The sequence below is a fragment of the Arachis hypogaea genome, chromosome 2 (assembly GCF_003086295.3).
Source record: "Arachis hypogaea cultivar Tifrunner chromosome 2, arahy.Tifrunner.gnm2.J5K5, whole genome shotgun sequence".
Classification (NCBI taxonomy): domain Eukaryota; kingdom Viridiplantae; phylum Streptophyta; class Magnoliopsida; order Fabales; family Fabaceae; genus Arachis; species Arachis hypogaea.
Window position 1 is genome coordinate 90,525,146 of NC_092037.1, and position 72,089 is coordinate 90,597,234.

General features: G+C 37.1%; 6 protein-coding genes across 6 annotated transcripts; 3 read left to right on the forward strand and 3 right to left on the reverse strand.

The window, feature by feature from the left end:
• Positions 1–8,667: 8,667 nt before the first annotated feature.
• LOC140177232 (uncharacterized) lies at positions 8,668–9,366 on the forward strand. Its single transcript, XM_072210400.1, has one exon. It carries the CDS (start codon positions 8,668–8,670, stop codon positions 9,364–9,366), a length of 699 nt encoding a protein of 232 aa, XP_072066501.1.
• Positions 9,367–10,448: 1,082 nt separating this feature from the next.
• Positions 10,449–10,856, forward strand: LOC140177238 (secreted RxLR effector protein 78-like). Its single transcript, XM_072210413.1, has one exon. It carries the CDS (start codon positions 10,449–10,451, stop codon positions 10,854–10,856), a length of 408 nt encoding a protein of 135 aa, XP_072066514.1.
• A 2,144-nt stretch (positions 10,857–13,000) lies between these two features.
• Positions 13,001–13,442, forward strand: LOC140177246 (uncharacterized). The gene is made up of 2 exons (XM_072210421.1): positions 13,001–13,314; positions 13,397–13,442. The coding sequence occupies exons 1-2, from the start codon at positions 13,001–13,003 to the stop codon at positions 13,440–13,442; spliced, it is 360 nt and encodes a 119-aa protein (XP_072066522.1).
• Positions 13,443–14,381: 939 nt separating this feature from the next.
• On the reverse strand, positions 14,382–21,008 carry LOC112750419 (beta-glucosidase 11). Its single transcript, XM_025799132.3, has 13 exons — positions 20,640–21,008; positions 20,480–20,549; positions 19,400–19,455; positions 19,190–19,265; positions 18,182–18,253; positions 17,628–17,715; positions 17,209–17,464; positions 16,556–16,671; positions 16,031–16,251; positions 15,701–15,732; positions 15,528–15,615; positions 14,942–15,032; positions 14,382–14,816 (listed from the first exon to the last, which is right to left on the reverse strand). The coding sequence occupies exons 1-13, from the start codon at positions 20,778–20,780 to the stop codon at positions 14,582–14,584; spliced, it is 1,542 nt and encodes a 513-aa protein (XP_025654917.1). The 5' UTR covers positions 20,781–21,008; the 3' UTR covers positions 14,382–14,581.
• Positions 21,009–31,203: 10,195 nt separating this feature from the next.
• On the reverse strand, positions 31,204–33,840 carry LOC112750428 (bifunctional monothiol glutaredoxin-S16, chloroplastic). The gene is made up of 2 exons (XM_025799145.2): positions 33,241–33,840; positions 31,204–31,918 (listed from the first exon to the last, which is right to left on the reverse strand). The coding sequence occupies exons 1-2, from the start codon at positions 33,628–33,630 to the stop codon at positions 31,415–31,417; spliced, it is 894 nt and encodes a 297-aa protein (XP_025654930.1). The 5' UTR covers positions 33,631–33,840; the 3' UTR covers positions 31,204–31,414.
• A 14,523-nt stretch (positions 33,841–48,363) lies between these two features.
• Positions 48,364–50,397, reverse strand: LOC112727822 (protein FAR1-RELATED SEQUENCE 5-like). The gene has a single exon (XM_025777737.1). It carries the CDS (start codon positions 50,395–50,397, stop codon positions 48,364–48,366), a length of 2,034 nt encoding a protein of 677 aa, XP_025633522.1.
• Positions 50,398–72,089: the final 21,692 nt, after the last annotated feature.

Genomic DNA, 72,089 nt, shown 5'->3' on the forward strand with positions numbered 1-72,089 from the left:
CTCCACTATTTTTCTTCTTGTTTGGGCTCTGTTAATTTTGACATCACACTGCTCTCGGTTTAAGATTATACTACTCATTCTTTATCTTCAAAATCTCAATTTATTCTTTAGTTTCAAGATCACATCTCATTCTTTGTTAAAATCTTTTGTTGAGAATATTTTTTAGTTAATAAGTGTCAAAATAAATAGTATTTTTGACAATTAATAAGTATCACAGAAAATATGTTCTCAAAAATTTTCTAACAAATTATTTTTGACAGCCAATATTTATCAAAATAAGATTTAAATTTTTTTCACAATCACTTATATGTTAAAAATACTATTTTTGACAAAACTTTTATTAACATATTTTCATAGTTAAAATAGTGTCAAAATTTGTTTTTTTGACAAATTTTAATTTTCTTTTACACATTATAACCCTAAAAAATAATCTATATTGTTGTAGTGAAAATAAATCTATGACCAACAGCAATTATCTTTCTGTTATCATTTTTTTGATTATTTTTATTAAAATCATTTGTTATAATTATTTTAAACATTATAGAGAAATATCAAAAAATTAAATATCAGGAACATAAATTTGTTGATTATATTTATAATAATCATAAGATTATTATTTTAATTTTGAAGGAATAATTTATCATGTTTATTTTGTTTTTATACTTATTTTTATTTTTTATTAATTTCTATCATTATTGTTTTGCATAATTTCAACAAAAACACCGAACTTATTTTATAATAATTGTTGTTACTAATTTTAGGAAAATGATTGCGTTGTAATGAAGTTTTTTTTTTAGTTGTAAGAATCTAACATCAAAATGATATGTTGTCTGTTGGTGTTAGTTTAATATTTGACTTTGAAAAACTATAAGAGACAAGTGTAACCTTTTTAAAACTGCCAGAAGAAAATTATAGAAAAAGTTATAATAGCAAGAATAGTAATGTAAATTATCACAAGAAGTTTTTCTTTTAAAATAAAAATAATATTGACGTTATTTCAGAAATTATTAAGAATAGTAAAAATAAAATTAATTACAAGAAGATCGGGTTAGTAAAATAATTGTAAGATATTGCTTTGTAAAAATAATTATAACAAAACATTTTATAAAAATGGAAATAATAATTATAAGTATAATGAAAAACACTATTTCTGTGTTGTTTTAATAAAGGTATGTTATATAATTATAAACATGATTATAAAAAATTATTTCAATAAAAGTAATCGTAACAAATTATAAGAGAGAGGAAAAAAATCATTTTTGGTTGAAAAATTGATTTCTTTTTTTACAAATACCATTTTTGGTTACTACGTTTTTTGAATTTTTTTCGTTAATAAATTTGTTGAAAGAGGATGTAGGCTTTGACTCTTGTAACGATGGTAACTCTACTAGTTGAGAAACAGTAAAAAAAAAAATTAACTTTAAAATATAGTAATTAGAGAGATTTTATTGTGCCATAAATTTTTGGGATTAAAAAAAGTAAAAAGTTAACCTATAAATATTTGTCGTTTAAGACACAAGAAAAATTTCTATTTCAAATAAAGACAAATTTTTTCTTTTATAATTTTTTATATATAATTATTTTTATTAAAAATATTTTTAAATAGTTAAGTTTTTTATTTTAAATATTAATTATTGAAAATTACAGAAACATAATGTTTTGACTGTATTTACAACTAGTGTTTTATTTTTTTATTTATAGAAAATAACTGTTTGCCCTTTTTTTAGAAAAACGACCCTTTATAATTATTTTATTAATATTAGCTTTAATAATGTCTTAAAACAACAGTAAAATTATTTAAGCCGTTGCAAATTCTTTTTTTAAGAAGTCATTCGTCCTGACCGGCCGGCTGAGATCACCCTCTAACGCATCATCTGCATCATCTGTCCTATTACGATCATCGGCCCCGCCTTCACTGTTTTCCCTGCTTTCGTGGGCCTCATTGCACTCGAGGTTCTCGTCATCATCATTGTCATCCTCACTCGCACTATAACGTCCGCGACCATCATCGGAAGTACTCCCAAATGAGTCTTCACCCTCACTATCAAAGAAACTGCTGAAATTCATTGGCAACAACTGGGCAACCTTCTACCCTAATCACATGCAAAACAGACAAACGATGTAGTCAGAACATCAACTACAACTATCAAAAAGGGACTATATCTTACTCCACAAATAAGGCAAAACCTCTGCATTGTAACTGTCTATACATAGCTTACCGACTTCAGCCCATTAGAGGTAAGTTAAAAATAAATTTAATTTTCTATCCTCCCCAGCACCATAACTTCAACAAGGTTACCGGAAAATTTCTTCCTGTTCATATCCTGGGTCGAGTATATCTTACACCATAACAGGCTCTAAAGGAAAAGAAGGCTCTATAGCGAGACACTCTCACATCCCTCTGCCACTCTAAAGGGAAAAAAGGCTCATCATTTTCATCAAGAAAAAAGGGGCAGGCCCCCTCAACAGCACGAACCTTAAAGAAGTAATTCTTGAAGTCCTTAAAGAACTCATCATACATAGCAAAAACTTTGTGGCCCTGGGCGGACCTGAAGGAAATCCAGGAAGCTTTCTTTTTTGAAGAACCGCCAGGCTTGGTGGAAACAAACAAATAAAGAAAAAGAGTCTGGGAAGGTGTTACATCTAATTCACAGCAGAGAAGTTGAAAAATTTTAATAAAACCCCAGGAATTTGGGTGAAGCTGGGATGGGGCAATATTACACGACCACAACAGGTCAGTCTCGAAAGCAGTAAAAGAAAAAGTAATGTTCAACTGGCTGAAGAAGTATTCATAGGCATAGAAGAAAGGACGCTCCCTCTCAATGGAAGTCGGAAAACAAACTCTCTCATCAGAATCAGGAGCAACAAGCTCGTAATCCTCCTCACGGGCATTGTTACCACAAATCCTATGGCGCTTCCTCAGCTCTGTGCAAAACTCAGCATCCACAACAGAAACACACAACAAAACAAGGGAGTCCAGCCAATCGGACATCCCTCGGGAACTCTGGAAGACATCTCTACAATGTTAATGCGAGAAGACATGAGGCCAACTAACCCTATAAGTAAGAAAAGAAGATGGGGTTACCATAAACATCTCGGACAAAGGGAGAAAACAACTCGGTCAATACTTCTCAGGCGATGGAACAAAGAAAAGGAAAACCCCAAGACTCAAACCAAAGTCCTGGGGCATCCTTTGGAGGCAGTAACAAAGCAAGGTTTCCAGAAATCAATCTACAAGCTTACATCCCAGCATGTCTCAAAAAGAAATTCAAAAAACAGCAAACACCTTTCTTCAAGGAGAAATACAAAAAATCGTTACATTCTACCAAACACGCCAAGCAGAGACCATTAAAGATGCAACCTTTTTCAAGATCAGACAAAAAGCAAATCTCCAAACAAAGCGAGGAATAGACGCATATTTTTATCAAGTATCAGGCAGGAAAAAACCACAAGCGACAACAAAACCCTAGAAAGCCTCAACAGAAAAGCCAAGAGAATGCATAAAAGAAAGACAGGAAAAACATGTTACAGTGACAAGCAAATACAAGACCTCGAAAAAATTCAAACTTTCAAACATGCAAAATAAAAGCTTCACCAAAAATTGAAAACGAAGCTACAAGAAAGCCAGTACTAACCTGGAAGGAACAGCAAGCTTCAAAGAAATTAAAGAAGGAGACGAAATCTGGGACGCCCTCTCATAAGCAAAAACGCGAACAAGGGCAATGTCACAGAAGAGAAAACACGAAAACTACAAAAACTCCAAGAGAAAACAGAAGCACAAACGAAAGAACAGAAAGCAAAGAGAGCAGAGAAAAGAAGTTATGAAAAGGCTAAAGGAGAGAAACCATTTCTGGGTTTTCAAAATCAAAGTAAAGAGCCAAAGGGAAACGGGGCAATTAATGCTCAAATTAAAGAAGGCATTAAACCCTCGCACGTTCCCAAAAAAGCGGTGATATAAAAGCGCGCGTCTTTTAGAAGAAACGTTCTACATTCAAAGCTACTACAAAAGGAGTCAACAAAATGCTTGAGTTCGGCTTTACCAAAGAAAGACTGAAGTCAAGGACTCGACCTCAAAAAGAAGACCGAGCTCAAGCAGGGGCACTGTTCATATCTTGGGTCGAGTTGTCCGACCCGGGATGTTCTACAGATAAAGCGACCGACCTCTTCAGGTCAGGACAATCCGACCTCTTCTCAAAGAGCTCGGCCAAATCACGAAAAAGCCCAAACGAAGGACCCAAATAGAGGAACACGCCCCAGATCCTAAGGCAGCCCAAGCCTACAAGAGAAGGGCGGTTCCCTTGAAGATAAGATGACCTCACTTGAAGATAAGATAAGATAAGATAACTAACTTATCTTATCCACATGAGGCCACATCTCACCATTATAAATACACTGGAGCACCCAGGTATAACTCATATTCTGATCCTACTCAATACCTGCTTAATACCCTGCTAACTTAAGCATCGGAGTCCCTTGCAAGTACCCCACACCCTCCGGGGACGTAGGATCAGCAGCACTTTCAGTTCCACAAGTCGGACACACCAGCTCCGGCCGTTATACACCTGCCGGACACATCGGCTCCAACCGACACAGAAGATCTCGACCAAGATTGACCTACATTTTCAGGTAACCCTCGGAACACTTCCCAAAAGGATAAAAAAAACCCTTTCAAAATTTTATCGCCAGCATTTAAAAAACACAACAAAATAAAAAAAACGTCTCAAAAGGGAGAAAACATACCAAGATCAACTTAGAATTCATTTACACTTTTCTTTTCATCATATACTCGTTGCTAAACCCGCCACGAAATGAAACATTGAAAATGCCATGTCTATGTCTCTAATGTCCATGAAGATGCCCTTCCCTAGTAGAGTGCTACAAGTCCTTAATTTCACAGCAGCACTCATACTTAGCCGCAAACGGGGAAATGATATTCCATTTGGAATAAATAAACTACCTTACATCAAGGGTACATCTAAATAGCGGTTTAACATAATCAATCACCTTGCACAATATCTAAGCCCTCAACCTTCCTCCTAAAACATCACAATTACCTAACGCGCGGTAATAGGCACTGACCACTCAACAACCATGTTTCTATTATCTTCCCTAGATTGCTACTATTACCCATTGCATTAACAATTTATCACACCCATAATATATTGAACCTACTAACTTATAACTAACACATATGTCTAATGAATCTACCAATTTGTTCATTCACGAGTTCCTAAAATGCTAACAATAATTTAATTTAACTTACTCTTTTACCAACTACCCAACATCAGCGGTATTTCGGATTTCCACCTCTAAGCCAATACCAGAATCTACAAATTCACAATACAAGTTTCAAAAGCAATACTCATACTCAACCTAACCTGAATACGTTTCGAGACCGGCACTCAAAGATGATGATTCATCGGACAAAGCAGATCCTACGTTCGACTTACACGCACAGCGGACGAGGGGCAGCAACACTGACTACAGGCCAACCGCACCTGATCATGACGGCATTCGTGAGCACCACCGATCCCTGGCAACGATGCATGCTCCGGTGAATGGCGTCCTTGGAGTGGTCCTTGACCCGGACGGAGCTGCCGGAATGGACGAGGAAGCCAAGCTCGGGTTGCAGTGGGAGTCATGATACCCGTGGGGGCTCTAATTTGGTGAACGCTGCTAGGGTTCTTTTGGACCACAGGAGAAGTTTGACCCACAGCAACAAATACCTTGCCTACCCCCACTCTTTTTTGGGTCAAACCTCAAGGCCCAACAACGGCACTAATGGGACCCTATGCAACGCCAACCCCGTTCTCAGCTCACCTATCTAACCGGCTCAGCCAGCCCTTCCATGAGCCTCCCTAGCTTTCTGAGAGCTACCTCACAGAAGCAACACGTGTCCACAGCAGATTTAGAATAGAAAAAAATCTGTAAATCTGTAACAAAATGCATCTTTACCGTAGATGGACCCAACACAAAATAGCCATTAGAAGTTAAAATCCTTCATTCATTAACACAAAATAACATATATCTACTTAGTAGAACCCACACACAACAATACATCTTTATTTCATAGAATTCACACACAAGACCATCATTTTAGCACTACATTGAAGGCAAGAGCTTTGGCGGAGTTTATTGCAGCAAGGATGGCATTGTTTCTCAGTGACCCTATAGAAGGAAAAACAATAACAATCACACAGGAGGAGTAACAGGTTTTCAAGCCAGAATGCATCAACATAGTTGGAAAAATCATTGCAGATAAAGAGATTAATTTTAAGACAATCAAGAATGCTCGAATGGAGATATGGGGAAATCTGAAAGGATTATCCATCTCTAAAGTGGAAAGAAACAAGGTGTTAATAAGCATTGAAGACAAAAGAAGAGGACAACAGATCTTAAAAGGGAGGGCATAGAGTGTAAGGGGCTATCTGATCAATCTAAAACTGTGGCCACAAAATGAGTTAATACATGAAGTTGATCACAACTTTCTAGAATTTTGGGTACAGATTCATGGCCTGCCTTTGGAATACATGAATGTTAGAACAACCAAATTTATAGGTGAAAGAATGGGGATAGTTGAGGAAGTGGAGGACCCATTCAAAAACAATATTTTGGTAAGATCTTTTCTCAGAGTGAGAGTGGCCATGAAAGTTACAAAGGCACTACCTACTGGATTTTGGATGAGCAGGGACAATCTTACTGATGCTAGGATTCACTTCAAATACGAAAGACTACAAGATGCATATTGCTTGAACTGTGGAGTCTTAGGGCATGGAAGGAAGGAGCGCAACAAAGAAAGGGTGATGGCTTCATGGAACTCAGATATGCCTAAATACACAGCAGGAATGGGGGTCAATCAAGCAAAAGCAATTCATGTTGCAACGGAGAAGAAGAAGGAACAGTGCAGCGAAGAAAAAATAGAAAAAGGAGGGGAGGCGCATGGAAGAACAGAATACAACATGCATGTGGCAGAGCTACAGGAGTCTGCAACTAGTGGAGTAGGTATTGATCAAACAAAAAATATGGAGAAGAAGGGAAAGAAAAATTCTGGAAGTCAAGGAAGTAGAGAAAAAGTAAGAATAGAAGTAGCAGAGCAGGTGGGAGAAATCCCAAAAAATCAGCTGACTAATGGAGAAAATCAAGGGAAGAAAGATCAGAGACTCATGGGGATATTGGACAAGGTTACACAACAACAAAGAGGTAAAGATGCCAACTAGAGTATAGACAAAAAAGCACCTGGCCCAATAGAGAAGGTAGAACAAGACTTAGGAGGCATAAGAAGATTTCAAGAAGGAGAGCCCAACAAAAGGTGCCAAAGGAATGTAGATTATGAAGAAGAAAAAAGTTACTCATGCACCAACGGCCTAGGTAGGGGTGGCAAGCGGGGAAGCCCGTCCCGCCCCACCTCGTCCCGGCAAAAGCCCGCCCTTTGGCGGGCTGGCCCGCCCCACCCCGCCTAGTGAGGCGGTCCCAGAATCATAGCCTGCCCCGCCTAACGGCGGGCTAAGCCCTCCAAATAACCTCTTTTTTTTTTACTTTTAACTATTAAATAATATATATAAAGGCATAAAAAAATCTCTCCTATTTTTTACTTTTAACTATTATAATTTCTAAAAGTATAAACAAATTATAATTTTTATATTCACAAACATTAAAGTCTTTGTAATTAAAAATATTGTTCCCAAAGCAAAATAAACATAATCAAAACATAATTATAAATATTGTCTCTAAAACAAAATAAATATATTCCAAAATACTCAATTTTTATCTTCATTCTCTTGTAAGTTGGGTTGGGGGAAGTTGGGTTTTGGTAAAAAAAATTGTAAAAATTTTCCTTGCTAAAAAAATTCTAAGCCCGGCGGGGAAGCCCGCCCCGTCCCCGCCAAAGTTCGCGGTTTAAGTGGTGCGGGTTAGGCAGACTTTTACTATTTGGCGGTCTCAATTTTCCAGCCTAGCCTGCCTTTTTTGGCGGGTTACGCGGGCCGGCCCGGCCCGGCGGATTTAGGCTCGTTTGCCACCCCTAGGCCCAGGTAAAGATAATACAAGGCTGCCAACACATACTGAATATGGAAGTAGAGAACAGATGCAGCAGGAAAAAGCTATTGAAAAAGAAAGGGCCAAGACAATAAGGGAGCTATAAGGGAGAAATTTGAAAAGAAAAATGAAGCCAATACAGAACAGAGGATGATTGAGCATAGGGAAGTCATAGTAACGGGAACTAGGGAGGAGGCGCCAAGTGAAAGCCTATGGAATTTTAGAAAACAAAACATGGAGGAAGTGGGAGAAGAAAAAAGCCAGGAAAACACAAGTCCATAGAGATGGTAAGGGAAGCTTTTACTTGGTGGAGCTTGCTAGTGAAGATGATGAAGAGCAAGAGCAGCAACATGATAGGAAAAGTCCAAAAAACTGGAAAATTGAATTGGCAAACAAGATGCAATGCAAACTTAATATTAAAAGAAAAAGGGATGCGATAGAAAGCCTCATAATGCTGGATTCAGATGAGACAGAGACGGAACAACAGACCATGATGATGAGAAGCAAAAGGGGCAGAGTTGAGAACAAAACCAAAGGGAGAAGCACAGAAAGACTGACTATCACAGGTGACCATAGCAACTTTTCTTTTGATATGACTGAGGAGGCGGGCCGACACATGCCCCACCTCGAGCCATGAGTGTTTTAAGTTGGAACTGTCGCGGGGCTGCAGCCCCTGCAACAGTCTCAGAGGCTCAGGACCTCTGTAGGAAACTTAAACCAGATATTTTGTTCTTGATAGAAACAAGGGCCAAGGAATGTAGAATTATGAAACTTAAAAGGAAGTTACGTTTTGAGAAACACTTTTGTGTGGAACTCCGGGGCTTGTCCGGTGGTCTATGCCTTTTGTGGAATAAAAATCTTGATGTTGATGTTTATGCTTGGTCTGATAATTATATAAAAGCTAAAATAAAAGATGATAATAACTATGAATGGAGTTGCTATTTTGTGTATGGGAATCCAAAATTTCAACATAGAAAGGCTCAATGGAAGGAGTTGTCAACACATAGTAGACCAACGAATGATCCACAAATATTCATAGGAGACTTCAATGATATTTTAGATCAAGAAGAGAAAGTAGGATTACACCCAAAGCCTCGAAGTCAAATAGAGGAATTTAGAAAGTTTATGCCTCTAAGTCAAATAGAGGAATTTAGAAAGTTTATCAATTATAACGAGCTAATGGATCTTGACTTAAAAGGTGGTAGATTCACGTGGTTCAGCAACCCGAGAAATGGATTTGTCACTAGAGAGAGGTTAGACAGAGCCTTGGCAAATTGGGCTTGGCGCATGGTATATCAGAATGCTACACTTACTGCTCTCCCCGGCAATTAGCTCAAATCACTGTCCGATACTTCTACAGCTAAAGCCGAAGGGAAGAAGTTCCAAGCAGTTCAAGTATGAGGCTTATTGGGAAGACTATGAAGAATGCAAGGAAATTATCAAAAGAGGATGGAGTAAAAACGAAAATCAAGGAGGCAAATGGGAAGATCTCTCAGACAAAATAAGGAACTGCAAAATTGAATTGAGCAAATGGAGCAAAACAACCTTTAGGAGAGCAGATAGGGAGATAAATAGGCTGAAGGAAGAGCTGATGCAGCTTCAGAAAAGAGACCTAACGGAGGAAGTTCAACAACATATTATAACATTAAAGAAAGAAATTGAAACCTTATGGAGAAGGGAGGAGAAGTACTGGGGCCGACGATCCAGAATCAAATGATTGAGGTGGGGTGATAAAAATACCTCATTCTTTCACGCTTCAATAATACAAAGAAGGGATCGTAATAGAATTGAAAGATTAAAAAATCAAGAGGGACAATGGATCAGTGGCAATAAGGAGATAATGCCTTTAATTGAAGAACATTTCACCAAGCTTTTCACAACAATAGGTGGAAGGAACTTCGAAGACAACATAAAGAAGATCCCGAGGAGAGTTACCCAACAAATGAACGAGGAGCTACTACAGGGTATTACTGATGCAGAAATTAAAGAAGCGGCATTTTTGATGGGGAGCCTAAAAGCGCCAGGTCCAGACGGTTTAAATGGACTTTTTTTTTAAAGCATTGGGATGTAATCCATAAGGAAGTAAGCGCGGTGGTGAAAGAGGTTTTTGCATCTGAAACAATACCAAAGGAAATGGGAAAAATAACAGTTGTGCTTATATCGAAAATCAAACAGCCTGAGAGTTTGAGCCAACTGAGACAAATAAGTTGCTGCAACTTTGTCTACAAAATCATAACGAAGGTAATTGTAATCAGGCTGAGGAAGATATTAGACAAGATCATTTCTCCTATACAAAGTGCTTTTGTTGGTGGAAGATACATTCAAGATAATATCTTGATCGTACAATAAGTGTTCCACAACCTTGGAAAAAAGGGAAAAGGAGGATATCACAAAATCTAGCAGTCAAGTTAGATATGAATAAGGCATACGATAGACTAGAGTGGAATTTTTTGAAAAAAGTGTTACAAGCATTTGGTTTTGATCAAAGATGGGTCAAGATCACTATGGAATGTGTCAAAAGTGCTTCTTATAGGATTAAAGTAAACGAAAACTTCAGTAAGGTCATTAATCCACAGAGGGGCCTCGGGCAGGGCGATCCACTGTCTCCCTATCTTTTCATATTAGCAGTTGAAGTATTTACCATTCTTATGGAGGAGGCATATAATAAGGGAGAGATTACAAGTTTTAAGGCAGCACCTACAGCACCTAGCATTACACATCTTTTGTTCGCAGATGATTGTATAGTCTTGGCTGAAGCAAGGGATGATGAACTTTATCAAATTATACAGATTTTGAATCAATACACGAAAGCATCGGGATAGATGATAAACTTGGAGAAGTCGGGGATCATTTTTGGAAGCCAAGTTCCTATCCAAACGAGGGTAAATATTGAGGAGATATTAGGAATGCTTACATGGGAGGAACCAGGAAAATATCTTGGGCTACCGGCACAGTGGGGAAGATCCAAAAATAAGGCGCTAACATGGATAGAGGAGAAGGTGATGAACAAGTTAGAAGACTGGAAAGAAAATTTGCTAAATCAGGCGGGTAAAGAGATCTTGATTAAGTCTGTGATACAAGCTTGGAGAGTAACTAGGAATCCTGATGCCATTTGGGTAAAAATACTGAAAGATATATACTTTCCAGAAACAGACTTTTGGGAAGCCAAGGAGGGAAAGAAGGATCTTGGGTTTGGAAAAGCATAATACCAGGAAGATATTTTTTAAGAAGGAAAGGAAGATGGAGCATTGGACAAGGTAAATCAATTAAAGTGAGGGAAGATAATTGGATTATGGGGATAAGTATAAATCTAGCAACCATGAACACAATAGTCAACATAGTGAGTGATTTAATGAGGAAGGTGGAGGATGGAATGAAAACAAAATTAGACAAATTTTTCCACAGAACATACGAGATATGACATTAAAACACCAATAAGCTTTATTAATAAAGAAGATCGAATAATGTGGCCTTACAGATACGATGGAACGTATACAGTGAAGACAGGTTATTATGTGGCAAAGATGGAGAAAAGAGAACATGAAACAAGTTTAGCATCTTCAAGTACACATTTAAAGGAACTTTGGAAGGGGATCTGAGGAATATGAGTCCCTAAAAAAATCAAAATGTTTGTATGGAGGGCCGCACATGATATAATTCCAGTAAATAATAATCTATATAAGAAGAGAATCATAAGAAGCCATATATGTCAAATTTGTGGAACTGAAGTAGAAACAATAGAGCATGCACTATTACTTGTCCCTGGACGAGGGCTATGTGGTTTGGTGCTCAAAGTCAATGCATTCCAACACCAGAAAATGTTACCTCATATGGAGTATGGTTATTAGAGAATATGAGGCAAATTAACAGGGAGGGCAAAGAAGCAAAAGAAACTATGATAAACAAATTGGGATACCTAAGCTGGGAAATTTGGAAATCCAGAAATTATGCAATTTTCCGAAATATAAGCACAGAACCAATGGCAACAATTACAAGGGCGAGAATTTTGGAAATAGAATTTATGGAGGCAAATAAAATAGATGAACAAAAGCAGCCAATCACAAACAAGAGAAATAGTATTGAAAATAAAAATTCTTACAGAAGAAGGGTTACCTGGAGACTGCCAATAGGAGACAGGCTCAAAATGAATGTCGATGGAGCTTTCAGGAAGGAATCCGGAGAGGGCGCAATAGCTGTTGTAATCAGAGATAAAGTAGGAAATTTGGTAGCAGGATCAGCTGAAATAGTTAGAGCAACATCTAGTTTAACAGTGGAATCAATGGCATTAAGGAGTGCTCTTATTCTAGCAAAAAATCTCCAATTAGAAAATATCCTATTTGAATCAGATAGTTTACCTCTCATCCAAGCAGTGAAAGCGAAAGAAACCGTCGGTGAGATAGATCCGATTCTAAGGGATATCTATGTCCTGGTGGAAGGTATATCGAATAGCGGTTTTACATGGACACATAGAGAGGGCAATCAACTAGCACATCAAGTGGCAAACCTTGTGATAAATGGCAAATTGAATTGAAATTGGACCTGGGACCAACCAGTGGAAATTAGAGAAATTGCAAGAAGAGAAACACAGAGGAATTTCAAAGAGACCATGACCAACCAGAACGGAAGAAGAGTGACGGGCATAACAGAGTTTCAACGCACCAGCTAATAGGACATGGCAACAAGGTAACCAACTCTGACTTGGGACGGTGACAACTTGCAGTGTACATAGTGGCTTCAACAAGAGAGGAAAGTGACTGTGGCGTTCTTGCTTTGGTTTCATCATCACCAAGCAGCATGGACTAATGGCAGCAGAGTGATGTCGCCGTAATAAAGGGTGCAGATTCTGGTCTCTTGCGCAAGGTGAAGAGAGTGACGACTGATTTGCCAAGAGGAGCAGCTGCAAGTTGCAGGTGTGGTTAGATCCGAGAAGCTGGTAAAATCTAAAATTGAAATTGAAATCGGAGAAATGGGAGAGACAGCTTCTGCGGCTGCGTCCACCATCGACGACCATTTGCTTCTCAAGAACTTCTTTGCCGAAGTCAGCGAAGCCAAGAGGGACAACGAAGTCGCTAGGATTCTCTCTTGTTTTAAGTTGAATCCGTTTGAGTATCTAAAGCTTCCATTTGAATCATCACCTGATGATGTGAAAAAGCAGTACCGCAAGTTGTCTTTGATGGTTTACCCTGATAAATGTAAGCATCCACAAGCAAAAAAGGCTTTTGGAGTCCCAGCAAAAGCCCAACAATTATTACTAGACCAAAAAAAAGGCAAGTTATTCAAGTTGGAAAATAAAAATTCCCTTCTCGGTAGAGGAGCCCGAATATTTTCTCAAATGAAATTGTATCATATATTCATATGTTAGTGAGCTAAGGGTCACTTTGGTATTGGAGATTGACGAGTTACACTGATTTAGTTTTTGACTTTTCAATGGTTACAATTTAGTTCTCCAGATTAAAAAAAGTATACCAATATAGTCTTTTGTATATTTTTCTTCACCAAAATACAACGCCGTTAGTGATGTGACTCAAGTCTTGCCACGCTAAACATATTAAAACAACGTCGTACGTATTTTGTTTAATGTCTTCTTTGGCGTCAAAATGCGTAAGACTTCGTTTTAATATGTCCAACATGGCAAGACTTAAGTTACATCAGTAATAACATTGAATTCCAGTGATGGAAATTAAAATATAGGAAGGACCGCATTGGTGTACCTTTTTTAATCTAAATGACCCCAAATTATAAAAAGTCAAGGACTAAATCAATATAATTCGGCAATTTTAAAAGTCAAAGTAGAGCTTAACTCTATATTAGTGTGCTTCTATTAACATGGACTAATCATGTCCCACTTCATTCTGGTAGTAAAACTAGTTTTGTTCCAAAAAAAAAAGGAAAAGAAAGCTAATTTTATTACATAAATGTATTCAAATGAAAATAATATATATTTTTATATTTAAAAATAATATATTTTTATAATAATAATACAAAATTTTAAGAAAATTTAAAAGCATTTAAATAATTTTAGTGCTTAATTAATACCAAGTGTTAAAACTACAAATTATTAGTTGTAGACGGATGTATGTCAATATATGTTTTTATATGTTCTCCAACTGTTATAATATCACTTGTTACAAAGTTTAAGGTGATAGAAAAAATCACAAAAATTATTATATCTCTTCACACAATATTCTCTTTTTAAATTTGCATAAATTTTTGCACAAATTTTCTTTTGAAAAAAAAAAAAAAAAACACACACATCTTAATACATAAAAGAGATTCATAGTGGAGTTAGAGTTTGAATATAGAAAGGATGGTGTTAAAGGGTAAAGCTGCCTTGGGACACATCTTGATACATAAAAACTGAAATCTTGGTACTAAATTAAACCAAACCAAACCAATCTTGACTGTGGTATATCATGCACATATAAATGTACAAGCTTCAAAACATTCATGATCAATTATTTGCACCATGAATCATGTCACTTTATTATTCTTTGGCATACCATAATACAAACTCATATCACTTAGATTTTACCTAGTTCTTATTACATTAAATAGCATTGTGCAATAAGGCATTCTTCTCAATTTGCATGGCCACCATTGGGTCCATAGTTCTGTTGTTGAGGAAATTAGAGTACCATTGAGAAGAGAGCTTAGGTTGTCTCCTCAAAGTAGGGTCATTCAAATCAATGTAATAAAGCCCAAAAGTTGATTCATATCCACCCAATAATTCAAACACATCCATGAAAGACCATACAAAATAGCCTCTTATATCATGTCCATTCCTTACAACATCACAAAAATAATATGATTAGAAATTATCATTGTTGATGAAAAATTGAATTAGCAAAGGTTATATAATTTTTTATGGAAAAAGAAAAATGCATGCTAAAAATGAAAATGGAAGTACCTTAGCATATCAAGTATACTACCAATGTATTCTTGTAAATACTTTATTCTTGGCCAGTCCTCCAATGATGAATTTCTATGTGTTTGTAGACCTGTAAAGTCCAAAGTTTTATTATAAATTATATCACCGAAGGATATATAGAAAATTATTGCTTTGGTTTTGTTGACAAAAGAATTGGAATCTTTTGAGATATTGATGTCATGAAGACACAATAAACAATGGAAATCAGGGCAAATTACTCTTATTGATCTATTAACGTTTGGTGAAATTCAATTTGACTTGTAAAAAAAAATTAATAATAATAATAATAATAATAATAATAATAATAATAATAATAATAATAATAATAATAATAATAATAATAATAATATACCTATATCCTTATAGTTTATAAATTATATACTAAAGATTCTGATAAACATAACACAATATTTTCTTAAGATCAGAGAAGCCAACGTGATTTGATAAATACAAGAGTGTCACGGTAAATTTCATAAAATGTCAAAATTAAAGAGGTAATGTCAATTGTCCTTAAATATTAAACATATTAGATGGGAGTAGGTAGAGAAGAGAAAGAGAGATGAACCATTTTCGTGAATATAAATTGGAAAATCTCCATAAATATTCTTCAGTGAGTCAAGCAATCCTTCCAAAGTCCATGGAATAATCTGAGCCTGAACCAAACAATTAGCTAGTTAGTGTACAAGTGTAAAACATTGGTATAAGAATTATTGTACTAAGTTCCAACGCTACTATTACCTCATCCTTAGATGTTTCTTCTGAGGTATAAGCTACATCCAAAAATAACATAATTAGATGTTGAGTAAATAAATATTTTGTCACCCGAAAGATTCTAATTTTGACAAAGTAAAACTTAATTGTTGGTTTTGATAACAAATTAAACTTTTAAATGTCAGTTCTATTTGACAACATGATTTAAATGTCCAAAATGACAAAGGTTGAAATCCGTTTTGTCAAAATCAAAATTTTTCGAGTGTCAAAATACTTATTTACTCATATTTTTTTTCTTAATTAAATAAATAGATGATAACTTAAGGATCAAGTAAATAGAATATAGTATAAACTTACCCGTAAGTTCTACAGCCATATCTGCTGTATAATCTCTATCCTTTATATATAGGCTTCTAGGATTGTCCTTAACAAAATATGAATAGTAAAAATTTATTCCTACGAAGTCAATTGAGCCCTTCACCAAATTTGATTCGCTTTTTGTGAATATTGGAAGCCTTGAACCAACATTCTTTTTCATGGTTTCAGGGTAATCTCCAAAAATAAATGGACTCAAAAACCTACAATCATAAAATACGGACAAAACAAATTAAATTAGGAAATCTAAAGAGAAAAGGCTATGTTTTAGCCTTGGAGGCTTATATGACAATTGACACATTAAAAACAAATATAATTATAATCAGAAGAAAGTTTAAGAGCCAGTAATTTTAATTTATACAGTCGACACTTTTAGTCAATAGTTCGACACTTTTAGTCCAGCAATCTAGAACCATATTTTTGTCGACACTTTTAAATTTTACTGACTAAAAACAATAAATTATACTAATTCATGAAGCATTGCTCTTATAATAATATCTTACTTACCACCCAAGAAAGAAGTCTTGAGCCCTCTGAGCAGCAATTATATCTTCACTAGTATTTGTTAAAGGAACAAAACCAAAAGCAAGGAGATTAAACCCAATAAATCCATGTTGCTTGTCCTGCATTAATCATAGGAAGTTTGATAGTTAATTTATGTGATGTGAGACTTTCTTGCACATGTATGGAGCTGATTTATTTAGCTAGCTTAGCTGTAAAGTTAGTTAGTGGTTAGTTGCAGTTGGTTAATGCTTATAGTTAGTTAGTTATTTAACACGTGTGCAATTGTGTATAGCTGATATATAAGTGAAGTGAACATGTATAGCGAGTAAGCTAATTAATCCGTCACATGACTGCTGCATGCACAAGGCGGGATTCAAATCCCGACACTTACTTAAGCAGAATAGTAAATTAACCAATCTAACTTGGTTTATAGAATAGTGGTATTTAAAAGTAGGGTCTTACTTTTAAAATAATGCTGAATTTATTATGTGGTGTCACAAAATCAAATTGAACCGATATAATTCAATCACTAAATAAATTGTTCTTGGATGAGGTTCTGGAATTTGATCTAACCATTGCCTTGTGTAGTAATATTTTAAATTGTCACCAAATTTAGAAGGATGGCCAAGATGAATGAAATAGTAGACACTAGTTACCTGGTACTTGCTCCTATACAATGTTGCAGCTGATGCATGAGCTAACAACATATTATGTGTTACCAAATATGGCTCCGTTGAAGAATTTCCCTTAGAGCAATTAAATATAGAAGAAGGAGAGCAATGTTGAGGTGGTAAGAATCCTATATCATAGCCACCTTGTGAAAAAACATTTCCTTCATTAATTGTCGTCCAATGTTTGACCCTGTCTCCAAACTCTCTAAAGCACACATTTGCAAATGCTGTGAAGTCTCTTCTACAAGAATATGCAAGTGTACAGAACAATGTGTTAGTACTTAGTAATGTACAAATTACACAAAACATAAATAATTTAAGATTTAAATTTTGGTTCTTTCGTAAATTAAGATGATCATGCAATTATGAAAATTAATTGGATATTTGAAGTTAGGGAACCATACACAATTTTTTTATTAACCCATCCTCCATATTCATCCTCAAGAGTTTGTGGTAAGTCCCAATGATATAATGTAACATGTGCTTGAATTCCTACAAGAACAACAGAAAATTAAGACAAGAATAAATAAATAATGGAAGGACTTGCGTTAGTTATTAATTACTAACGTATGTTTAAAAGTCCATGTTAACATAATTAGTTATAAAACTTTTATAGAAAATATATAAAACATTAAAATTTAAATCTTAAATATAAATATTTAACTATCTTGTGTCATAAAAGCATATTTTTATAGTCTAATAATAGAAATTTTTTTATTTTTTATGTATTTAATGTATTGAAAATATAAAAATTATTTTTTTAATGTTGTATAATTTTTAATAAAATATATTTTCTGAGGGTGTTTCTAAAGTATATTCTTATGACATATATTAACAAGATCCTTAATATATTTGGTAAATAAAAAATTTAAAAATTTTAAATAATAATTATAGCGCCTACTTTTAACTAAATCTTTAAAATATTAGTATAAACTAAAGATATAGTTTGCACACTAACCGTGACTTATCAGTTCGTTGATAAGATTGTTGTAATATTGTAATCCCTTTTGATTGATCGGGCCTTTCCCATCTGGTGGTAATTGAAATTTAGAACTCAGAGCAAAAATAGCCAATAAATAAATAATAATATAAGAAAAAAATTAAAAATAGTTCCTGACAATTGTTTTAAAAAACAATGAGGTAGTTGACAAAAATAAATACCAACTTGGCTCTTGAGATTTATTTTTATAGTACTGATTAGTCCCTGTGTCAAAGTTATTTTTTTTTGCACAGAGACTAATCAGTCCCAAAAAAAATATCAAGAATCGGGTTGGATATTTTTTTTCTTGGGAGCCTTGTTGTCCTTTTGAGACAATTGTTAGGGGTCGGGTAGAGTATTCACTCATAATATAATATTCATTATGGTATAAAGTAATTAAGTTCTATTTATAAAATATGTTTTTGCCCAAAATAAATATTTATTTAAAAATTAGACAATATTAATCAAATTTGTATACTAATAATCCTATTAAAATGAATGAGAAACAATAAATAGGAGAAAAGAAAGTAGATATAAAAAAGATAGTAATTTTTATATCATGAATCTAATTTATTTAAAATCAAAATATTTCTAAATCAATTCCATATTTTTGTGCGTGATTAATTTTGCATTTGTTCTAAGCCGGAGGGGAAGTAACATCTTTTTTATGAAGTAGAAAGATTCATTATCCATGACACACCATAAATCAAAACCAAAATATTCGGTAAAAAAAAAGAATTAGCAAAAAATAATTAAAATTTATCTTATTTAGTATTTATTAATTATTATAATAATTAATAAATATTATATAAAATAAGTCCTGACTTTTTTTTTTGTCTCCCTGCTAATATTACCGAAATCAAAATATGTGAATATCTAATACAAAGAGCACTTGACATAAATTATTTTAGGCATTATATTATTGATTTTTGTAATAAAATTATTTATCTTAAAAATTTAAATCAATAAAAAGGATAATTTGATAACCTGGAATAAGTCTTGACCAAGATATCGAGAATCTGTAGGCATCTAATCCCATTTTGGCCATGAGTTGGACATCTTCCTGTTTAATTTTTATTAGATATACAAGTATGATTGGTCATTAATAATTTATCAATCTAAACCATATTATATATCAAAGATATAATTAATGTTGCCATCGCACAACAATAACAACAACAACAACACCGTACTCACCTTATATTTGTGATATTGATCGCATGCAATGTCTCCGTCACCCTTGTACATATTTGCTGTAAATTTAATTTGAAAAGTGGTAATTTATTATTGTAAGGGTACTAAGGATTTTGCAACATGTTGAGTTCTAGCAAAATTATAAAAGCTTATAAGATTTTACATCGATCACATATGAATGTATATTCATCATATGCATGCATGTATTCTTTCTCAGGCTACATAAACTCCCATAATTTTTTCAAAACGATAACAAGAGATTCTTAACTTGTTTGTTGGGATTTTTTTTTTAAGCATTAATATAAATTATTATATTCAAATATTAAAATTATCATGGATATTATATAATATGTATTTTATGTTGGTTTGTTAGTTGCATTTTTTAGTGAAAGCTAAGAGAAACACATATATGTAACATAATAAACGAAAATAATTATAATTCAATAATTAAAAAATATTAAAAAATAATATAGTCTAAAACTATTAAATATATATCACATTCAATATTTTTTTTAATCGGTTTGTCAACTATAATCTCTTATTATTCAATGTTTTTTTATATTTTATTTTAATTTATTTAAAAAATATATAATAATAAAAAATTATACTTAAAATAATTGAAAAAAAATTGATATGATCCTACTCCTATACAAAAGAGTATACTCTTTTTATACCGTATATTTTTTCTTTTAAAGTCTGAACTGGAATCCTGCATAAATCTCACAATTGAGTGACACCAAAAAAAAGTTCTCACATTTGAATTATTGAATCTGTGGTCCCAAGGTGTTAATTTGTAATCAGAAGTCATCTGAAGTGTGTGTGTGTTTGATTGTTGACCACAAAGAAAACTAGAAGTATAGATATGTGCGTCATTGAGTACATCACATCAAGAAAACTAGAAGTATATAACATAGATTGGATCGAATAAATTAATTTTTGATTAAAAAGACTTGATTAATAATTTTTTTAGAGTATTAGATAAATTGGATTTTAAATTTTTTAAAATTTTAAATATTTTAATCTCTCAATTATATTATTCTTTAAAAAAATAAAGATATAAAATAAATAAAGAGATAGTAGTACCATTGCCGGCATGTGCAAAAGTATCCCATATGCTTGGCTTCCTTCCATCTTCATCTGCTGCACCTTCTACCTTTTCTCATACCATTTATCTTATTTATTAATTACCACTCCATTTATCAAAACTATATCATTAATTAGAGACGAGAAATAATTAAAGAACCTGATAAGCAGATGTTGAAGCACCAAACACAAAGTGAGGCGGGTATTCATCTCTTCTCAAACCATCAACTACTAACAAAACTGGTGAACATACCAACATTAATAATAATAATTCAACCACAACAAATCCCTTCTTCCACATCCTTCTCCTTCTTGTTATGCTTTGAGATTGTTAGTTCTTTTGGAATAGAATACCTATAACATTTTGAAGCTAGCATGTATATAGTAATAAATATATAATGCATGGTTAATGTCAAAAGAAGCATATAGTATAATATTATTATTCTTGTGGACACAGTGTTATTGTTGACACTTGCTAGGAACATAAAGAAACACCTATGCTTTTATTGGTCAGCCGGCCCTATGCTGGAATATTTGAATAGCATTTCATTCTCTTTTAATTTTCTTTTTTTGTTTTCTCCACTCTCCAGTTCTTTCTATACGACAATTACACTATTAGAGTGTCGAGAGGTGTCATTCATTTGTTTTATTTCTATTTCAAGGGCTCCAGAAGTGGACGTGTATTAAAGTTTTTGGTAGTTTTTTCCTATTCAAAGAGACAATAATTTTAAAAAAGTAACCATAGTTCTAGAATTGATTTGAATAAAACTTGCTTTTCTAGGATGATGATGTAAGCATGTTTAGTGAACCTATATAATAATATTGCTTTATTTCATTTAAAAATATTATGTGTCTATATATATGAAGTGTATATATAATATTTTATGAAGTTCTATTTTCTGTTGAATAAAATATAAATTTTATTGAACATTTCAAATTATAAAAAGAATTTTAGATATATTAAAAATATCGATATTTCAATTATTTTAACCGTTGATTTAAATTATAAAAAATATATATAATATATATTAATTAAAATTTCGATTAAAACAACTGAATTACTGCTCATATTTTCAGTACACCTAATAACTTCCCATATATATACACACCACATACACAACTATTTTATTCAAAATGGGCTCTTGGAAATTGGAAACATGACAGTTTTTGTCAGTGTGCATGTGATGGAATTGTTGAGCAGTTCAACTGCAATTTTAACTCTCCATTTTTCCTTTTCACGGATCTTATATTAATAACTTCACAAAATATATACGAACAATGTAGCGCTATTTCACTGCACTACTAAGGACTGAGATAAAATTTATCTATCTTGTTGATTCAGGTGAGTTTTATAAAAAATAGATTAAATATAAAAAAATAATAATTAAAATAGAGATTTATGATAAATATATTTATGAAAAAAATATTTTTATTAATGATAAATAAATAATATAAAAATTAATAATAAAAATTAAAGGTAAAAAATAAGTGTTGAGATTTCTACTAATATCACAAGAAGATAAAAAGATTGATTTTTTAATTTTTTTGTTGTTTTCAGAAGAAAAAAGATCGAGAAGAAGGTCAAAGTAAAAAGTGAATGTAAAGATGAAGGCGAAGGTGAAAGTTCTTTTTATAGTGTAAAACCAAGACGAAGAAAAAATTTATTGTCCAATGGTTTTAGTCTGATATTTGATTTACTTTTTTTTATCCCAAATATTTTTTGGTATTCTCGTCACTTTAAGTCTTTTTAACTGTTCAATGGAGGAAGTTGATTCCCACAAATTAAACTAAAGCTCCTGGCATGACATTAGTGAAAGAACATCTAGTTTGGTTTTCTTTCAACTAGATGACGCTTTTTATACTCTAAATCTAATCAATCCACTTCCACCAATATAATTTTCACTGAAGAGAAATTCAACTCCTCAATGTGCTCTTTTGGGTTCTATCCTTTTACCCAATACTTCTAGGAGGAACTTAACTCTTTTTTGATCATGTTTTTAAGTCATTGTAAAAATTATTTACGTATAAAAAGGGTTTATATTTTTAGTACACAATCATATGTCCCATGCAGTCTTTGAGGATACAAAATATTCTCCCAAGTTGTATTGAACTTTTTTGTACTCAACAGAATTATACAATTTTTTTTAAAACAAAATATTAACATAATATTTTTTTGAAAAAAATAGATTATAACTCTAAAGAATCAAATCTCCTCTTTTTTATTTATTTTTTTGTTATAATATATATATATATATATATATATATATATATATATTTGTAAATATTATAATATTTAAATATAAATATATCTGTATAATTTGAATATGACTATGTATTCATAAAAAATTAATAAAAGAATATTATTGTATAAATATTTTAAATATTAAATAAATAAATAAATAAATAAAATTAATAAATAAATATATTCATAATTTATTTGTATATACGTATGTATTTATTTTTAAAAGTAGTATATATAATAATAATAATAATAATAATAATAATAATAATAATAATAATAATAATAATTATTATTATTATATATGTTTTAAATGAAGAAAAATGGATGATTTGATTTAATATAATAATTTAATATATATATATATATATATATATATATATATATATATATTTTAAGGAAATAAGAAGGGGAGAAATTCTTACCCTTCTAATTGGAGACGTTTTAAATTTGAGTATCTAAATTTGGAGAGACACATAAGGAGAGAGAATATTTGGAAGGATAGAGAACCGTGTGTTTCTCATCATTTCTACTAGGGCATTTTTTACACAGCGTAATATCATCACTACTATCACCACCACCATCCAATCCCTCTGTCTTCTTCAACAATTAGGAGTTTTTCTTAGGGTAAAGGGCACTCTCACATTCAACTTTAATTCACTCTGTCTTTTTACTCTGTCTTCTTACTTGGTAAGACTCTTTTTCTTCTTTTCTTACTTTTGTTTTCAGCCTTGCTCTTTTTTGTCATATAATATGTACTCCTATCTTCTTGTATGAGATTTTGACACTTGAATATCTGCTATTGTATATTTGACATTTTTTGTAATATTCTAAACTTTTGTTATTCTGAACTCGTATCATTTTGAATTCTGATGATCATTCTGTACTCTTTGTTACTCTGAATCTTTATTATTATGTTCTTTGCCTTCGTTCTCATGTAACCCTTCTCAGCCCCATGTATATTGGGTTGCTAATTTTGGAATTAGCTATAAGAATTTTTTGATAAAGATCTTTCACCTTACAACTTTAGATGTTATATCCTTATTTGTATATGTTTCCAATGAAATCACAAATAAAAAAAGGAAGGTACCCAAAACTTTCTTGCCCTATTTATGCTCTCTCTTTTTTAGGAGCTTGGAGGATGTGACACTTCACTTTTTTGAAAATATTTTGTACTACAAATTTCTTAAGATGCATCATTCACACCTTTTGAATGTATGATTATTAATGCAGTTTTTTCATGCATTGCAGGATGCTTGCAAAATAATATAACATAAACATTGGCTCTTGACAAAGAAGACTTTTGGAATTAAAATTCTAACTTCTAAAGTTGAAATTAGGCATAGTACTTCTTAACGTACTTGAAATTGATGGGGCCGATAGTTGTTCCATGCTCTGGATCCAACAGGATGCTGTCCGTTGGGGTGTATTTCAGAAACAATGTAAGGACCATCCCATTTGGGAGCCCATTTTGACAAAGACATTTTTCTCATTACTGCGCCTACTGATTTTAGTACCAGATCTCCCTCTAGGAACACCCTGGGCTGAATGTGCTTTGTCATAAGTCAATGCTGGTCTCCGGTGATATTCTTTCATCTTGCTTCCCACAACTTCTCTTTTTCCTTCCAATTCTTGCAACTTAGCTTCACGATCTCTTGCCTTTTAGAATACACGCCAACTCCCTACGAGTAACTGGGGTGTTCTCGTCTTCCTCCATATTTTCCGGATTCGCGAATGGAGGTGGTGAGGGGGTTCTATACCTCGTTTGATATCTAGCCATCACGTCGAAGTGTTCTCCCCCAGTGGAGTCGCCAAGTGATTTGGGTGAGTTTTGTGAAAAATAGATTAAGTGTAAAAAAATGATGGTTAGGATGAGAGATTTAGGGTAAGTATATATACTTGTGAGGAAAACACTTCTATTAATGACGAATAAGCAATAAAAAAACTAATGATGAGAAATAGAGGTGGAGAACAAGCGTTGAGACCTCCACTAATGTCACAATAGGATGAATGAGATTTGTTTAAAGTGGACAAGGGCTGATTAATGGTTGTCGAGTGTTCTGGTGGAACACCCGAATGCCAGTTTTTACTCGTGAATGTGATGAATGAAATGAAGAACAATGAGAAGAATTTTGGGAAGAGAAAAAGATGAGTTTTTTAGTTTCTCTGTTTTCAGAAGAAGAAAGGTCCAGAAGAAGGTCAAGATGAAAAGTGAAGGTGAAGGTGAAGGTCCTTTTTATAGTGTAAAACCAAGACGAAGAGAAAATCTATTGTCCAATGGTTTTAGTCTGATATTTGGTTTACTCTTTTTTATCCTAAATATCTTTTGGTATTTCCGTCACTTTAAGTCTTTTCAACTGTTCAATGAAAAAAGTTGATTCTTACAAGTTAAACTAAAGCTCCTGACATGTGACATTAGTGAAGGGACATTTAATTTGGTTTTCTTTCAACTAGATGATGCTCTTTACACTTTTTTTTTTCGATAATTCTATCCTCACTAAAGTCCAACAGGAGGTGAGGTTTCTAGGCAAACCACCACACAAGTGGCAGCCCTCAAACAAAACAAACATAAATAAAAAGTACCAAAGCAAGAAAGATACAACAAGCAGGCAAGCCAAGCCAAATCCAAACAAAACGAAAGCCAACAAAAAGGGAATAACACCAACACAAGGGGATCTCCAGGGTGTAGGCACTCAATCCATTAACCAAGAGGTGCCAAAGGTCGAGACCAGTAGTTAACACACACTACTACTTCATTGATTGCTGACTCCACTGAGAACAACTCCTCGTTAAAAATCATCTTATTTCTACCTTTCCATAAGCTCCAAATGACAGCAAAAAAACACAGAACCCACCTCTCTTTATAATTATTAGGGACATTCCTTCCAAACCAAGATTCAAAGCACTTAAGAGACTCTCCAGGCCAACCCCACATCACATTGAATTCCTTCAACACAAAGGACCAAACCTTCCACGCTTGCTCACAACCAAAAAATAGGTGGTGAACCGACTCGGGTAACTTCCCACATAGCACACACTCTGGCTGAGGGACAACGCCACAACTGAAAAGTCTTTCTCTAGTGTTAAGTTTTTCATGCATCACAAACCAACACATCAGCTTCACACGAGGCGGAGTAGGCCCCTTCCAGAGCTTCGAAAAACCGCTACTACCCACCACTCCAACACCCTGCCCTTGTTGATTAAGATAAGCCTGCAGAAAGGAATTCACAGAAAAGGATCCTGAACTTTCAAACCGCCAAGCTACTGAATCCTCACCTTCCCTAAAGGTACCCAACTTTGGCAGGAAGTTCAGCAGCTCCTGCACCTCCTCCTGCTCCCACTGCCAGAGTTGACGCCTCCATTGAAACTGCCACACCCAAGACAACCCATTCCAAATACCACAATCACTAATGTGGCAATCTTTATCAAGAGCGACAGAAAACAGCTTAGGAAACCTATCCTTAAGGGCTCCACCATTTATCCACCCACTATGCCAGAAACTAGTCCTATTCCCATTCTCAACTATCAACTGTAAACCTTCTCTAAACACCCCCAAAAGCTCCTTATTTTTTTCACCAATCTGCATAATATCTGTCCACACACCACCACCGCCACAGCCCTCCAAACCAATCAGATTCAAACTGTTAATTTTATTACAAGAACACATTACTTGTTTTCAAAGAGGACACTCCTCTTTTTCAAACCTCCCCCACCACTTGAATAAGAAAGCCACGTTCTTCAACACTAGGTCGCTAACACCTAGACCACCTTGATTTTTGGGTCTCTGAATGATATCCCACTTTATAGTAGGCATACCCCTATTCCCGTCTGCCTTTCCCCAAAAGAAACCGCATTGCAAAGACACAATTTTTTTTGCCATAGTTACCGATATCCTGAAAATGCTTAGATAGTACATTGGAAGATTATTTAGGACAGCTTTAATCAAAACAAGCTTACCTGCCTTAGATAGTAATTTTCCTTTCCAACCACTCAGCCTCTCCTCTATTTTGTTAATCACAGGCCTCCAAGTCTCCACTCTTTTAGGATTAGCTCCGAGGGGGATGCCCAAGTACTTGATTGGAAGTTTTGCTTTAGAGCACCCTAAAACATCGCAAGCCATGTCCACCACTTCTTCGTCACAGTTCAGACCAATAATCGTTGACTTTCTAAAGTTTATCTTCATCCCAGTCATCATTTCAAAACCTTTTAGCAATCTTCTGTAGCCTCTGATAGTTTCTAACTCACATGGACAAAAAAAAATCGTGTCGTATGCAAATTGCAAGTGAGACAACTTAACCCTATTCCTACCAACCTCTAACGGTTTCAACAAACCTTTCTCCCTTAGGCGGCACATCGTGCTATTGAAAATTTCACCAATCAGCACAAAAAGAAACGGCGAAATCGGGTCACCTTGCCGAAGACCCCTTTCCAAAATGAACAGTTTTGTAGGGAAACCATTTACTAGGATAGACATAGAAGCCTTTAAGTAAGCTTGAACCCAACCCCCTCCATTTAACACCAAACCCCATGTTAAGTAAGACTTTCTCCACAAAACTCCATCTTACACGATCGTAGGCTTTCTGAAAATCCAGTTTAACAATCCACGCCGGCACTCTTTTCTTTCTTACCCAATTCACCACCTCGCACGCTATAAGGGCCCTATCCAAAATCTTCCTACCACCCACAAAAGCCGATTGAACCTCTCCCACCAGCCTTGGCATAAAAGGACGCATTCTATTCGCCAAAAGCTTCGAGATGACTTTATAAACACAGCCCACCATACTAATAGGCCTATAGTCTTTTAAGTCATTATTCCCTCCTTCCTTATGAGCCAAAGCTACCCATGTCAAATTTGCTTGTTTGGGCATTATTCCACTATTAAAAAAACCCATAACAGTTTCGCAGAAATCCTTCCCAATTACGTCCCAAAGTCTCCGAATACATTTGAAATTGAAACCATCAGGACCGGCTGCCCTAGAGGGCTCGCACTCCCAAACTACACCTTTAATTTCTTCAACAGAAGGACTCCTTTCCAACCAGGACGCTCTTTACACTTCAAATCCAACCAATTCACTTCCACCAATATAGTTTCCACTGAAAAGAAATTTAACTCCTCAAAGTGCTCTTTTGGGTTCCACCTTTTTACCCAATACTTTTAGGAAGAACTTAGCTCTTTTTTAACCATATTTTTAAATTATTATAAAAATTATTTATGTATAAAAAAATTTATATTTTTAGTACAAATCACTTGTATATAAAAGGAAGAGTTATGCAGTCCAGTCGATGATGCAAAAACAATATTCCCCCCAAAAACAACATAATTACTGGCTTGACACGTGGCCAAACTTGAAAATACTGTATCTTGCCAAAACTTAGCCAGTGCGCCAAAACAAAAAATTTTCCTCACAAATCCACTCTCAAGATTAAATTCTCTCTCTTTCTTTTCATTTTTTGTCACTGGAATTAAAAAACAATAAAAAATATCCAAATCAATTTTTACAATTTTTAAAATTGAATATTTTAAATTTTAAAATATATAAAATATTTTTTAATATTTATTTTAGATAAATAATATAATTTTTTTGTTAATCACCAACAATAATAAAAAATATTAACTTATATACGTAATTATTAAATATTTATGTATTCATAATGAACAAATCAATCTTTAAAATAAAATACAAAATCGACTCTAAACATTTAAAAATCTCAAAGAAAATTTTTAAAAATTCAAACAATCTCTTTGAATAATTTTTTTCAAAAGTCAATATTTTATAATATTTTATTAATTAAAATAATAAAATATTATAAAAAAATATATAATAAATAAAAAATACAAAAATAACAAAATATATACTAAAAGATAATTTTATTTTAACACTAAAATATCATAAAAAATATTATTATTTAATTATTAATTTATGATACTTATATTGATATGATGTAAAAATTATAATAATAACAACTAAATTTAAGAAGTCTTTGCATTATAAAAACCATTATTTATATATTTAAACTTTTAAGATATTGACACTAAATAAATATAGAAAAATCTTTATAAGTGAAAAAAATATATTTTTCTTGTATAATTACTAAATGTACATCGTAGCACAAATAAATTTAACCACACACCTATTTTATACAACATTACAACCAGTAAATTCTAAAATTTTATAAAAAAAAAAAGAACAAAACACTTGGATTTTTCAAAATATTTTTCCTTCAAATGTCCTAAAATATTAGGAGTTTCACATTAAAATTTTGTAAATCATCTACATTAATCTTGTCATCTACCAAAATTTACAAATTTAACTTGGTAAATGACTTTGTTCGCATTACATGCATATTCTAAAGTGTTACCTTTATAAGTATTTTACACAAATATTTTTTAATTGTTTATGTAAATTTTTTTATGTTAAATGAGAGTTTTTCTATTTTTTTAAGCAACACTAACATATTCTATTCTTTATCATTGAAAAATTATCATAGAATAACTTGTAAGAACTCGTGAAAAGCATATTATTGCAAATGTGTGTATTATATAAAATCGTGTATAAATAACTTGTAGATTTTTAAAATTACTTTGTAAAATGTATATTGTATTTGTGGTCGAAAACCAAATATATTTTATCTTATTTAATGATCATATTTGTGTAATTATGATTAACTATATATCTCATTGTGATTTTATACAATGAGTTTTGTTCTAAAAAAGGGTGTTGTAGAAATGCTGGAGAAAATTTTAAACGGTCTCTAACAATTATCTCAAAAATAATGAAGTCCTCAACAAAAAAGAATATATTTTTTCGGTTTCTGATTTTTATTTTTATGAGATTGATTAACTCTTTTATTAATATTTTTTCTCTGTATTAACGGAATAAACCTACATGACATATTAAACTATTAATTTATCTTTTAACAACCAATTACGATTAACAAAATTTTTTTATTAAAAATCTCATTGTCTTTTAATGATAATTGTCAAAGCCGTTTAGTTTTTAGTTTTAAGTTTTATTTTTTTATTATTTTTTTTCAAATATATTAGCTGTGTAAAACAAAAAAAATATTAATAATTTTTAAATTATTTTTATTTATAAAAATTAAATAAAAGATATATTAATATTAACATGTCATATAAGTATGTTTTAAAAAAAAAAACTCACCAATCTTATAAAATTAAATATCAAAAATTAAAAAATATATATTTTTATTCGAAAATCTCGTAATCTATAAAAAAAAATGATTAGAAGTCAAATTAGTATTTAGTATTTACTCAAAATACTAACAAAAGAGAGAATGCTGTTTACCGAGAAGTATTTAGGAATGTATGACAAAATCTTCAACATCAGATATTTCTTAATTATTATCTCATATACAGATATATCCATTTTTGGCTTAACATCAAGTATTTCTTAATTATTATTCTCATATATAGATACATTCATTTTGTCTTATAATTTTTTTTTTTGTTTTTTTCGTTCACATTGCTCTAACTTTATTATCAATCACGGTGTCACGTTTTACTAACATTCTTTCCTGACCCCAAATTTATATCATAGTGTATAAATTTCTTATCAATATTACATATCCGGCAGTAACATCCAGATCTTTAATGTTAAATGCTTCGCATGTTACCACATAAGATATTTTAATATCCCAAAGAATTAATAATTATATTGCTCATTTCAGTAATTCCACTCCAACTATTTATTCATATCCGTATTAAATCAACTTATGTCATTTTTATATGCATTGCACTGTAAAAACTCTTATAATTATTAGTACATATTAGTTATTACTTCACAACTATTATTCCAACACTTAAACTATCATTTCTTATCCCTCTTCATTGTTCATATTTAATACAAATCAAATCTTAATATTACTTCACAACTATTATTCCAACACTTAGACTATCATTTCTTATCCCTCTTCATTGTTCATATTTAATACAAATCAAATCTTAGTCAATCTCAATGATAAAAATAAATGGCAAATATTCCAAACTATAATTTATATCTTCATAATATCACTCATAAAGAACAAAATAACAAAAAACTCCCTGCCTATTCTTTTTTTTCTTAATAAAAATTCTCTGTTTAAAAATTTACATATAATTTTTCAAATCATAACGAATTAACGATACTCCTTTATTTTCTACACCAAACAATATCACAAATACACTTCACATTCACACCACTGTAATGTTCATTTCTCTTGCCCGTGCAAAATATCTTGCTAGTTTTGTATAAAGACTAACAAAGTCGCATTTTTCAGATAGAAGATTTAGCTAATCATTTTTAAAAAATTCATAACCAAAATGCGATAATGTCCATTTAAATCCGTAAAATTAAACGAATAAACCAATTTAATCTCTTATTTTAGCAGCCAGCACTCCAGCAGTCATCATTTTTTTGAGAGCAACGCCTGATAAACATTTTGCAGAGGCTGTAAAGTGTAAATAAAAGACCAAGATACAACAACATATTCAGAAAGCAAACACTTTCTACTTACTACAATGATCAAAATCAAATATACATAACTAATTCTCTCTCTCTCTCTCTCTCTTTTTTCTTCCTTTTATCTAAAGGAGTTATACAACAAAACGTTACATGATCTGTATTGATGTTCCAATCCCCACTCCCAGTTCCCTCATTTCAAAAGAATATCTAAATAATGCAGAGTAGTTTGCACATTTATTTTTTGAACAAAGTAGCAAGTTCACCTTTCTCATACATAGAGGTCAATATATCACACCCTCCAACTAGTTCACCATTCACAAAGATCTGAGGAAATGTTGGCCAATTGCTGTACTGCTTCAGTGTCTCCCTCAATCCATAGTTATAGTTTTCATCCAGCACATCTACACTCTCATAATCTACTCCTACATTCTCGAGAATGCCTATCACCCTCTGTGAGAATCCGCACATTGGTGCGCTTCTAGATCCTTTAATGAAAGCAACTACCTTGTTCTCTTTTACTAGCTTGTCAATGAGCTCCTCGAGTGGGACAGTTAATTGCATGTGGCGACCAGGTGTTAATCGAAGATCAGCCTTCTTCTTTGGTTGCTGCCTGACCCAAGTGGCGTTTCCTGACTCGTTACCAGGTGGAACTTTTCCACTGACTTTTATGTGTTCTTCCATCCAAGACTTCCATGCTTCAGTTAAAGTTGATCTATCAGGGTCATCCACAACCCCAAACTAAAACATACAATTTCAAAAAAGAAAAAAAAAATCACAACCAGGAAAGTGATATGACAGGAGATTTGGAGAACGGTGATCTTAATCAGACTAAAACATTCTGTTAATTGGATCATGTTATTATGGCATACAAAACAAAACAAGACAACAAATCATGAGACTCTGTCACTTCCAATATTGTTGGTTTGCACTTTGCACCTGTTATCATGCCAACTTTGTTGAACTAAATTAAATCAAAAGCAGGATAAAGACAAAGATTTCAAGTCAGATAATTCATATTGATTATCTACTTAATCCGTGTAAATGAAATGAGCGCGTAAATCTCTTTTCCCAAATCTTCTAACTTTCGGGAAAAACAGTACAATAGAATTTTGGGATGGTCTGGTAAGCAATACAGCTCTTGCAACTCTAGGCATCACATATGGGTGTGGAGTTGACTGACTCAAATATAGGGGGTCGAAATCAATGCCCATTGCACCATGTTGCTCTCCCCTTTCTAAAAGGAGCCTTAAATATTCTTTACAGCATAGTTGCACAGAGCATCTTTTGGCTGATGACTGCTGTCAGGGGAGTCAACGAACTTCATCCCAGAATAAGCCTCAATCAGTGTTGTTCAGCCATCAACACTAGCATTCTATTGTGCATAACACAACCTTGTATTCACTTCCAAGTCCCACCTATTTTCTTTTACTTCACTCAAATAAACTCTGATAGGTTGATTTCACAGATCATATGTACATGGATTATGTATTCATTTCTTTAACATTGAAACGTAAATGTCGCATGGTTCCCTTCCTCATCAAAGTCAGATACTCAAAATTAAACCATTTCCTAGTCATGGTAAGATTTCATTCAACAACAACAAAAGACAACACAAACAACAAACAAATGTTCCCTTAATTACCTATAATAACCAATTAACCATGTCCACAAGTCAGAGCCTCAAATCTAAATATTCCTTAATGTTTCAACTACTCCCTTCCTCTATCTATCATATTACCCTCTTACTCTCTTCACTTAAAGCGGATTTTAATTCTACGCACATAACCTGATAAAGCAAACATCTACCACATTTCTCACAATACATGTTACTCCAACTTCATCTCCAACACTTCAATTACTAGCCATATCGAGTCTAAGTCCAATTCTTCAAAATCTAAAGCCACTTTTATTTTATTTTTTTCTAAACAAGCAAACTAAAACAATAGAAGCAAACAGAATAAACAATTTCAAAAATGGAACCAGACACATAACTCAGCATCTTTCTCACACTTCATTTCCGAAACCACAAAATCACCATAGCAAGAAGAAAGCTTCTTTACCTTGACGGAGCCACATAGCTCCGGCACCGATTTCCAATGACTAGAAACGCTCGCCGCAATGTTCCGTGACAAACCGATGAACTGAAGCTCACCGCCCTTGCCGTAAACGGCGTAAACTCCGGCGGAAGATGGCAAATCTCCGGCAATTTCTCCGTTCTCCGGAGACACCGTGACCGGGTCCGTGTCGCTGAGGTTCTTAACGGCGAGGACCACCGGCAGCCATGGACGAGACCTCTTGGATGAGTGGTAGGGCTTGGGAGAAATAGCGCGGAGGTTGAGAGAGGGCTTAGGGTGGGAATTGAAGAAAAGAGTAGGGGTATTTTGGGAAATAGAAGAGAATAAGCGAATGAAAGAGAGGAGTTGGATAGAAGAGACGTTTGTAGAAGCCATTGATGAGGGGAAAGAAATGGTGACTGGTGAGTCGACTGATAAACCTCTGCTCTCTCACCTTCTCTTTTTCTCTTTTTTATTTTATTTATTTTGGGTTGGGCTCTCTAATTTGCCCCTTTTTAACTTCTTTGTCCAAGTTTGTACAAATTCAGGTCCATTAAAGAGGGTAATTCAAAGCCCACTAATAAATGAAGGCTAGACAAAAAAAAATAAGAGCAACCAACTTGGGTTGGTCGAGTGGTTAACTCACTTGTCTACTTAAACAAGTGTCGGAGGTTCGAATCCCACCTTATACATGCAGCAACCCATAAAAAAAATGAAGGCTAGACAAAAAAGTTAAATTAAGGGAAAAAAGGTGAAATTTTTATATTGAACAAACAAATTAGTGTTTAATATTTTTTTTACGAATTGACTGCTGGTCTTTTAGAATAGTAGAAAAAGTAGTATTTAATAAATTAAAAGGAAAAATTAATTCTTAAATTTTCTAAAAAAGTATAGTTAATAATATATTAAATTATGTAAAATTTTGAAAGATAAGATCTTAGTTTATCTATTCATTTTGTTAGTAAATAATTTTTATAATATTATAAATGATCAAAAACCAATGTGTCAAGTTTTTTAATTAAAAACTAATTTGTCTGATAAAAAAAAGTTATTAACAACCAATTTAGAGGTGTTTTTTTTTTTTTCAAGTTGTCAACAATAGTATTACTACTAGCTAGGATGATTTGATGTTGGTGGTGGGCTATATAGAAGGTTTTGTTTTGAATAATAATGACAATGTTTGCTTGTGATTGGTCTTGTAAGCTTTCAAGTTTGGTTTAATTAAGAATTTTATTGCTACTTTGATTGTTGTAATCGCAACCACTTTTCATGATTAAGTTGTACTGTTATGTCCAAATCTAAAGTTGTAAAACTCTAATAAACCTTTGAACTGTGGATGGTTTTCACCGATGAAGTAACTACTAAAATTAAATAGCAACGCATTAGGCTTAATTATTCATTGCTACTAGCTAGGTTGGAAGTATATATATATATATATATGGGAAATTATAACGTACAGAGGTATTTGTGTAAAGATTTGAAAAGATTCGTTTTTATTTAAGGCTGTGGTGACAAGTGGCATGATGATCATAGCAGGGGAACAACTCGGCAGAGGTGTCAGTGACGTTGTCGCGGCTGGACGTAGGTGGAGCCGTGCTAAGCATTCAGAGTCCGTAATGGGCTTTCTTTGTGACCCGTTAACCGTTATTGCAAATGCATTAGAGCACACGCTTTGGACCAAACGTGTATGGGCCATAGAGTGTTAGTGGGTTTATGCAATTAGAGTGTTAAGATGGTTAGAACAGGAAGCAAAAAAAATAGTTTCATGAAAAGATGAACTTGCCGACAAATAAAAGTGTTGGGGCTGAAAAAAAAATAAAGAATATTTAAAAATAAGTGTAAAAATTTTGTGATTAATTTGACTTTTGGAACGAAATACCAGGCAAAAAAAAAATTAACTATGAGAAGTTAGAAAAGTAATGAATTTGAATTAAGTAAGATATTTAAAAATGGACATATAATAAAATCAAGATAGATATACACAAGCGTTCGATACAGTTGAGCAAGTTATAAAGGGAATTCAATTTTTTTATGTATCTTGTCCGCAGTATTTAGACATGTATATTCGAAGCATCTTCTTAGATGTTTCTGTGCATAACCCTCAAAGGAAAAACGTATATAACTCGCAGTTCGATTTAGTACTGTAGGATAGGATGTTGTCATAACTGTCTACATTAGGGTGTTATTATATAAGTGTCAAACCCGTCTTGTAATGCACATTAATTCGTGTATAATGTTCAAGGTTCGAAAAATCGGACCGGTTATCAAACCGTTCTAGCTATTGGTTATCAGTTTACTAGTCCAACCGATTTAACCAATAATTTAATTGAAAGAACCGTTTTATGTTAAAATAATAAATAAATTATAAATAAACATCATAAAATATAGTTATAATCTAATATAGATCTTAAATATATTCCAAATATAAAACGTTATAGACAAAACAAATATTGGTATTATGATCTTTCATTCAGTACTTGTAAAGCAACATAAATCCAAGTAAAACCTGTGATCACAGAATTGAAGCATCAAGGACTAGGAGTTGTCATGCATCATGAAGCATCAAGGACTAGGACTTCATCTTGAAGAGCAAGGCAAGATGGAAGGCTCGGATTGGTGCTTATTGGTGACCAAGGAAGGACCAGAGGTAATTGCATGTTGGTTAAAGCATTTGGTTTCCTCTTCTCTCTCACTGGCCGAACCGGTTTGCATGAAGAAGAAGAAGTTTAGCTTGGTTTGTTTGGTTTCAACCGTGAAGGCTTCCCCCTATAAGTAAGGGAGAACAGCCAGGGCTTGAGGCAGGGAGTGAGAGTGCAAGACATAGAGTTCTCATAGCTACCTAAGCTAACAGATTTTCTTCTCCTTCAATGTATTCTGTTTTGTATTTTTCTATTTAATTTTGTCATGTCTTGAGTCTCATGGAAAAAGGAAAACAGTGAGGTTTGTATGAAAAAGCCATATAGCGAAAAAAGGCAGAAAGTGCAAAATTAAAAGAAAAAGCCATAGATGTCCGTAGAGTTCCTTTCTACATCTGTGTTGTGTTTCATGATTCTGTGAGAATCCCCTTGTAAGTTGGGTTAGCACTTTACAGTTGAAAGCTTGGCAGTAACTAAGTCATGTTCAGGATTGGGTTTAGATTCTGGACTTGTCCCAAATAGGAAGGATAGTTCCTAGGGAGAATTGGTGCTTGTAATCAAGAATGATTATAGTGAAATTCCATTATCTTTGTGATGGAGACTGGATGTAAGATGCACTGCACTTAGCAGTTGAACCAGGATATATCTGGGTGTAATTTTCCTTCTCTTCTACTCCTTTTTTGTTTCTGCCGCACAGCCGATAAAACCGTAAAATATCTCGTGCCAAGTGACGAGACAAAAAGAAAAAGTCTCGTGGCTAGGGACGAGACAAAAATAAAAAGTCTCCAAAAGTTGTTTCAAAGACCAGCAAGTGTTCAGAAGTGAAAAAGGGGCTAAGATTCAACTCCCCCTTCTCTTAGCCACTGAAAACCATCAGAACAAAATCACTTTTGCGTTTGTAGAGAAGAAAATTAGTCAAACACAAAATATTACAAGAGAAATGGAAAAAAAATTGAACAACAATTTCAGAACTTCAAAAGAAGAAGAAGATCGAACATTCAGAAAGTAAAAGGAAGAAGCGGAAGCGAAGAATTGAAAGCAGGGACACTAACCTGGGTTCTGTGTCGAGAAGCCAGCGAAGAAGAAAATGACGTGCCGACATACCTGGGGAAGAGGAAGATGAAAACGGCATGCCAGCGAAGATGAAAACGACACGGGGAAGAGGAAGCAGCGGTGGCGCTGAGGACCTGAGGACAGCGGCGATGATGAAGGGCTAGGGTTTTCCTTTGATATCAGAGTTGTCCAGTACAGGTGTGAGTAGTGACAAATGAATGAATGATTGGGGGAAGAGGGGGGTTGGTTCAGGAGTGGATACGTTCCCCTTGTTTTTTTTCCTACAAATTAAAAAAAGACGTCGTTTTTTCCTAACTGGCAGGCTACTGGTCCGCCCAACCGGCCGATTCTTGGCTAGTTCGGCAATTTTCTAGCAGTTTTTCGTCGAGCGATTATGGGAAGAGGACCAGACTGCTTGCATTGTTTTTTAGCAGTTTTTTTAAATAATTTCCACAAATAATGCCGAAGATGTTTTATTAGGTTACTTTAATTAGTAATTCTTCAAAAAGTAAGCCTTGATTACCAGCAGCATGCATGGTACGGAATCGTCCCCCGTATTAACCCAATTGCTGGCTTTCCTGTATTTTTTTTTTCTGAAACCCCCAACATGGCCCACGTTCTAAGCTTCCAATAAACGGCACGCGCGATTTTCAAAACTCCGTTCTATCTCACCAAACAAAGCCGGCTCAGTTGCTTATCCCATCAATGCCTTCAACTTTTTCAGAACCAGCTGCTTCCTAATCATGAGAACAACACGTGTCAAATGCTTAAATAAAATAATTATAGATCTGTATATCTGTACAGAATTACATCTGTACACTAGTGCGACCCTATTCTGATTCATTCTCCTTTTGTATATCAAATTTGGGGGATTATAGGGTACAGATTGGGGGATACAGATATTCTCGTTAGAGTTATATGATGGTGACAGGTGTCCAAGGGGAGCCCGCTTCTGACTGTTCGCTGAAAGGGGTGATGTGAAGCTTGCACGAGCCGAGTAGCTGTGCTTGGACGGGAGGAAATCGGCTCCGTTTGGAAAAGAGGTGCTGTGCTTGGATGGGGGAATTGGGCCTGGCTGAAATGGACTGCATACAAGACCTTGGATGAAAGTGGGCTGTGAGAGAATCATGATTGAATGGGAGGGATGGTTTCAGTAAGTAAGTAATGGGTATATGACCCCTTGATCCGAGAAAAAAGAAAAAAATAAATAAGATAGTGAAAGATTCAAATATGTAAGTATACCGGTTGGCGATATAATGATTGAACGCTGTATAAGATGGCTATTTTTTCCAGGTATGGAAGTAAGAGTAGTGATATAATGAAACACTATAATTTTTGGTATTGTACGAAATTGCGGAAGGTATAGAAATCGAACGGTCCAATTAGTGAACCTCAATTTCTTTTATTTTTTTAACACAAATCGGACAGTCCATTTTGTGTACCTTCTACTAATCGGACGCTTCGATTTCTGTACCTCTATCAATCGGACGAGCCGATTTCTGTACTTCTAAAAAATCGGACGGCCCGTATTCTATTTCTCTAATTAAACGGTTCCACCTTTGAGAATAACACCCCATCAATTGTAACTATTCTTAACTAATAACATCAATAAAGATACTAACAAGCTAAAGCCCATCTTCGGGACAAAGCGGTTCTCGTCACACCTATTAACGAAAGGGTGGAGCACCCTCTCCACCTCATTACCACAGGAATTAACATACTTTAACCAATAACATGTATTACGATATCACAACCTGTTGAACATCTTACTATACCTCCTATACAAGCTTCATTGTGAATCCCATACATGGCATGAAACAAAAAATCTAACCTTCCTTATCCTGCCTACCATCCAATCAATTTCCAGACTAATAAATAACGTCTTTGATTGAACTAAATTAAATGAAAACTACACAGCAGTGGAAAGGGTTGATGGTGATGACTCTGTCATTAGCCGAAAAATTTTAATGCCCCTGTCTTACTTTTTCTCGAAAATTAAAAAACTCTCTCCTCCTATCTCTTCCTTTCTCTATCAATCTCATTGATTCATTCATTCTATCTCTGTTATATGTCATTATTAATGACTAACAACTAATTTTACAATCAAAATATACAACATAACATTCTCCAAGTATATTTTAATTAAATTAAATTCAAAATTAAATACAAAATTTGAAATACAGCTATGTTTGGAAATCATTCTCTATTCTTTTATACTTTTATATAAAACAGAAAATAAAGTTAAGAAGTTACTATAATTTAAATAAAAAAGTTAAAGTATACGTACTTCTTAATTAATTTGAAATTTTTACTGCCTATATTATTAATATATGTTTTTTCTTCTTCCGTTTTAAATATTTATTGCATGTAATTTAAAAAAAAATGCTAATGTTGTAATTAGAAGTTAGAATCACGATACAATTGTTCTACAATGAATAAATTAATTTCATAACTATGAATGGAAAACTTTTTTGGTGCGAAGGCCTAATTATATTTTTATATTTCTAGAAAAATAATATTATTGGTTAATAGCGATTAAGAAAATTAAGTAGGCGAAAATGTGCAACAAATTTAACTCCTAAATAAATATAAAAATAAACACACTAAATTCCTTCAAATTTTAGATAACGAATATTAAAATAAAATAAAATAATTAAACTCTTCCATTTGAAAAATAATACTTAATAATTTGTTACTTAATTTTGTTTAAAATCCTGTTCTAATTAGCCGAAGGATATTTTGTCCCGTAATTCTATGTTATGAAAAAAAGTTAAAGCTATAAATTGTACGTTTTATAATGTATACAGTACTGATAATTTAATTTGTTGACCTTTTTCAAAATAAAAAAGAAGGTGGAAAAAAATTGTTAAGTTACTTTTAATTTCTAAGAATGATTTCCTGTATTCCTGTTATATATTTATTTTAACGAGAATGTTATTGTCTTGATATTTACGAGGTATAAAGCCTAAATCCAACATGAAATCCTGTGGCTTATAATCTGTTATGTTTCTTCCATGCAAATAAATTTTGGTACTTGTTTGGATAAAACTTTTCTCCACATATTAACGCTGGTATCGCGACAGTCAAATAATAAGGTTCCCCTACGTGGCTTCGCGTGGCGTCGGGTTGCATGGATCGTCACAGCTCTTGTTCAAGGTAGGCTTCGATCCGGGTGGGCTGGCGTACGGTGGGAGCGCCGCATGCAGGCGGCATCAGAATGCATGTCGGCTTCGCCGCGGCATATGCTTCCGCTCTATTTTCACGTTCTTTGCATGGGGAAGCGATTCAACAAGGCATGGAAAGTTAGCGTTTGACCTGTCCGAGCATCTTTAGGTTCAAAGTATGCGTGCTCTGTAGACGCATGATGAGCCTACTTTAGCCGGCGAAAGTGGTTCTGAGTGAGACCTTGCGGCCCCCCGCTCCTTCTTGGTCATCGTTTAAGTTAATACTGTTAGTGTTTTTCACACCGTGGTGCGCTAGTTATGGTTTCTCGTCAGGAAAGTTAATGGTCGTGCAACAGTGGCCATGTCGACAGTCGCTCTTCATGCTGAGCCGTGTGTTGAGCTTGCGGTGTTACAGCGTATAATACGTGTCTCTTGTGACGAGCTACGGCATGAAAGTGCTGATGAATTATTTTTAACGTATTAAGCATGTATGTACGAGAGAAGAAGATTGACCGGTGAATATCGATCAGGGGACAGGTACATACGATAAGAAGGGTTAATTAATTAGTACATACATATATCCAATTATGAGATGAAGCATACATGAAAAAAAATGTCAAATTATTCGTTGAAGAGGTAAGTAGTGAAAAACCTATACTAGTAAGAATTATTGAGAGAAATAAAAGTAAATGGTCTCAACTCGAGATACACCAAGAGATTATTATCGTCACCGGTTGCTATTCAACAACGTCGCTCACTCGAGGTGGCAACTTATTGCAGGGAGTCGGTAAACCTGCATTCACTGACGCTAAACACACTGGTAGAGCGGCGTTTTTGTAAGTCACCCTGGTCTTCTTAAATGTGAAATTTGCCGAGGCACGCACCCATTAATGGTTCGGACATAGTAAGATAGGTAAGTGATTCATGTGCTTGTTCCCAATGCCACCCAATCCCAAGAAAATATTGAAGGGCTTTATGTGTCTGCCTAACAGGTATTTGTAACGTGTTTGGTGTTTGTTTAGTCGGGTGAGACTCTCCCCATTATGGAGTGCCATGGTTTTGGAGGTTCTCTAAGCCTCTCTTCTACTCTAACCCTGAAGGGCTTTGTGTGATGCATTGTGGTGTGGAAGCCTTTGGGGGATATTTATAGTGCCACTTTGTTAAGCAGTTTTTTGGACGGACGAATTTACCCCGATCATAACAATGACTGTCTACATTGTGCATCTCATATTAGCCAGCCTCGTGATGCATGTATAATTGGGTCAAGTTGCGGGTCCCAGGAGGTCCTATACGGCGTTGTCTTGTGCCGTGTGTGTTTTTTGTTAAAGCAGGTATGACACGATAGCATGATGGACAACACATTGTTTGTACTGTAACACGCATTGGATTGTGATCCCTGTGAAAAGACTATTTCGTCCCTGGCTAATGTGGTTTCCCGCCACAAATATGAAGACCTCATGGTCATACTAATTTAGTTCAAATGAGGTTGAAAAAAATGTATAGGGTTATTTCCGTCAAAGGGCAAATAATGTTTATGACTATGTGAGGATGGGGTTAGGTAGTAGGAGTCGTTCACGAAGGTCACAACACTTCCACGAGGCATTGCATAAATGAAAAAGAACTAGGGCCTCTTAACCTCCTCGACGAAAATGGTCTCCATGTTGGCCAATGGCAGTGTGCGGGTCTGACGCTATTATTCCTTTGCCACTGTTTATCGGCACGTCAGAATCTTGCCACAGAGGAGGACAACACAGGGCAGACTCGTTTCGTTGGGGGTCCGTGAATGGATCCCTAAGTGGTGGACACATTGCTTACCAGTCTGCAAAAACCACGTGAAAGATTCGCTCGTCCCTCAAAGCCATGTGAGTTGATTCCTTCCAAGTTTAGTTGTGATCTCTTTCTTCTGAACCCTTACGATGTCAATAGTGTCAGGGCACTCGGGTCCGTTTACCACGTCTTTCCCTTCAAGAGCTATCCCTAGTAAGTATCTTGCTGGTGTTGGAAACATGGTCTTTTCGAAAGACCTTAATGTCCCTGTTGTTGCATTAGGGTTCCGTGAGCAGGTGTAGAACCAAGTTGGCCCTATGAGTGTCGTTGTTGGTGCAGGCCCAAGCATGCCTGGCCCAACGAAACAAGCTTGTTTCGAAAGTAACCAATCTGGGCTGTGATAGCGAGACAATGTGTGGGCTAGCAGGTTCTACTTGACGGAAGCATGTACCCACTTATACTTCTGGGCCTCTGAACGCGATCGCCGGGCCCGAAAATCTGAAAGGAGAAGGGGGTGTAGGGCAGCCACCGTCGATGGAGGTATTTGTATGGCTTGGGCGTATAACCCCTGGTCCTATACTAACCGTTTAAATTCCTGGATATTGTAGGCGCTCCCGTCGTTTGTCTTTCAACGAGAACTCCCTTGGGAACGTTCGGAACATACCGCTTCCCGTACCGGTACCGGTTGATGGCTCGAGTTCCAAGTGTTCATCGTCGTGTGCGAGGAAGAAGTCGTGTCCTAAAACTAGGAGGTAATTAAAGATATGGAGTTAATTATTTAAGGGACAAAATATACATTGCATGGTATGTACCTGGGAATCTATGCTAAAGTTTTATTCTTAATTGAATTTTACAGGGGCTTTGTAGGGGGAGATGACGATAAAGTCGCATCATGTGGAAGTTCCCGATCCTCCCATGCTCCAAAACCAGGTACCTCTTACTTGTGAACTTTTGCTTTTGCATCCAAAATGTCGGTTATTTGGAAGTTCAAGATTGTCTGATGTGGTACGTGTTGCTGCAGGACGGCGAAGCCATCGCGATGAGTATGGTGACAAGTGTCTCCGGGATGCAGACGGAGGTGAGGAAACTTTCAGCCATGATATCCCGGCACGATGCACTTGTACAAGAGGTGAGAGATGCAATCAAGCAACTGAGAAGAGACAATCCTGCTGTGCCCCTGAACCCGCTTCCCTTCGGGCACTGCGCCACTTGCACATGTTGCAAGTGGGAAGCCACTGCGACATCAAAGAAGAGGACCATCGACAGCCAACTACGTACTCCGGGGCAGGGCAAGGGTTTCTCATCCCGTCCTACCATGGACACGACGTTCACGGTTGATCATATGCCATTCAAAACTCCGCGGAAGAAGAAACCTGCAAGAAAGAACCTCTAGCCCCATAAAAGGTCACCAGCAAGCCCCTCGCCGGAAGTGGTTCGGTCTTCTGGGATAATGGGTTTTAGGTTCAGCATGCATATTAATTATTCCATTAAACGTTCCTTAGAGATAGCCTAATAATCCATTTCGTTCTAGCAGGTCGATTTGACTTCCGACAAAGTGTGTGATAGCCCTACAATGAGGAATCCCCCTAAAGAAGGCACTGGATGCCTGCGTCGTACCAGTAGGGGTCAGACCAATTACTATCCCACCGAGAACGACGATGTGCTCGTTGGTTGCCAAGGGATGACGATGAAAGTCGACCACATTCCCCACGTGCGACATTCAATCTATTTTTAAACTAACGAAAACACACTCTACTCTAGTATACGAATTCGTAATTGCTAGTAGAACTTTCTTTGTGACACTTTGCATGGATTTCGCAGACCATGAACTTGGCATTCCAACCGCAGAACGACATGAATCTTTCTCCAGTTGAGATGGCCGTGGCGGCTTACGTCTTCTGCAGGGATCTCCCCCCAGGTTAGGACCATGAGGCGAGCTTGCAATGACGGCTATGTGGTTAAAATGTTTTCCGAAATTGGAATTTTTTGACATGACTGCGTGGTGTACTTACAGCGAACTACTAGTTGATGTTGGCGACTGCATCGCTAACAGGGCAGCCCTGATGACGCTTGTTCTGAGAGGGGAGGTTATGGATGATGTAGGTGCCTTTAGAGAACCTGCTAGTATAACGCGATCTTAACGGCGTGCCTTTATGCGCGAATTGATGATGACACACTGACCCTCTTCTTCATTGATCACTTCTTTCGCTGCAGGTTCTAAATGTTGTCGTCCGTATGCTCACAAGGACTTCAAAACAAACTCAATGGTTCCTCCCCACAAGCATCATGGTTTGTCATCATGTTACTTTTGAATTTTTTGAGCGGCAGTTAATTTGTTGAGAACAATTAACGAAGTTTCCCTTTCTGAATTATACCAGCAAGCCGCACTCGAAGGCCGTATGCTGACCTCAGGCACTGCCACCTCGCTTTAGAACAACTACATGCGGTGCAAGGTGGACAGGGTCACCAGGGTATGTTACTTAACCGTTATACTTTCGACTTAATTCTTTCACGTTACGCATGAATTTGGATGGCCTGTTCAATTTATGTCTAGATACATCAACCGATGTGGTGTGATGGTCACTGGTATCTAATGATAATTGACGTCCCCCGCATGAAACTGATTTACTTGGACTCGCTTCGAGATCCTGCCCAAGCAGAAGCAAGGAAGACCGCAATGACGCGCGTGGTGAGTAACACAGTTTAATTCCCAATTTTCGGAATACATTCAAATTTTTTATCGGTGTTGACGTTGGGTTATTGTTCGTTGTCATAATCTTCCTGTTTAAGTAGGCATTGTACCTTGAAGGGCTAACCCTGGGACACTCTTGGCTCTCCGGCAACTGCTCCGTTCGACCCAGGTTTTCAACGTTCGATTTCGAAGATCCTAAACTGCCCAAGCAGGATCGGAAATCGTGAAAAACGAATATCCTCAATCCACATGCCTCGCACATGCATCGTTGACTCAAGAAAATCAAAAGTGTCGCAAGTCATGGTAAAAGTGGCATCTTTGATGGAATACATACTGACTTATGTTTTTTGTGACTGTGCAACAGAATGGATTGCGGCGTGTGGGTGGCACAGTGGATGATTAGGGACCATTTGTGGGAGGATTACAGTGTCCATGTATTTTCCTCTTTCACTAGTTCATCCCACGATAGGCTCGCGAATGGTTAACCACTTAGTTAATTTGTGTTCGGTTTTTTCCGTGTTATAGAACGTCAGCAACGCAACGCGTATGCGCTTGGCGGTAGATCTGGTGATGAAGTCGCACAATGAGATGGCTGGCGACATTGTTGCCAAAGCGATTGCTCATTGGCAGGTGAAGGCCATGTAGCCAACGCAGCAACAAAAAGTCCCGAACCTAGGATGTCTGCGTACCGTTTTTTGGAACACCTAAAACAACCGTGTGGCCATTTTGGAACAAACAGGAGCCGCACCTTATGTTCATATTTGGGTTGCATTAAGCACTTATGGAGGTTAAACTACCAACTTTTTGTTCGAAACTCTTCACCTGGCAAAGGAAAGCTTCTTCCACTTCGGAATTCTATACCGTGTCTCTACCAATGGGTAACGTGGCTTTGATGGCGTGGAAGACTTATAGCACTATTCTGTATGAAGATATTATGCAACTCTAACCACAAGATACATTTTGTAACAGTCACAATGTTGGTAAAATAGGTATTGTTATTAACCAAACCATGGTCTATATATTAAAATCCGTGTTCAAATCTGTTGTATTAGTGTATATTATACGTACTTACTTGGAAGTCGTATTAATGGACCTTATGCACTTACGAAAAGAAATATTGCCTACATTGGCTATGTTTAAAAATTCTGTTCAGAAAAATGTATAATTAAGTAAACAATGACTGAGTTAAGAACTAAAATTAAATTAACTCGAATACAAGCTTATATGAATGGTTGAAAGGTTTCTACATATAATTTTGTTTGCACATGGTTTGCTAATATGGAGGTTAGGCCGGTGGGCTGTGAGTATCTTTCTTTTTCCTCATGGCCGGGGTTCGAACCCTTGCTGTTTTATTTTGCGACCCAGGTACAATGGCCCAAAAATAAAAAACACGTTATTGTTGGTCTCAAAAAAGAAAACGTTATTGTTGTAGCAAAAATAAATACGTGCTTGCTGGCCCAAAAAAAGAAACGTTATTGTTGTCCAAAAATAACATGTTATTGTTGGCCCAAAGAAAATGTAACTGTTGCCCAAAAAAACGTTATTGTTGGGCCACCAAAAAAATATTATTATTGCCCAAAAAAATGTCATTATTGGCCCACCATATATAATTGGCCACTTTGAAAGAGTAACCAATAAACGGGTTTGGCAACTTGCAACCCAAACATTACAGCCAAAGTATTTCGACACAAAGAAGACTTCAATGCAACGTACACTTAAGATATTCCATGTTTCAACACCAATAATTTCAAGTTCAAATCCTACATTAACTCAAGCAAAGCATGGCCTTTTTGAAACAGTACTCATTAATTGGACTTGGCAATTGGCAACCCAAATATTACTCCCAAAGTTTTTCAACACGAAGAAGACATGAAAGCAACGTCCACCTAAGATATTCCAAATTTCAACACCAAGAAGTTCAAGTTCAAATCCTACATTAACTCAAACGAAGCAACCGGCATCCAGTTATTCTACTAAAAATGAGTATTCTCCATCTTTATGAAGGAAGCAAATTACATCAAGTGGTCCTGCATCTGTCCTTCACCTTGAGAATCTATATCTACGAAGCAACTTACTGCAACTAGCCCTGCACCTCTCCATGAGCTTGGTAATAAGTTATCATCATCCGGCTCCTCATAGTACAGTGGAGAAATCTGCAATTATGCAGAAAATGGAAGACAAGGACATAGTGAGACGAGCATTTAAGACATTCCAGAACATTTACAACCAGCCAAATTACGTCGTGTGAAGGCAGATCCTTGATGGAGAGACTCGTGTAGAAATTGATTTTGACCCAAATTATTATGTAGACAAAATTGAGAAAAACCAACTAAAACCTCTAACGCTGCGTGTTCGCTAGCAGCACTAAGAGAGTGACCACCAACACACTATGGAATCGTAGATACAAAAAGTCAGGAAAACAGACCCCACACTATTGAAATTTGAGGCGACCACTAAGCAACACAGACTTTACCCAACAATACAAAATTTGGCAACACAGAAAGTCTTTGTTACCTGTTATCCGGCGCTTAAAATCAAGTTCAACGCGTGGGAAATCCACCCGGCCTTTTGTTGGAGGAGGAAGGACCAATCACATTCTGTTTGACAACAACAAGCACATGGTTTAGTCGACAGATCAAAATGGCTAAAACAGTAGTGGAGAGAAAATCGGAGTACATCTCACGAGAGCCCGCGTACCTGGAGCAGCCACCGTTCAAACAAGTCTTCATTCGTTGCCCTTGTCGGAGTCGACATACTGCAGTGGCCTTCGTGCGGCGGTGGTTCGCTTTGGTGCCCAGAGCAAGGTTGGGATGCATAGAATTGGTGGATATGTTGGCCCCCAAGGAAGAAGGTCCCTCCACTTCCCTCGCCACAGAATGGAGGACGCCAAGATGGACTACCGCTCCGATTCACCATGGAGGATGTATTCATCGCTGCGCTAGACACGTTATTGAGACCACCTTCGCCTTGAGTCGAGGTTTGATCCTGCAAGCATGTTGGCATGTTTAAAATTTTGTTCAGAATACAATCCATAAGCCAAAAAATTGATACCAATAATTTACTTCAGCAAGTACTAAACTGCACAGCCACCCGTGTTCACCTAAAACAAATTAACCCTTCTAATTTAATTTCGTTACTTGTCTCATCCTATACGAACTAAACGAATCACGACATAGTTTACAAGTGTATTCCACGAAGAGTTTTACAACCAGGAAAGTTATTATTGGCAAATGCAATGTTCAAACAAGTCGTACCCATGAATAACATCATAAATGGTCTTGTAACCCAGCGAATAACATGCAAAATAATCAAAATTAAGGCATCCACCAAATTATGTCACTGTAAAACAAGACTAAACTCAACGGCAAACTCTGTTTCGAATAAACTAATAGCACAAATGAAACTTGTGTAGCAACCCATTTAACTGGGCAAGATGATCTCTAAGATTACCTCAAACGCATAACCGCGCTCGGTCGGTTGCGACGCTGAAGATGCTGAAGGGCCGTGAAGCGAACCTTTCCCAACCGTTGGCGAGACCCCGTTACCTACCCCGGACACACCTCGTGCACAGTCCCCGCTGCATGTCCTCTTTGTATGTCCTGGGATGCCACATTTGGTGCAGCAACGTCTCTTCTCTCGGAAATCTGGTTGACTGCTTGGGTCAAAATCTTTCTTCCTCTTAGGGGCACATTTTGTTCTTGCAACAACCGGGTCCTTCATTGGGCTCCATGCCGACATACCGGGCTGACCACCTGCCCTCTCATAAATTCGGTGACGTAGCTTTTCTAATACATTCGCGATGGTCTCCCTGGCAAATTCAAAAGTCTTCCACCTCTTCCGAACCAAGTCTGGCGACCAAGCTTGTAGCCGAACAAAGTGCGGCATACCTAAGCATGCGACCCTCGTGTCCAGGTCTCGTAATCACCGGCATCCGGCTAGAATCTTTTGCATCCTTGCACCATCTTCTCAATATAAGACTGTCTGGTATTTGTTCCAAACCCTCGTATTTCATCACGCAGAATATGTGACTACATGGAATACCCTCGCTATTCCACATCGAACAGTCGCACTGAATTTTCTTGTCATCGGGGTTGAACAAAACCTTGTGAATCCTACCAGGGGCGCCCATCCTTGAAAACTTGTAGACAACCGTTGTGCTGATGCTATCTCTCCAACGAAACAGCAAGGTCGCAACACCCTTGATTTGTTTCTTCACCTCTCTAAAAACTGCCTGCGTGTACAGTTTTGATGCAAAAAGCTCAATGGAGTCAAGCCCGGTTGTTAACACGGGGCTATAATACGTAGAATAGAACTGTGCCGTGACTTCATTGTTTCGATAATCCTTTACAACGCGATCTAAGCTGTGCACCAGCTCCAACATGCTATCAGTGGATTTCAGGAACCCCTTTATGTATGCATTAATTCCCTCACACTTGGAGGTTGTCCTGTATCCCGCACAGAACGTGCCCCGGAGATATGCTGTTGCCCAACTCTCTTTGAGCTCGTACGTGCTTTGAACCCAACTATTATTTTGAAGGCCAAGTGACTCCACCGCCTTCTTCCAATATTCCTCGAAGTCCTCCACCTCGAAGTTGGCATACATAGCCTTCTTAAAGACCTTCCGGAATTCAGTATCCTTAACCCTCTGAACACAATTTTTCTCCAAGTGCCACCCGTACAGCCGGTGCCTAGCTGCCGGGAACACCTCCGCGATGGCTGCGCGCATTGCTTTGTCCCCATCCGTGACAACAACGCACGGCATCTTCTCTCCCATTACATCTACAAGGTTTAATAGCAACCACCGGTAAGTACGAACTTCCTCATCCTCCAGTAGCACAAATCTGAAAATGGCTGTCTGTTTGTGGTGATTTGACCCTGAGAACACTACAAGCGGTTTCTTGTACTTATTAGACCGATACGTCGAATCAAAAGCCATAACATCTCCAAATAACTGATAGTTCGACATCATCTTACCGTCGACCCAGAGAATGCTCCCTAGCCGATTTTCCGCAGTTCGCGTGTAACGGGCGACAGTCGTCATGTCGGCATTCGCCTTGCCCTCCAAGTAACTGATTGTTGCTGCAGCATCACCATCATTGATTTGGGCTAGCCTTTGCCCGTGTACGTAATTATACAAATCACGCTTTGTAAATCGCAGCATTCCATACCCTCCAGATTGACCAGCCATATAAGCCATTATCTTCGAGGTTGGTATCCCAAACTTCTTCATGCTATCAACTTGCGCTTTGTCACCGTTACTCATCTTGCGATGACTAGGCAAGAGGTGGGAAAACATGGCCGAAGCAAGCTCGTGGTTGTGCTTATCGAAGATAGTCCTGACCTTCCACACACTGCGTTGCACATCATAGTAAATCTTCAACTTCGCCTTGCAGTCAGTTTGACTCTCCAATCTCTCCTCCCTAACTCGCTCAGGACGATCATAGTGCTTATGATGTCTTGTGCCTTGGCAGTGGCAGAAAAAGTCTCTCCTGACCAAAACCCCATCAACACGCCCCACATCTCCCTTGCGGACCCCAAAGCCCCTTGTTCTAGCAAACTCCTTGTACGCAAGGTAGGCATCCTGCTCGCCAACAAACTCCATGCCTAGGAAATCCTCTGCCACAACCGGCCAATTTTTCCCACCATCCCCTGCATGACTGGCACCACCTGAGAAGTTACCATGTTCATCTTCTTTGCGACCTGTTGGGTCACCTTCCTCACCACCGAAGTCCTGACCACCTTCGTCCTCCTCACCTTCATCGTCACTCGCATAATAATGGCCACAATATCCATCCGAGCTGTTCTCATCTGACAGTTCCATTTCGGCTCCAAACATCCCATTGAAATCCATCAGAGTTATCGGTTCACAGTTCTAGGCTGAAAACATGAAAGGCGATCAACAAGTTACGATCAATGACTCCGCAGATGAAAGTTCTTGTCAAATTATACTACAAATTTTATAAGTCCAAACAACCATGCACACACACCATTGTAACGGACAACACCCTAACATCTTATGGACAAATAACTACATGAATGAAAATGATTTCAATCATGACAAGGAAATCTCATGCTGAGTTCTATTCCTATTATATTCTCCATGACATATTACAAAGACAACACATCAACCTGAAATACATACATATCGTAGCATAACAGCCGTCTTAAAGAGAAACTTTGCAATTGCACTCCTAACCACAACAGCGGCCAATGATTACTAACACCAATCCGCAGGGGTTACATACTTTCCCAACTGGTAAATTTTAAAAACATTGCCAATCTCATACCTTGTCTCAAAATTACAACACAAGGTATTCAATTTCAACAGATACACAAGTCTTCATATGTAAATGAGTTCATAATCTAAAAGTAATTAAGAAAATTCCATAATATTTATTGCCAACTTACAAATCAGTATGACAGAAAATTCCATTAGCTGCAGGGAATTTCAGAATCTCTTCCGTCTAATAATAACAGTATACAAGTATAAACAGCTCAGCACATCTGAATCATAATGATGACACATTTAACAGCTTCCTACTATAACAGCTAAAGATTCCCTTAGGGGTTAGGAACAATGAAGAAAACGTGGCTGCAATAGAAATTAACTGGACACCTACAAACTCCAATAAGTGAAGAGGTATGATAGACATAAATTGAAAGAATTGCATTGGTGTTGGAGCTTCTTGCAGGTCCCCTACCAGAGTAGTCATAATCGTGTAGCAAGTACATTGTTCGGCTTACTCTGGAAAGATGGAAACCATCATTTGATCCGAAGATGTTCCCTAATCCCCAATCACATGCCTGGATCAATAGCCATGTCTAAACCAAGCTTGCGAGAACCGGACCAGTCAATAAACCGACGAGGTAACTGGTTCACTGGTTCAACCGCAGTTGAGCTGGGGTTCAACCGGTTTAATTAAATTTTAAATAAATTAATTAAAAAACCTAAAAATAATTATAAATATATAAATTCAATAATTTCTAACTTAAAAATATTTAAAATTTCACATTAATAAATTATCCATAACTTAATATTAGAGGTTCACAAACAACTTCAAACATCAAAGTTTATAACTAAACAATTTCATAGACCATTAAAGAAGAGAAATATAGTGATACTAACAAACCCAAACGAATATTTAAATTGGCATGACTTGTGTACATATAATCTAGCAACACTTAAATTGTGGCCATAAACTATAAATAGATTGAATGATACTATTCTAAACAAAGATATATTTGGAGAAAGCGAATTGTGTGTGCAATCAGTTAGGCAAATTAAGTTTACAATTCATATTAAAATAAAATTATAACATACACAATTACATGTATGCAAGCTTCACGGATCCATTTGCATCAACCAATATATTAGCACACTTGACGTCCCTATAAGAAATTCATTTTTTTCTCATTAGATTATTGCAGGTGTAAAATCCTTATTACATTGCAGTAAGATAGAATTAAAAAGTTCAATGTTACCTGTGAACCGTGTTACGATCATGGAGATACTTCAAACCACTTCCCAATGATCCTTATGTTAAAAGCTCGAGAATGATGTATACCTTGTTATTGTCCTGAGAAATAAAAATTAAAATAAAATCATCATTCACATAATCAAACTATAACAATTTATATAGAGTTGCCACATTAGCTCAATAGATAAAGAACTAATATTTATCCAGTCAAAAATTTCGAGCATATCTTCTCTGTGCCAAGCTATCTAACTATGTTCTCATGTTCAAATTGACTCGGAAGATATATTTCCTGAACAGACTTCCACAAAATATTCACACGATCAAACATTGACTTGTAAGATAGAATGTACTAATATAAGCTTTAGATGAAAAGAGTTGTGTGGTTTGGCAGTTCACATCATAGCTACAGGAATAAAACAACCGAACTTAAACATAAGATTGGTTTTTTGTTCATGGGATTGTCCAAATTTTCACTGACAAAACGATCTTCATCCTTCTCTAAGTGTTCATACTGCATTGTTTGAAGAAAAACATTAAGATAACAGGGGCTTTCGTGTGTTCTCACCTCTTCTTCACAGACTTGTGAAGAACCAGAAAAGCAGAACCAAATGCTCCTATTCCAATTTGCTCTATCACCTCATAAAATCACGAACAAATAAATAATTTAGCAACGCTACAAATTACACTAATGTAAGAACCGATACTATAATTTTTTTTCTTTTTAAAAAGGTCGATAATCCAGGGCGCAGAAATGTCTCCCTGCCCGAACAGATTGCAAATCTAAATCACAAAATCCAAATTCCAAATTTCCTTTTCGGCATTCTCTCCATGCGACCATGGAAGCGACTGTATCGTTAAGCTTCATTTAAAGTACATAACCCACAGCAGTATTACCACTCACAATAAACACAAATTTACAGATAAATTCAAATAAACGAACGAAAATACTACACACCTGACTTTGAATTGTATAAGCGTCCAGCTAACGCGAGAACCGAATTCCGCGGGAAAGTGATAATCCTCAGTGAAAACCTGAGATCTGACAGGAAAAATAAAGTGAGAAAGTGCGGATTCTGTGATGCCTTGTTTCAGCGGCAGCGTTTTGATTCCTTGGACCTTCGAGACCCTTCGTTTCCGTTGAACGGCGCCCAGATCTCCACATTAGACGGCAAGTATGGCCCACTTCATCCTTCAGCATGTGGAACCTCGTTCAACACTGGAGACAATGACTGCACCACAACCTCAGCCTTCCGCTGCGACCCTAACACGGTGCCCAGACCTGCGCAACTGCCGCCGGCAACGACGACTCTTCGAATCAGGGAAGCAGAGGTGATAGCCACCTTTGCAATGGAGAAAGTGGGTGCGGCTATGGTTAGGAAACTAGTGTTGGAGACTTTTTGCCTTTTCCCACACTAAATCCTAATTTTTTTTTCTTTTCGAAATTTACCCAAAAATATTTTTCTCCCAAAGCCCACAGCCACAATGACCCACCCATCAACCTGGGTCTGCTTCCATATCCCTCGTTAACGAATATGCTCGGCTAGGCTCCCCTTCTAAGCCTTTGAAGCCAACGTTGAATCCCACACCTTCAAACTCTTTTCCGTTATAAACCCAACGTCACACGTGTCCTCCCTTCGGGCACAAAAAACAAATTCTCTGTACGCCTTCCCCAACTTTCATCTGTACCATAGACCGCCCCATATATATATATATATATATATATATATATATATATATATATATATATATATATATCAAAAATATTATTTGTATACTAAAATTAGCTATTAAAATCAGTCATCAATATATTTGTGTATAAATACATGTGTGGTTTAATTTATTTTTAATGTGTATTTATATTTCAACATATATTTTTATATTGATGACTGACTTTGATAGCTAATTTTAGTGTACATATAACATTACTATATATATATATATAGGGAAATTATAGCGTACAGAGGTAATTGTGTAAAGATTTGAAGAGATTCGTTTTTATTTAAGGCTGTGGTGACAAGTGGCATGATGATCATAGCAAGGGAACAGCTCGGCAGAGGTGTCAGTGGCGTTGTCGCAGCTGGACGTAGGTGGAGCCGTGCTAAGCATTCAGAGTCCGTAATGGGCTTTCTTTGTGACCCGTTAACCGTTATTGCAAATGCATTAGAGCACACGCTTTGGACCAAACGTGTATGGGCCATAGAGTGTTAGTGGGTTTATGCAATTAGAGTGTTAAGATGGTTAGAACAGGAAGCAAAAAAAAAATAGTTTCATGAAAAGATGAACCTGCCGACAAATAAAAGTGTTGGGGCTGAAAAAAATAAAGAATATTTAAAAATAAGTGTAAAAATTTTGTGATTAATTTGACTTTTGGAATGAAATACCAGGCAAAAAAAAATTAACTATGAGAAGTTAGAAAAGTAATGAATTTGAATTAAGTAAGATATTTAAAAATGGACATATAATAAAATCAAGATAGATATACACAAGCGTTCGATACAGTTGAGCAAGTTATAAAGGGAATTCAATTTTTTTATGTATCTTGTCCGCAGTATTTAGACATGTATATTCGAAGCATCTTCTTAGATGTTTCTGTGCATAACCCTCAAAGGAAAAATGTATATAACTCGCAGTTCGATTTAGTACTGTAGGATAGGATGTTGTCATAACTGTCTAAATTAGGGTGTTATTATATAAGTGTCAAACCCATCTTGTAATGCACATTAATTCGTGTATAATGTTCAAGGTTCGAAAAATCGGACCGGTTATCAAACCGTTCTAGCTATTGGTTATCAGTTTACTAGTCCAACCGATTTAACCAATAATTTAATTGAAAGAACCGTTTTATGTTAAAATAATAAATAAATTATAAATAAACATTATAAAATATAGTTATAATCTAATATAGATCTTAAATATGTTCCAAATATAAAACGTTATAGACAAAACAAATATTGGTATTATGATCTTTCATTCAGTACTTGTAAAGCAACATAAATCCAAGTAAAACCTGTGATCACAGAATTGAAGCATCAAGGACTAGGAGTTGTCATGCATCATGAAGCATCAAGGACTAGGAGTTCATCTTGAAGAGCAAGGCAAGATGGAAGGCTCGGATTGGTGCTTATTGGTGACCAAGGAAGGACCAGAGGTAATTGCATGTTGGTTAAAGCATTTAATTTCCTCTTCTCTCTCACTGGCCGAACCGGTTTGCATGAAGAAGAAGAAGTTTAGCTTGGTTTGTTTGGTTTCAACCGTGAAGGCTTCCCCCTATAAGTAAGGGAGAACAGCCAGGGCTTGAGGCAGGGAGTGAGAGTGCAAGGCATAGAGTTCTCATAGCTACCTAAGCTAACAGATTTTCTTCTCTTTCAATGTATTTTGTTTTGTATTTTTCTATTTAATTTTGTCATGTCTTGAGTCTCATGGAAAAAGAAAAACAGTGAGGTTTGTATGAAAAAGGCATATAGCGAAAAAAGGCAGAAAGTACAAAATTAAAAGAAAAAGCCACAGATGTCCGTAGAGTTCCTTTCTACATCTGTGTTGTGTTTCATGATTCTGTGAGAATCCCCTTGTAAGTTGGGTTAGCATTTTACAGTTGAAAGCTTGGCAGTAACCAAGTCAAGTTCAGGATTGGGTTTAGATTCTGGACTTGTCCCAAATAGGAAGGATAGTTCCTAGGGAGAATTGGTGCTTGTAATCAAGAATGATTATAGTGAAATTCCATTATCTTTGTGATGGAGACTGGATGTAAGATGCACTGCACTTAGCAGTTGAACCAGGATATATCTGGGTGTAATTTTCCTTCTCTTCTACTCCTTTTCTGTTTCTGCATCACAGCCGATAAAATCGTAAAATATCTCGTGCCAAGTGACGAGACAAAAAGAAAAAGTCTCATGGCTAGGGACGAGACAAAAATAAAATAGTCTCCAAAAGTTGTTTCAAAGACCAGCAAGTGTTCAGAAGTGAAAAAGGGGCTAAGATTCAACTCCCCCTTCTCTTAGCCACTGAAAACCATCAGAACAAAATCACTTTTGCGTTTGTAGAGAAGAAAATTATTCAAACGCAAAATATTACAAGAGAAATGGAAAAAAACTGAACAACAATTTCAGAACTTCAAACGAAGAAGAAGATCGAACATTCAGAAAGTAAAAGGAAGAAGCGGAAGAGAAGAATTGAAAGCAGGGACACTAACCTGGGTTCCGTGTCGAGAAGCTAGCGAAGAAGAAAATGACGTGCCGACATACCTGGGGAAGAGGAAGATGAAAACGGCATGCCAGCGAAGATGAAAACGACACGGGGAAGAGGAAGCAGCGGCGGCACTGAGGACCTGAGGACAGCGGCGATGATGAAGGGCTAGGGTTTTCCTTTGATATCAGAGTTGTCCAGTACAGGTGTGAGTAGTGACAAATGAATGAATGATTGGGGGAAGATGGGGTTGGTTCAGGAGTGGATACGTTCCCCTTGTTTTTTTTCCTACAAATTAAAAAAAGACGTTGTTTTATCCTAACTGGCAGGCTACTGGTCCGGCCCAACCGGCCGATTCTTGGCTAGTTCGGCAATTTTCTAGCAGTTTTTCGTCGAGCGATTATGGGAAGAGGACCAGACTACTTGCATTGTTTTTTAGCAGTTTTTTTAAATAATTTCCACAAATAATGCCGAAGATGTTTTATTAGGTTACTTTAATTAGTAATTCTTCAGAAAGTAAGCCTTGATTACCAGCAGCATACATGGTACGAAATCGTCCCCCGTATTAACCCAATTGCTGGCTTTCCTGTATTTTTTTTTCTGAAACCCCCAACATGGCCCACGTTCTAAGCTTCCAATAAACGGAACGCGAAATTTTCAAAACTCCGTTCTATCTCACCAAACAAAGCCGGCTCAGTTGCTTATCCCATCAGCGCCTTCAACTTTTTCAGAACCAGCTGCTTCCTAATCATGAGAACAACACGTGTCAAATGCTTAAATAAAATAATTATAGATCTGTATATCTGTACAGAATTACATCTGTACACTAGTGCGACCCTATTCTGATTCATTCTCCTTTTGTATATCAAATTTGGGGGATTATAGGGTACAGATTAGGGGATACAGATATTCTTGTTAGAGTTATATGATGGTGACAGGTGTCCAAGGGGAGCCCGCTTCTGACTGTTCACTGAAAGGGGTGATGTGAAGCTTGCACGAGCCGAGTAGCTGTGCTTGGACGGGAGGAAATCGGCTCCGTTTGGAAAAGAGGTGCTGTGCTTGGATGGGGGAATTGGGCCTGGCTGAAATGGACTGCATACAAGGCCTTGGATGAAAGTGGGCTGTGAGAGAATCATGATTGAATGGGAGGGATGGTTTCAGTAAGTAAGTAATGGGTATATGACCCCTTGATCCGAGAAAAAGAAAAAAATAAATAAGATAGTGAAAGATTCAAATATGTAAGTATACCGGTTGGCGATATAATGATTGAACGCTGTATAAGATGGCTATTTTTTCCAGGTATGGAAGTAAGAGTAGTGATATAATGAAACCCTATTCTGATTCATTCTCCTTTTGGTATTGTACGAAATGGCGGAAGGTATAGAAATCGGACGGTCCAATTAGTGAACCTCAATTTCTTTTATTTTTTTTAACACAAATCGGACAATCCATTTTATGTACCTTCTACTAATCGGACGCTTCGATTTCTGTACCTCTATCAATCGGACGAGCCGATTTCTGTACTTCTAAAAAATCGGACGGCCTGTATTCTATTTCTCTAATTAAACAGTTCCACCTTTGAGAATAACACCCCATCAATTGTAACTATTCTTAACTAATAACATCAACAAAGATACTAACAAGCTAAAGCCCATCTTCGGGACAATGCGGTTCTCGTCACACCTATTAACGAAAGGGTGGAGTACCCTCTCCACCTCATTACCACAGGAATTAACATACTTTAACCAATAACATGTATTACGATATCACAACCTGTTGAACATCTTACTATACCTCCTATACAAGCTTCATTGTGAATCCCATACATGGCATGAAACAAAAAATCTAACCTTCCTTATCTTGCCTACCATCCAATCAATTTCCAGACTAATAAATAACGTCTTTGATTGAACTAAATTAAATGAAAACTACATGGCAGTGGAAAGGGTTGATGGTGATGACTGTCCATTACCCGAAAAATTTTAATGCCCCTGTCTTACTTTTTCTCGAAAATTAAAAAACTCTCTCCTCCTATCTCTTCCTTTCTCTATCAATCTCATTGATGCATTCATTCTATCTCTGTTATATGTCATTATTAATGACTAACAACTAATTTTACAATCAAAATATACAACATAACATTCTCCAAGTATATTTTAATTAAATTAAATTCAAAATTAAAATACAAAATTTGAAATACAGCTATGTTTGGAAATCATTCTCTATTCTTCTATACTTTTATATAAAACAGAAAATAAAGTTAAGAAGTTACTATAATTTAAATAAAAAAGTTAAAGTATACGTACTTCTTAATTAATTTGAAATTTTTACTGCCTATATTATTAATATATGTTTTTTCTTCTTCCGTTTTAAATATTTATTGCATGTAATTTAAAAAAAATGCTAATGTTGTAATTAGAAGTTAGAATCACGATACAATTGTTCTACAATGAATAAATTAATTTCATAACTATGAATGGAAAACTTTTTTGGTGCGAAGGCCTAATTATAATTTTATATTTCTAGAAAAATAATATTATTGGTTAATAGCGATTAAGAAAATTAAGTAGGCGAAAATGTGCAACAAATTTAACTCCTAAATAAATATAAAAATAAACACACTAAATTCCTTCAAATTTTAGATAACGAATATTAAAATAAAATAAAATAATTAAACTCTTCCATTTGAAAAATAATACTTAATAATTTGTTACTTAATTTTGTTTAAAATCCTGTTCTAATTAGCCGAAGGATATTTTGTCCCGTAATTCTATGTTATGAAAAAAAGTTAAAGCTATAAATTGTACGTTTTATAATGTATACAGTATTGATAATTTAATTTGTTGACCTTTTTCAAAATAAAAAAGGTGGAAAAAAATTGTTAAGTTACTTTTAATTTCTAAGAATGATTTCCTGTATTCCTGTTATATATTTATTTTAACGAGAATGTTATTGTCTTGATCTTTACGAGGTATAAAGCCTAAATCCAACATGAAATCCTGTGGCTTATAATCTGTTATGTTTCTTCCATGCAAATAAATTTTGGTACTTGTTTGGATAAAACTTTTCTCCATATATTAACGCTGGTATCGCCACAGTCAAATAACAAGGTTCCCCTACGTGGCTTCGCGTGGTGTCGGGTTGCATGGATCGTCACAGCTCTTGTTCAAGGTAGGCTTCGATCCGGGTGGGCTGGCGTACGGTGGGAGCGCCGCATGCAGGTGGCATCAGAATGCATGTCAGCTTCGCCGCGGCATATGCTTCCGCTCTATTTTCACGTTCTTTGCATGGGGAAGCGATTCAACAAGGCATGGAAAGTTAGCGTTTGACCTGCCCGAGCATCTGTAGGTTCAAAGTATGCGTGCTCTGTAGAGGCATGATGAGCCTACTTTAGCCGGCGAAAATGGTTCTGAGTGAGACCTTGCGGCCCCCGCTCCTTCTTGGTCATCGTTTAAGTTAATACTGTTAGTGTTTTTGACACCGTGGTGCGCTAGTTATGGTTTCTCGTCAGGAAATTTAATGGTCGTGCAACAGTGGCCATGTCGACAGTCGCTCTTCATGCTGAGCCGTGTGTTGAGCTTGCGGTGTTACAGCGTATAATACGTGTCTCTTGTGACGAGCTACGGCATGAAAGTGCTGATGAATTATTTTTAACGTATTAAGCATGTATGTACGAGAGAAGAAGATTGACCGGCGAATATCGATCAGGGGACAAGTACATACGATAAGAATGGTTAATTAATTAGTACATACATATATCCAATTATGAGATGAAGCATACATGAAAAAAATGTCAAATTATTCGTTGAAGAGGTAAGTAGTGAAAAACCTATACTAATAAGAATTATTGAGAGAAATAAAAGTAAATGGTCTCAACTCGAGATACACCAAGAGATTATTATCGTCACCGGTTGCTATTCAACAACGTCGCTCACTCGAGGTGGCAACTTATTGCAGGGAGTCGGTAAACTTGCATTCACTGACGCTAAACACACTGGTAGAGCGGCGTTCTTGCAAGTCACCCCGGCCTTCTTAAATGTGAAATTTGCCGAGGCACGCACCCATTAATGGTTCGGACATAATAAGATAGGTAAGTGATTCATGTGCTTGTTCCCAATGCCACCCAATGCCAAGAAAATATTGAAGGGCTTTATGTGTCTGCCTAACAGGTATTTGTAACGTGTGTGGTGTTTGTTTAGTCGGGTGAGACTCTCCCCATTATGGAGTGCCATGGTTTTGGAGGTTCTCTAAGCCTCTCTTCAACTCTAACCTTGAAGGGCTTTGTGTGATGCATTGTGGTATGGAAGCCTTTGGGGGATATTTATAGTGCCACTTTGTTAGGCAGTTTTTTGGACGGACGAATTTACCCCGATCAAAACAATGACTGTCTACATTGTGCATCTCATATTAGCCAGCCTCGTGATGCATGTATAATTGGGTCAAGTTGCGGGTCCCAGGAGGTCCTATACGGCGTTGTCTTGTGCCGTGTGTGTTTTTTGTTAAAGCAGGTATGACACGATAGCATGATGGACAACACATTGTTTGTACTGTAACACGCATTGGATTGTGATCCCTGTGAAAAGACTATTTCGTCCCTGGCTAATGTGGTTTCCCGCCACAAATATGAAGACCTCATGGTCATACTAATTTAGTTCGAATGAGGTTGAAAAAAATGTATAGGGTTATTTCCGTCAAAGGGCAAATAATGTTTATGACTATGTGAGGATGGGGTTAGGTAGTAGGAGTCGTTCACGAAGGTCACAACACTTCCACGAGGCATTGCATAAACGAAAAAGAACTAGGGCCTCTTAACCTCCTCGACGAAAATGGTCTCCATGTTGGTCAATGGCAGTGTGCGGGTCTGACGCTATTATTCCTTTGCCACTGTTTATCGGCACGTCAGAATCTTGCCACAGAGGAGGACAACACAGGGCAGACTCGTTTCGTTGGGGGTCCGTGAATGGATCCCTAAGTGGTGGACACATTGCTTACCAGTCTGCAAAAACCACGTGAAAGATTCGCTCGTCCCTCAAAGCCATGTGAGTTGATTCCTTCCAAGTTTAGTTGTGATCTCTTTCTTCTGAACCCTTACGATGTCAATAGTGTCAGGGCACTCGGGTCCGTTTACCACGTCTTTCCCTTCAAGAGCTATCCCTAGTAAGTATCTTGCTGGTGTTGGAAACATGGTCTTTTCGAAAGACCTTAATGTCCCTGTTGTTGCATTAGGGTTCCGTGAGCAGGTGTAGAACCAAGTTGGCCCTATGAGTGTCGTTGTTGGTGCAGGCCCAAGCATGCCTGGCCCAACGAAACAAGCTTGTTTCGAAAGTAACCAATCTGGGCTGTGATAGCGAGACAATGTGTGGGCTAGCAGGTTCTACTTGACGGAAGCATGTACCCACTTATACTTCTGGGCCTCTGAACGCGATCGCCGGGCCCGAAAATCTGAAAGGAGAAGGGGGTGTAGGGCAGCCACCGTCGATGGAGGTATTTGTATGGCTTGGGCGTATAACCCCTGGTCCTATACTAACCGTTTAAATTCCTGGATATTGTAGGCGCTCCCGTCGTTTGTCTTTCAACGAGAACTCCCTTGGGAACGTTCGGAACATACCGCTTCCCGTACCGGTACTGGTTGATGGCTCGAGTTCCAAGTGTTCATCGTCGTGTGCGAGGAAGAAGTCGTGTCCTAAAACTAGGAGGTAATTAAAGATATGGAGTTAATTATTTAAGGGACAAAATATACATTGCATGGTATGTACCTGGGAATCTATGCTAAAGTTTTATTCTTAATTGAATTTTACAGGGGCTTTGTAGGGGGAGATGACGATAAAGTCGCATCATGTGGAAGTTCCCGATCCTCCCATGCTCCAAAACCAGGTACCTCTTACTTGTGAACTTTTGCTTTTGCATCCAAAATGTCGGTTATTTGGAAGTTCAAGATTGTCTGATGTGGTACGTGTTGCTACAGGACGGCGAAGCCATCGCGATGAGTATGGTGACAAGTGTCTCCGGGATGCAGACGGAGGTGAGGAAACTTTCAGCCATGATATCCCGGCACGATGCACTTGTACAAGAGGTGAGAGATGCAATCAAGCAACTGAGAAGAGACAATCCTGCTGTGCCCCTGAACCCGCTTCCCTTCGGGCACTGCGCCACTTGCACATGTTGCAAGTGGGAAGCCACTGCGACATCAAAGAAGAGGACCATCGACAGCCAACTACGTACTCCGGGGCAGGGCAAGGGTTTCTCATCCCGTCCTACCATGGACACGACATTCACGGTTGATCATATGCCATTCAAAACTCCGCGGAAGAAGAAACCTGCAAGAAAGAACCTCTAGCCTCACAAAAAGTCACCAGCAAGCCCTTTGCTGGAAGTGGTTCGGTCTTCTGGGATAATGGATTTTAGTTTCAGCATGCATATTAATTATTCCATTAAACGTTCCTTAGAGATAGCCTAATAATCCATTTCGTTCTAGCAGGTCGATTTGACTTCCGACAAAGTGTGTGATAGCCCTACAATGAGGAATCCCCCTAAAGAAGGCACTGGATGCTTGCGTCGTACCAGTAGGGGTCAGACCAATTACTATCCCACCGAGAACGACGATGTGCTCGTTGGTTGCCAAGGGATGACGATGAAAGTCGACCACATTCCCCACGTGCGACATTCAATCTGTTTTTAAACTAACGAAAACACACTCTACTCTAGTATACGAATTCGTAATTGCTAGTAGAACTTTCTTTGTGACACTTTGCATGGATTTCGCAGACCATGAACTTGGCATTCCAACCGCAGAACGACATGAATCTTTCTCCAGTTGAGATGGCCGTGGCGGCTTACGTCTTCTGCAGGGATCTCCCCCCCAGGTTAGGACCATGAGGCGAGCTTGCAATGACGGCTATGTGGTTAGAATGTTTTCCGAAATTGGAATTTTTTGACATGACTGCATGGTGTACTTACAGCGAACTACTAGTTGATGTCGGCGACTGCATCGCTAACAGGGCAGCCCTGATGACGCTTGTTCCGAGAGGGGAGGTTATGGATGATGTAGGTGCCTTTAGAGAACCTGCTAGTATAACGCGATCTTAACGGCGTGCCTTTATGCGCGAACTGATGATGACACACTGACCCTCTTCTTCATTGATCACTTCTTTCGTTGCAGGTTCTAAATGTTGTCGTCCGTATGCTCACAAGGACTTCAAAACAAACTCAATGGTTCCTCCCCACAAGCATCATGGTTTGTCATCATGTTACTTTTGAATTTTTTGAGCGGCAGTTAATTTGTTGAGAACAATTAACGAAGTTTCCCTTTCTGAATTATACCAGCAAGCCGCACTTGAAGGCCGTATGCTGACCTCAGGCACTGCCACCTCGCTTCGGAACAACTACATGCGGTGCAAGGTGGACAGGGTCACCAGGGTATGTTACTTAACCGTTATACTTTCGACTTAATTCTTTCACGTTACGCATGAATTCGGATGGCCTGTTCAATTTATGTCTAGATACATCAACCGATGTGGTGTGATGGTCACTGGTATCTGATGATAATTGACGTCCCCCGCATGAAACTGATTTACTTGGACTCGCTTCGAGATCCTGCCCAAGCAGAAGCAAGGAAGACCGCAATGACGCGCGTGGTGAGTAACACGGTTTAATTCCCAATTTTCGGAATACATTCAAATTTTTTATCGGTGTTGACGTTGGGTTATTGTTCGTTGTCATAATCTTCCTGTTTAAGTAGGCATTGTACCTTGAAGGGCTAACCTTGGGACACTCTTGGCTCTCCGGTAACTGCTCCGTTCGACCCAGGTTTTCAACGTTCGATTTCGAAGATCCTAAACTGCCCCAGCAGGATCGGAAATCGTGAGAAACGAATATCCTCAATCCACATGCCTCGCACATGCATCGTTGACTCAAGAAAATCAAAAGTGTCGCAAGTCATGGTAAAAGTGGCATCTTTGATGGAATACATACTGACTTATGTTTTTTGTGACTGTGCAACAGAATGGATTGCGGCGTGTGGGTGGCACAGTGGATGATTAGTGACCATTTGTGGGAGGATTACAGTGTCCATGTATTTTCCTCTTTCACTAGTTCATCCCACGATAGGCTCGTGAATGGTTAACCACGTAGTTAATTTGTGTTCGGTTTTTTCCGTGTTATAAAACGTCAGCAACGCAACGCGTATGCGCTTGGCGGTAGATCTGGTGATGAAGTCGCACAATGAGATGGCTGGCGACATTGTTGCCAAAGCGATTGCTCACTGGCAGGTGAAGGCCATGTAGCCAACGCAGCAACAAAAAGTCCCGATCCTAGGATGTCTGCGTACCGTTTTTTGGAACACCTACAACAACCGTGTGGCCATTTTGGAACAAACAGGAGCCGCACCTTATGTTCATATTTGGGTTGCATTAAGCACTTATGGAGGTTAAACTACCAACTTTTTGTTCGAAACTCTTCACCTGGCAAAGGAAAGCTTCTTCCACTTCGGAATTCTATACCGTGTCTCTACCAATGGGTAACGTGGCTTTGATGGCGTGGAAGACTTATAGCACTATTCTGTATGAAGATATTATGCAACTCTAACCACAAGATACATTTTGTAACAGTCACAATGTTGGTAAAATAGGTATTGTTATTAACCAAACCATGGTCTATATATTAAAATCCGTGTTCAAATCTGTTGTATTAGTGTATATTATACGTACTTACTTGGAAGTCGTATTAATGGACCTTATGCACTTACGAAAAGAAATATTGTCTACATTGGCTATGTTTAAAAATTCTGTTCAGAAAAATGTATAATTAAGTAAACAATGACTGAGTTAAGAACTAAAATTAAATTAACTCGAATACAAGCTTATATGAATGGTTGAAAGGTTTCTACATATAATTTAGTTTGCACATGGGTTGCTAACATGGAGGTTAGGCCGGTGGGCTGTGAGTATCTTTCTTTTTCCTCATGGCCGGGGTTCGAACCCTTGCTGTTTTATTTTGCGACCCAGGTACAATGGCCCAAAAATAAAAAACACGTTATTGTTGGTCTCAAAAAAGAAAACGTTATTGTTGTAGCAAAAATAAATACGTGCTTGCTGGCCCAAAAAAAGAAACGTTATTGTTGTCCAAAAATAACATGTTATTGTTGGCCCAAAGAAAATGTAACTGTTGCCCAAAAAAATGTTATTGTTGGGCCACCAAAAAAATAACATTATTATTGCCCCAAAAAAATGTCATTGTTGGCCCACCATATATAATTGGCCACTTTGAAAGAGTAACCAATAAACGGGTTTGGCAACTTGCAACCCAAACATTACAGCCAAAGTATTTCGACACAAAGAAGACTTCAATGCAACGTACACCTAAGATATTCCATGTTTCAACACCAATAATTTCAAGTTCAAATCCTACATTAACTCAAGCAAAGCATGGCCTTTTTGAAACAGTACTCATTAATTGGACTTGGCAATTGGCAACCCAAATATTACACCTAAAGTTTTTCAACACGAAGAAGACATGAAAGCAACTTCCACCTAAGATATTCCAAATTTCAACACCAAGAAGTTCAAGTTCAAATCCTACATTAACTCAAACGAAGCAACCGGCATCCAGTTATTCTACTAAAAATGAGTATTCTCCATCTTTATGAAGGAAGCAAATTACATCAAGTGGTCCTGCATCTGTCCTTCACCTTGAGAATCTATATATACGAAGCAACTTACTTCAACTAGCCCTGCACCTCTCCATGAGCTTGGTAATAAGTTATCATCATCCGGCTCCTCATAGTACAGTGGAGAAATCTGCAATTATGCAGAAAATGGAAGACAAGGACATAGTGAGACGAGCATTTAAGACATTCCAGAACATTTACAACCAGCCAAATTACGTCGTGTGAAGGCAGATCCTTGATGGAGAGACTCGTGTAGAAATTGATTTTGACCCAAATTATTATGTAGACAAAATTGAGAAAAACCAACTAAAATCTCTAACGCTGCGTGTTCGCTAGCAGCACTAAGAGAGTGACCACCAACACACTATGGAATCGTAGATACAAAAGTCAGGAAAACAGACCCCACACTATTGAAACTTGAGGCGACTACTAAGCAACACAGACTTTACCCAACAATACAAAATTTGGCAACACAGAAAGTCTTTGTTACCTGTTATCCGATGCTTAAAATCAAGTTCAACGCGTGGGAAATCCACCCGGCCTTTTGTTGGAGGAGGAAGGACCAATCACATTCTGTTTGACAACAACAAGCACATGGTTTAGTCGACAGATCAGAATGGCTAAAACAGCAGTGTAGAGAAAATCGGAGTACATCTCACGAGAGCCCGCGTACCTGGAGCAGCCACCGTTCAAACAAGTCTTCATTCGTTGCCCTTGTCGGAGGCGACATACTGCAGTGGCCTTCGTGCGGCGGTGGTTCACTTTGGTGCCCAAAGCAAGGTTGGGATGCATAGAATTGGTGGATGTGTTGGCCCCCAAGGAAGAAGGTCCCCCCACTTCTCCCGCCACAGAATGGAGGACGCCAAGATGGACTACCGCTCCGATTCACCATGGAGGATGTATTCATCGCTGCGCTAGACACGTTATTGAGACCACCTTCGCCTTGAGTCAAGGTTTGATCCTGCAAGCATGTTGGCATGTTTAAAATTTTGTTCAGAATACAATCCATAAGCCAAAAAATTGATATCAATAATTTACTTCAGCAAGTACTAAACTGCATAGCCACCCGTGTTCACCTAAAACAAATTAACCCTTCTAATTTAATTTCGTTACTTGTCTCATCCTATACGAACTAAACGAATCACGACATAGTTTACAAGTATATTCCATGAAGAGTTTTACAACCGGGATAGTTGTTATTGGCAAATGCAATGTTCAAACAAGTCGTACCCATGAATAACATCATAAATGGTCTTGTAACCCAGCGAATAACATGCAAAATAATCAAAATTAAGGCATCCACCAAATTATGTCACTGTAAAACAAGACTAAACTCAACGGCAAACCCTGTTTCGAATAAACTAAAAGCACAAATGAAACCTGTGTAGCAACCCATTTAACTGGGCAAGATGATCTCTAAGATTACCTCAAATGCATAACCACGCTCGGTCGGTTGCGACGCTGAAGATGCTGAAGGGCCGTGAAGCGAACCTTTCCCAACCGTTGGCGAGACCCCGTTACCTACCCCAGACACACCTCGTGCACAGTCCCCGCTGCATGTCCTCTTTGTATGCCCTGGGATGCCACATTTGGTGCAGCAACGTCTCTTCTCTCGGAAATCTGGTTGACTGGCTGGGTCGAAATCCTTCTTCCTCTTAGGGGAACAACCGGGTCCTTCATTGGGCTCCATGCCGACATACCGGGCTGACCACTTGCCCTCTCATAAATTCGGTGACGTAGCTGTTCTAATACACTCGCGATGCTCTCCCTGGCGAATTCAAAGTCTTCCACCTCTTCCGAACCAAGTCTGGCGACCAAGCTTGTAGCTGAACAAAGTGCGGCATACCTAAGCATGCGACCCTCGTGTCCAGGTCTCGTAATCACCGGCATCCGGCTAGAATCTTTTGCATCCTTGCACCATCTTCTCAATATAAGACTGTCCGGTATTTGTTCCAAACCCTCGTATTTCATCACGCAGAAAATGTGACTACATGGAATACCCTCGTGGTATGCGAAATTGTGATCAATACTTTTCACAAATCAAATAATCCCCGGTAATGAATCCAAAAACTTGGTGTTCAATACCATGGCATAAACACAACTTCGCACAACTAACCAGCAAGTGTACTGGGTCGTCCAAGTAATAAACCTTACGCGAGTAAGGGTCGATCCCACAGAGATTGTTGGTATGAAGCAAGCTATGGTCACCTTGTAAATCTTAGTCAGGCAAACTCAAATAGGTATGGTGATAAACGCATAAAACATAAAGATAAAGATAGAGATACTTATGTAATGCATTCGTAGGAATTTCAGATAAGCGTATGAAGATGCTTGTCCCTTCCGTCTCTCTGCTTTCCTACTATTTTCATCCAATCCTTCCTACTCCTTTCCATGGCAAGCTTAAGCAAGGGTTTCACCGTTGTCAGTGGCTACCTCCCATCCTCTCAGTGGAAATGTTCAACGCACCCTGTCACGGCACAACTATCCATCTGTCGGTTCTCGATCAGGCCGGAATAGAATCCAGTGATTCTTTTGCGTCTGTCACTAACGCCCCGCCCTCAGGAGTTTGAAGCACGTCACAGTCATTCAGTCATTGAATCCTACTCAGAATACCACAGACAAGGTTAGACCTTCCGGATTCTCTTGAATGCCGCCATCAGTTCTAGCCTATACCACGAAGACTCTGATCTCACAGAATGGCTGGCTCGGTTGTCAGGCGAGCGCTCGGTTGTCAGGCGATCAACCATGCATCGTGTATCAGGAATCCAAGAGATATTCACCCAATCGAAGGTAGAACGGAGGTGGTTGTCAGTCACACGTTCATAGGTGAGAATGATGATGAGTGTCACGGATCATCACATTCATCAAGTTGAAGAACAAGTGATATCTTAGAACAAGAACAAGCGGAATTGAATAGAAGAACAATAGTAATTGCATTAATACTCGAGGTACAGCAGAGCTCCACACCTTAATCTATGGTGTGTAGAAACTCCACCGTTGAAAATACATAAGAACAAGGTCTAGGCATGGCCGAATGGCCAGCCTCCCAGTGATCTAAGATAGCATCAGAACAAAGATAACTACCCCGATATCTCAATACAATAGTAAAAGGTCCTACTTATAGAAAACTAGTAGCCTAAGGTTTACAGAGATGAGTAAATGACATAAAAATCCACTTCCGGGCCCACTTGGTGTGTGCTTGGGCTGAGCAATGAAGCATTTTCGTGTAGAGACTCTTCTTGGAGTTAAACGCCAGCTTTAGTGCCAGTTTGGGCGTTTAACTCCCATTTTGGTGCCAGTTCCGGCGTTTAACGCTGGGAATTCTGAGGGTGACTTTGAACGCCGGTTTGGGCCATCAAATCTTGGGCAAAGTATGGACTATCATATATTGCTGGAAAGCCCAGGATGTCTACTTTCCAACGCCGTTGAGAGCGCGCCAATTGGGCTTCTGTAGCTCCAGAAAATCCGCTTCGAGTGCAGGGAGGTCAGAATCCAACAGCATCTGCAGTCCTTTTTAGTCTCTGAATCAGATTTTTGCTCAGGTCCCTCAATTTCAGCCAGAAAATACCTGAAATCACAGAAAAACACACAAACTCATAGTAAAGTCCAGAAAAGTGAATTTTAACTAAAAACTAATAAAAATATACTAAAAACTAACTAGATCATACTAAAAACATACTAAAAATAATGCCAAAAAGCGTGCAAATTATCCGCTCATCACAACACAAAACTTAAATTGTTGCTTGTCCTCAAGCAACTGAAAATCAAATAAGATAAAAAGAAGAGAATATGCAATGAATTCCAAAAACATCTATGAAGATCAGTATTAATTAGATGAGCGGGGCTTTTAACTTTTTGCCTCTGAACAGTTTTGGCATCTCACTCTATCCTTTGAAATTCAGAATGATTGGCTTCTTTAGGAACTCAGAATCCAGATAGTGTCATTGATTCTCCTAGTTAAGTATGATGATTCTTGAACACAGCTACTTATTGAGTCTTGGCTGTGGCCCAAAGCACTCTGTCTTCCAGTATTACCACCGGATACATACATGCCACAGACACATAATTGGGTGAACCTTTTCAGATTATGACTCAGCTTTGCTAGAGTCCCCAATTAGAGGTGTCCAGGGTTCTTAGGCACACTCTTTTTGCCTTGGATCACAACTTTATTTCTTTCTTTTTCTTTTTCTCTCTTTTTTTTTCGTTTTTTTTTGTATTCACTGCTTTTTCTTGCTTCAAGAATCATTTTTATGATTTTTCAGATCCTCAGTAACATGTCTCCTTTTTCATCATTCTTTCAAGAGCCAACATTCATGAACCACAAATTCAAAAGATATATGCACTGTTTAAGCATACATTCAGAAAACAAAAGTATTGCCACCACATCAAAATAATCAAACTGTTATAAAATTCAAAATTCATGCAATTCTTTTCTTTTTCAATTAAGAACATTTTTCATTCAAGAAAGGTGATGGATTCATAGGACATTCATAACTTTAAGGCATAGACACTAAGACACTAATGATCACAAGACACAAACATAGACAAACATAAGCACTAAAATTCGAAAAACAGGAAAATAAAGAACAAGGAAATTAAAGAACGGGTTCACCTTAGTGATGGCGGCTCTTTCTTCCTCTTGAAGATCCTATGGAGTGCTTGAGCTCCTCAATGTCTCTTCCTTGTCTTTGTTGCTCCTCTCTCATGATTCTTTGATCTTCTCTAATTTCATGGAGGATGATGGAGTGTTCTTGATGCTCCACCCTTAGTTGTCCCATGTTGGAACTCAATTCTCCTAGGGAGGTGTTTAGTTGCTCCCAATAGTTTTGTGGAGGAAAGTGCATCCCTTGAGGTATCTCAGGGATCTCATGATGAGTGGGGTCTCTTGTGTGCTCCATCCTCTTCTTAGTGATGGGCTTGTCCTCATCAATAGGGATATCTCCCTCTATGTCAACTCCAACTGAATAACAGAGGTGACAAATGAGATGAGGGAAGGCTAACCTTGCCAAGGTAGAAGACTTGTCCGCCACCTTATAAAGTTCTTGAGATATAACCTCATGAACTTCTATTTCTTCTCCAATCATGATGCTATGAATCATGATAGCCCGGTCTATGGTAACTTCAGACCGGTTGCTAGTGGGAATGATTGAGCGTTGGATAAACTCCAACCATCCTCTAGCCACGGGTTTGAGGTCATGCCTTCTCAATTGAACCGGCTTCCCTCTTGAATCTTTCTTCCATTGGGCGCCCTCTTCACATATGACTGTGAGGACTTGGTCCAACCTTTGATCAAAGTTGACCCTTCTAGTGTAAGGATGTTCATCTCCTTGCATCATGGGCAAGTTGAATGCCACCCTTACATTTTCCGGACTAAAATCCAAGTATTTCCCCCGAACCATAGTAAGATAATTCTTTGGATCCGGGTTCACACTTTGGTCATGGTTCTTGGTGATCCATGCATTGGCATAGAACTCTTGAACCATTAAGATTCCGACTTGTTGAATGGGGTTGGTAAGAACTTCCCAACCTCTCCTTCAGATCTCATGTCGGATCTCCGGATATTCACTCTTTTTGAGTGAGAAAGGGACCTCGGGGATCACCTTCTTCAAGGCCACAACTTCATAGAAGTGGTCTTGATGCACCCTTGAGATGAATCTCTCCATCTCCCATGACTCAGAGATAGAAGCTTTTGCCTTCCCTTTCCTCTTTCTAGAGGTTTCTCCGGCCTTGGATGCCATAAATGGTTATGGAAAAACAAAAAGCAATGCTTTTACCACACCAAACTTAAAGGGTTTGCTTGTCCTCGAGCAAAATAAGAAAGAAGAGAGTAGAAGAAGAAGAAATGAGAAAGAAGGGAATGGCTTTGTGTTCGGCCAAAAAGGGGGAGAAGTAGTGTTTAGGTTGTGTGAAAATGAAGGAGTGAAGATGGGTTTATATAGGAGAGGGGGAGGGTTGATGTTCGGCTATGTATGGGTGGGTTGGGTGGGAAAGTGGTTTGAATTTGAATGGTGAGGTAGGTGAGGTTTTATGAAGGATGGATGTGAGTGGTGAAGAGAAAGATGGGATTTGATAGGTGAAGGGTTTTTGGGGAAGAGGTGTTGAGGTGATTGGTGAATGGGTGAAGAAGAGAGAGAGTGGTGGGGTAGGTGGGGATCCTGTGGGGACCACAGATCCTGAGGTGTCAAGGAAAAGTCATCCCTGCACCAAATGGCATGCAAA

Excerpts from the sequence above, each read along its gene's own strand:
- LOC112727822 (XM_025777737.1), bottom strand. The coding sequence starts at position 50,397 with ATGGATTTCAATGGGATGTTTGGAGCCGAAATGGAACTGTCAGATGAG.
- LOC140177232 (XM_072210400.1), top strand. The coding sequence starts at position 8,668 with ATGAGTGTTTTAAGTTGGAACTGTCGCGGGGCTGCAGCCCCTGCAACA.
- LOC112750419 (XM_025799132.3), bottom strand. The coding sequence starts at position 20,780 with ATGTGGAAGAAGGGATTTGTTGTGGTTGAATTATTATTATTAATGTTG. Across the intron at positions 15,733-16,030 it reads TATGGCTGTAGAACTTACGG|CTTATACCTCAGAAGAAACA; the intron begins GTAAGTTTATAC and ends TTTTGGATGTAG. Across the intron at positions 15,033-15,527 it reads AATTTATATTCACGAAAATG|GTCTACAAACACATAGAAAT; the intron begins GTTCATCTCTCT and ends TGGACTTTACAG.
- LOC140177238 (XM_072210413.1), top strand. The coding sequence starts at position 10,449 with ATGAATAAGGCATACGATAGACTAGAGTGGAATTTTTTGAAAAAAGTG.
- LOC140177246 (XM_072210421.1), top strand. The coding sequence starts at position 13,001 with ATGGGAGAGACAGCTTCTGCGGCTGCGTCCACCATCGACGACCATTTG. Across the intron at positions 13,315-13,396 it reads AAAAAAGGCAAGTTATTCAA|TGAGCTAAGGGTCACTTTGG; the intron begins GTTGGAAAATAA and ends TTCATATGTTAG.
- LOC112750428 (XM_025799145.2), bottom strand. The coding sequence starts at position 33,630 with ATGGCTTCTACAAACGTCTCTTCTATCCAACTCCTCTCTTTCATTCGC. Across the intron at positions 31,919-33,240 it reads AGCTATGTGGCTCCGTCAAG|TTTGGGGTTGTGGATGACCC; the intron begins GTAAAGAAGCTT and ends TGTATGTTTTAG.